Below are 72,089 nucleotides of genomic sequence, written 5' to 3'. Positions count from 1 at the left end.
GATCCGCCGACCCTCGGTGGTTGACGGCTCCGGCATCGCGCGGATGAGCATTGCTGCGGTTGCCAGGTTCTGACCGACCCCGCTGGATGCGGGCGGCGGCCTGATCCTGACGTCGTTGGCGACGTGGTGCTGGAGACCTTGGGGCAGATGACGTATTTCTCCGGCCAGGGGTTGGCCCACCCATGCCTGTCCGACGTCCCGACGGATCGGCTCAAGCGCTCCCGTTCCCTCGTTGAGCCTGGCCTGCGCCTCGCGGACTTGCTCGAGTTGTGGGTCGTAACCCCCCGCCGGAGCGGGGACCACAGCTAGCTCCCGTGGGATGTCGGCGCGAGGCACCGGCCTAGGGAGATCACCATCCTCCGGCATGCCAAGATGGTTGCCTTCGGTGGGATTCCCTAGCTCGATGTGGAAACATTCGCGGCTTGAGCCGCAGCTCTCGTCGCCAAGGCTGCGGCTTCCATCGGAACAGTCGGACAGACAGTAGTCACATGCGGTCATGAAGTCCCGCACGGCACTGGGGTTGCCAAGTCCGGAGAAATCCCAACCGATGCTGGGGTCGTCATCTTCCTCGGACCCAGAGGGCCCGTAGGTCGAGACGTCCGTCAGTCGGTCCCAAGACGATCGCATACAGAACCTCAGTGGGGTTGCACTCGCCTCAATGAGAGCGCCCGCCAAAACGAGGTCGTTTGGCGGGTTGAGGCCGAGTCGAAATGACGCAAGATGGGAGTTAGTCGTTACCTTTTGGTCGACGAGGAGCGACGTAGTCACATCGGGGACTGGTTGCACCGTCATCTCTGGTTCGAGGGCGACGTCCTGCAGGCTTTCCGCGAGCGCGCCGGCGTCGTCTTCTTGCTCGGGGTCATCGTGCCGCGGGGGGACGGCGCTTGCCTCCGTCTTGAACGCGAGGTCGATGTCCGGCGTGCCTTCCGTCGGGGCGTCGGGGGCGTCGATTCGCTCGACGGCCGGCGAAGCGCGGCCTCCCGTCTGGCCTTGACGGCCCCGCCTCCTCCTCCGTTGGCGGGGGAGAGAACGGAGCGAGCCCGAATGTTGCTTTTCCACCACGCGGGGTAGACGTCGTCGATTCCGCCGCCGGCGGGCGGGTTGTCGGCCGCCATTGTCGTGGTCGCACGACGGTGGAAGAAGTATCATGTCGTAGCTGCCGTCGAAGGACATGAACTCGAGAGCCCCGAAACGAAGCACCGTCCCGGGCCGGAGAGGTTGCTGGAGACTGCCCATCTGGAGCTTGACGGGGAGCTATTCGTCAGCACGCAGCAGGCCCCTACCTGGCGCGCCAACTGTCGGCGTTTCGAGACAGGGGGGTCCCTAAGCCGACGAGTGAGTGTGCTGCGTGCCCCAGCCCAGATGGGTCGAGCGCGTGGGCGAACGCGGAGGGGGGAGAGGCGAGGCGGCCGGAGCCGAGCGTGAGAGAGGTGGAAGTCCCGCGGCCTTCGTGTTCGTCCCGCGCCCAGGTCAGGTGCGCTTGCAGTAGGGGGGTTACAAGCGTCCACGCGGGTGAGGGAAGCGAGCGGCCCCAAGAGAGCGCCTGTCCCGTCCTCGGTCCCGCGCGGCCAACCTTCTCTGAGAAGGCCCTGGTCCTTCCTTTTATAGTCGTAAGGAGAGGACCCAGGTGTACAATGGGGATGTAGCAGAGTGCTACGTGTCTAGCGGAGGGAGAGCTAGTGCCCTAGGTACATGCCGATGTGGCAGCCGGAGAGATCTGGGCATCCTGCTGGCGTGATGTCGTGGCTATCGGAGGTGCGACGGAGCCTGATGGAGGGACAGCTGTTGGAGCGGTCGAGTCCCTGCTGACGTTGTCCTGCTGCCGTAAGAGAGCTGGGGGCCGCCGTCGTCATAGAGCTCGTGGAGCGCCATCATTGCCCCTCTGGCGGAGCTGGCCGGACGAGACGCCGGTCTTGTTCTCCGTGACCCGAGTCGATTCGGGGTAGGATGATGATGACGTTTCCTGTTGACGTGGCGGTCTGTGCTCTAGGCAGGGCGACGTGGGGTTTCCTCTGAAGCCGAGGTTGAGTCTTGCCTTCAGTTGCCGTGGCCGAGCCCGAGCCAGGGGGTCGGGCGAGGCGGAAGTCGTCCGGCCGAGGCCAGGGCGGAGTCCGAGCCCTGGGGTCGGGCGAGGCGGAGTTTCGTCGTCTTCCGGGTCTTAGCCCGAGTCCGAGCCCTGGGGTCGGGCGGAGCGGAGTTCGCCGTCTTCCGGGTCTTAGCCCGAGTCCGAGCCCTGGGGTCGGGCGGAGCGGAGTTCGCCGTCTTCCGGGTCTTAGCCCGAGTCCGAGCCCTGGGGTCGGGCGGAGCGGAGTTCGCCGTCTTCCGGGTCTTAGCCCGAGTCCGAGCCCTGGGGTCGGGCGGAGCGGAGTTCGCCGTCTTCCGGGTCTTAGCCCGAGTCCGAGCCCTGGGGTCGGGCGGAGCGGAGTTCGCCGTCTTCCGGGTCTTAGCCCGAGTCCGAGCCCTGGGGTCGGGCGGAGCGGAGTTCGCCGTCTTCCGGGTCTTAGCCCGAGTCCGAGCCCTGGGGTCGGGCGGAGCGGAGTTCGCCGTCTTCCGGGTCTTAGCCCGAGTCCGAGCCCTGGGGTCGGGCGGAGCGGAGTTCGCCGTGGCGCCTTTGGCAAGGCCTAATTGCCTGTCAGACTCACTCTGTCGAGTGGCACTGCAGTCGGAGTGGCGCAGGCGGCGCTGTCCTTCTGTCAGACTGGTCAGTGGAGCGGTGGAGTGACGGCGGTCACCTCGGCTCTGCCGGGGGCGCGTGTCAGGATAGAGGTGTCAGGCCACCTTTGCGTTAAATGCCCCTGCCATTTGGTCAGTCGGTGTGGTGATTTAGTCAAGGTTGCTTCTGAGCGAAGCCAAGGCCTTGGGCGAGCCGGTGATGTGTCCGCCATAAAAAGGGGGCCTCGGGCGAGACGGAAGTCTCTCGAGGTCGGCTGCCTTCGGCCGAGGCTAGGCTCGGGTGAAGCGCGATCGAGTCACTCGTGTGGACTGACCCCTGACTTAATCGTGCCCATCAGGCCTTTGCAGCTTTATGCTGATGGGGGTTACCAGCTGAGAATTAGGCGTCTTGAGGGTACCCCTAATTATGGTCCCCGACACATATCAAAACCCTCTTGAACACTAAGAGGAGGATTTCATTTAGGGGGAGTTTTGTTTAGTCAAAGGAAAAGCATTTGAAACAAAAAAAAACTTATTCATTTACCTTTGACCATTTGCAAAAGAACTTTGAAAAGGATTTACAAAAGAATTTGCAAAAACAAAACATATGGTGCAAAGCGTGGTCCAAAATGTTAAAAATGAAGAAACAATCCATGCATATCTTGTAAGTGTTTATATTGGCTCAATTCCAAGCTACCTTTGCACTTATATTATGCAAACTAGTTCATTTTCGCACTTCTATATTTGCTTTGGTTTGTGTTGGCATCAATCACCAAAAAGGGGGAGATTGAAAGGGAATTAGGCTTACACCTAGTTCCTATATAATTTTGGTGGTTGAATTGCCCAACACAAATCTTTGGACTAACTAGTTTGCTCTAGTGTATAAGTTCTACAGGTGTCAAAGGTTCACAACAAGCCAAATAAAAGGACCAAAGTTGGGTTCAAAATAGAGTGCTAAAGACATCCCGGAAGCCTCCCTGGTTTGGCGCACCGGACTGTCCGGTGGCGCACCGGACAGTGTCCGGTGCACCAGGGGGCCTCGCGCTGAACTCCTTAGCCTCGGGATTTTCCAGGAGCCGGCGCGCTATAATTCACCGGACTGTCCGGTGTACACCGGACAGTGTCCGGTGCTCCAACCGGTCGCGGCTCTGGAACTCGCCAGCCTCGGGATTTTTCGAAGGCTGCTCCGCTATAATTCACCGGACATGTCCGGTGTGCACCGGACTGTCCGGTGCATCCTCGGAGCAACGGCTACTTCGCGCCAACGGTCGCCTGCAACTGCAATAAATGCGCGCCAGAGCGCACAGGCGTCAGGCTCGCCCATGCTGGCGCACCGGACAGTGAACAGTTCATGTCCGGTGCGCCACCGGACATCCAGGCGGGCCCAGAAGTCAGAACTCCAACGGTCAGAATCCAACGGCATTGATGACGTGGCTGGGGCACCGGACATGTCCGGTGTGCACCGGACTGTCCGGTGCGCCATCGACAGACAGCCTCCACCAACGGTCATGTTTGGTGGTTGAGGCTATAAATACCCCAACCACCTCACCATTCATTGCATCCAAGTTCTCTACTTCCCAACTACTACAAGAGCTCTAGCATTCAATTCTAGACACACCAAAGAGATCAAATCCTCTCCATATTCCACACAACGCCCTAGTGACTAGAGAGAGAGATTTGCTTGTGTTCTTTCGAGCTCTTGCGCTTGGATTGCTTTCTTCTTTCTTGATTCTTTCTTGTGATCAAACACTCACTTGTAATTGAGGCAAGAGGCACCAATTGTGTGGTGGCCCTTGCGGGAAGTTTGATTCCCAAGTGATTTGAGAAGAGAAGCTCACTCGGTCCGAGGGACCGTTTGAGAGAGGGAAGGGTTGAAAGAGACCCGGCCTTTGTGGCCTCCTCAACGGGGAGTAGGTTTGCAAGAACCGAACCTCGGTAAAACAAATCCGCGTGTCACACTCTTCATTTGCTTGCGATTTGTTTTGCGCCCTCTCTCGCGGACTCGTTTATAATTCTAACGCTAACCCGGCTTGTAGTTGTGTTTATATTTGTGAATTTCAGTTTCGCCCTATTCACCCCCCCTCTAGGCGACTTTCAAGCTCCCCCTCACCCACACTCGCCCCAGCCGGCGAGGACAACAATTCCCGTTTGCCAGTCCCATCCACACGAAGACGACCAGCCTCCATCTCACCACGATGACGCCTTTCACCTCGTGACAACTCACCCACTCTCCGTTTCGCCACCGCTCTTCGCCGCCTACGCCTAGCACTCGCACCCGGATGATCCTCAGCACCCATCACACACGAAGGAGTCTCCGCCGCAGCCACATCCAACGCTGCAAAATAATCCAAGTCCTCTTCCGAAGACCCCTCCGTCCACACAATCGAACTCCCAGAATCATCAGACTCAAAAAACTTAGACATAGAATCATCAGAATCGCCTTCAGCAACTCGGTCGAAGCCGCCACAAAATTAGCATTATCAGTAGCGGTTGCGTGCGCATGCCCAAAACCCTGAACCTGCGCAGCAACCGAGGTTCAGTAACACACAGACAAAATTTACAAACTCCCCAGCACCTATTTAGCCACCTGCGAAGGCCCAGCCGCGGTCGTGGGGTCTTTGGCTGCCGGCTCAGCCACCACCTTCAAAGCATCTTCGGCCATCGGCGCAGGGGCCGACACAGGGTCTTCACCGGCCACCGTGGCACGGGTGCAGCCGAGGAGCCTTCACCGGGATCTAGGGGCGGCACCGGGTTGACCTTCATAGCCTCGGGCGGCGCGCCGACCAGAGCTCCAAGGTCCTCAACGTCCTCAGCATGCGCCATATGCAGCAACAGCACTCATTCAGCAAAAAACCACACACACCCACACACATAACCACACATCAAAAGTAACCTTTACCTGCTCTATCGCCCGGTCGGACCGCTCCCTGACCGCCTCCCGACCGTGCGGACCCCACATCCTATCAAAGAGTGCCCCCGCTGACTGCTTCACCACAGGGTCTTCGACCTTGTAAATTTCACGTTCAAAGTTCTCATCTGATTGGTCGAAGACCTCGTAGTGCCTGCAGCCCTCGCGGTACAATGCATTCATGGCCCCCTCGCAGGTGACGAGGGAGACGAAGGACATGAAACCCTCCACAATGGTCGGGAGCACCAGCAGCTCCTCCTGCAACCATTCGAGGAAGCGAAGGCCTGCCTCTCGGTCGGGTACTTCGAAGTCAGCAGTCCGCGCACCCAGCTCACGGTACGCGTCCACGAACTGTGCGTGCATCCGCTCAACTTCTGAGCGCGTTGAGGCCTCGGGTTTGTCCACGTGGCTGCGCAAGGCGTTGAACCTTGCCTCCAGCTCCTCGGCGCGTTGACTAGCGAGACTACTCTCCGCCCGCGCCACTTTGGCCTTTGCTCGCGCAGCCTGCGCTTCAGCGATGGCCTGATTCGCCTCCCTCTTCTCCTTCGCCAGCTGGCGCCGGAGGTCCGTCTTCTCAGCCTCCATGGCGGCAACTTTCTCCGCCAGCCTGTGGTTTTTACTTTCCGCAGCCGACTTCTCCCGAACAGCATCCGCATGCTGCGCTCGAAGCCTCTCGACTTCGGCAGCCACGTCCGCAGTCAGGACACACGACGCCATGCGGTCGGCGAAGTTGGCCGCCTAACAAAAGCACATGAGACCCAAACCCTCATGAAAACAACAAACACCGAAGTCCAGCACAACTTACTCGCTTCAGCTGCTGTGACGCCTCCCTCAGCCGCTGGGACATGGAGCCCAGCACATCCTTGGTGGCAGCGGCTGACAGAATCTCGCAGCTCGTGCAGAAAGTGGCCCACGGGTCTTGCGCGGCACCCTTCGCTCGGACCACCGCCGTGGGCGACGTGGTTGCTGTGGCAGAACCTCCAAGTTATTGGGCCCACATGCACGTGTCCTTGTCCCAAAGACCTCAGACGACCATGCATGTGCACCAGATAACTTAACAGGATCTGTCCGATTGCCCCAAGGACATCGGATAAACCACTTTCAACCAGAACCGCGGGATTAAGTAACACAAATCACACACACCAACATTGTTGCAGCGGAAATCTTACTACCAAATTTTACAAGTTACAAAAATTTTATATTATTTTATCGGAGTGATTACAAAAGTATACGTTTGAAATATATGCTAGCTCAAGGGATCATCCTCAATAAGAAGTATAGAAGGGTTACTTAGACTTATAAGAAGGCCGAGCCCACCGGCACTTAACACCATCAACAACAGCACAAAGTTAGAACCTGAAAAACAACAGGGAATAAAACCCTGAGTATGGAATTACTCAGCAAGTCTTACCCGACTAAAGAAAAGACTCTCAAGGATATGCTGGTTATATGGGAGTCAAGGTAAGGCTTTTCAATAATCAAAGACTCTGTTTTGCAGAAATGCTTACTAAAGTGGATCCTTAAAAATCCAATTTTATTTGTCAAGTTAAGTACAATTACCTGCAACTAGAGTTCTTTCTACCCTAGTTCAATCACTGGTCCTGCACTAGCCAATTTCTTAATAAAAACCCATCATCTTTAGTGGAATGCTACGTGTAAGTCAGTGGCCAAGTCTCCATAACCGCGGAGGTACGGCGATCCGAATCGATTATACTCAGCTGAGGATCTCCAATCACACGACATATGTAGCACTTAACCCTTGCATATGTCAATCCGCCACCGGGGTTCTTAAGACCAGATCAGGTTCACGCAAACCGAGAGCACAGATACACCACCGTCCAGCCTCTTGCCACGGAGGGTACACGCTACTCTCGCCACCGCTCCACGCCCATTTCGTGTTATCTTATTCTGGCCTTAGTCTGCTCGAGGCAAGGCTTACCCATGACGAGGCATGTGACCAGTTAAAGGGTCCTCGGTCAGCAGGCCTACATCGACAAGGTCCTTAATCGACTCAGACGGAGACACTACACCGAGACTCCTTTCTCGTGCAGGTCACCCGCCCGGTCTCAGCTTAATCTTTTAACCCAAAAACTTGGTACCTGGCAGAGGTACATCTTTTCCGATGTTGAACCCATCATGGCCATGATGGATCCACCATCAAGTTTTATTTTTGAAAACAACCCTCCCACTTTGCCAAACATCTTTTGTAAAACAAATCCTTTTGTTTTTCTAGAGCAATACTAAGCATAGAAAAACCTTTTTGTAAAATCAGGGTTTCAAGGAAGGTAATCAAGTTCAAGGAAGGTAATGCAAGAATTGTTTTATCAATCAACTCCTATCACCTAATGCAGCAAGCAAGTGAGAAAGATTTTAAAAAACATCAAGGGAGGTGGCAAATGCACCGGGGCTTGCCTGGGTAACACTAGGTTAGTGTTGTTAGGTGACCACTTGGCGAGTATCCTTTGGCTTGGCACTCATTCAGATTATCCATCTTCCGGTTCGTCCATCAGCTTCATCCTGCGGAGTAGTCCGCGCTTGGGGTCGACTTGGCTTGTCTTCCGCATCGCGCGATTAATTAACGTACCTAAATGAAATGCATTATGCACATGAATGCATATCGACAAGAATATCACACACCTAAATAGTGCTACACCGACAAGAACTAAACACTTAGTGACGAAGCGTCGTACTATTTTATATAAAAACACTAGCTATCGACATGTGACTACGCCCAATTATCACATTTTTTAGCGTAATCGCATCTACTTCAAACATCAAGCAACAATAAGCTAAACATAAGTCTTTTAGCAAAACACCCAATATTACATCATTCATCACATTTTTATTCAGTATTTTTTTAATATCGGCAATTTAGAGTAAGGGAGCATATTAAGTAACTTTCTAAACCATTTACCCGGATTAATTTGCATATCATGCCAAATACATGAACATCACATTATTCTATGACCTAGCAGATATAGTATTCAAAATGCGTGCCAATAATAAATTTAGCTCAAATCTACTACACTGGTTTACGAATACTAATTCGAGCTTTTCGTTGATCACACGTTAAATATCGCACTAATTTGGTTCTTCGTCAGCTTGCTCTAACTAAATCTATAAATCACTTCTCGCATAACCTATGTCTTGAGACCTAGACTTAGTTATACAGCACGACGACTTCGAAATCGTGAATAAAATTACCACGCTACATATAACTCTGACATTCCGACAAAGGTCTAATAAAATACATGCCCGTGCTACAAATGGGATAATCGTCGTGACCTACCTAGGTAGCCAATCTATCTAACGATTCGGCTACGAGCAATAAGACATCAGCTTCTCGTATCATAGTTCGACTTGGAATTAACGAAAACGACGACGTTCACTATTTCTCCTAAATCGTAAAACACCTATCGAGCATCACAACAAATCACCTAATAAGCTGATGCCGAGAAAAACAAACAGAGCACGAACAACTGGTCCTTACCGTCGAAGGAATACGACTACCTAGCGCGCAGCAGGGAAATGAGTCGCTGGGGATGACGAGCACGTCATAGACGCGGCTGCAGGAGCCAAGGCTACTGCTGATAATTTGACGGCGAGGACGATGCAAAGTGCTGGTGTCGGACACAACGCTTAGGTGCTGAGCACGAAGAGGAACATGGCCGAGATGAGCAACGTGGTGTCCGGCAACGCTGCTGTCAAGGGAAGCGACGACTGTGCATCAGGCGAGGTTATGGAGTTGTAGACGAGGGCGTTGGTGGAGGGACTCAGCTGCTCTACTGCAGATGGTGGTGCGGCTGATGTTGATGACGAGCAGGGGTTCATGTCGAGGATAACCGGCGTGGAGGGCAGGACACCGGACATGGGCAGATCGACGGACACGGGCGAGGTAGCGAGCGAGAGGTGGTTCGACAAGGGCTGCGGTTTGCCGAGGCAAAGGTCGAGCGCAGCCAAGAGACATGCGCGACCACGCTAGAGAATGTCACGATGGAGGCAAGGGAGATATATGGATCGATGGTTGGCGGCTGGTGCATCATGTCGTGTACTAAGAGAGGATGATACGTGCGTTGGTGCACATGAAATATCCATTCCCGTTTAATGCCCAGCCACGTGCTAGCTTTTGAGGCAATCAACCGTACGTGGTGAAAAACTAGAGGACTGAGGTGGCGGCTTGAGCGGTGGAAAAGATGAACCTCATCACAACGTGAAGATAGGAACAGAGAAGATATTTCTTTTTTTTAATCAAAGAATACACCACTAACTATGTTTAGGAGTTAAATAAGACTAAAATGCATCAAGTTAAATGGTATTTTGATTTTAGAGCCAAGATTTGAGGGTTCTAACGGATGTATAAAAGGGTCTGGCCAAATACGAGATCGACAATAATATTTAGACAGGACTTGATTTGATAAATTTTCTATAGCTAGATGAATTTTTTTACCCGTTATTTATATCTGAAGATTTGGAGCTAGGTGAGGAACACACACCGAATTAAACTGATTTCGGCTTCGATAATTTGTTCCAAAAACTTTATTCGTCGAGTTCTAAATAAATTTGTTTGGGATAAAAATTATCCGAGTGGGTGGAGCTTCCGAATTCGTATTCTCTAATCTATAATTTCTAAACGGACACAAGACTCGATATATCGCGAAATAAATACGCGAGGTCGATGCGGCATCGAAAGTATGATTCTTTCGGAAGCGACGACACGCATTGTTTACGTGGGCGAGAGGCTGTGCGTTGTTCACACACGGATTTTGCACCCGCCACACGCATCACGATGTCAGGCCTTAGATAGACTTGCGCGACGCAAGCGTGAAAAAAATTCCAAACGAATTTTTAAGGAACCACATTTGATTTCCAAGATTATAGTTTGGGGCAAGATGTTGCTGGCTTAACCCCAAACGATACAGGAGTTGATGTTCCAAAAGATTTCTAAAGTCTAAATTTTGCAAAATAAATTAAGGCAATTTAGACAGATGGAGACAGACGCGATATCAAAATCGCGATAGACGAAGATAATTAGACCTTAGTGTCCGTTTTATTTAATGATGTCACGTGCTTAAATCCGTACTCGTTGTCGAGCGGACGGTAAACACCTGGGGTGTTACAGCCCTCCCCCCTTAAAAGAATCTCGTCCCGAGATTCGGAGCGAAAGACTTCTAAGGGTAGAGAAGCATGTAAACCATATCAGTATCAGCAATAACCCTAAGACAGTCCGGAGCGAAAGCGAGTGCCTCAGGATGTGGTTTCTCCAGTGGACATAACATGTATCACCTTAGGCTAATTTAGCAATGTCCACCAATAGAGACGTTGTTTGCCAGAAGAACACATAAGGTTCCATGTGTGTAGTTTGTCTTTTCTGATGACACTGTACTATCTGAGTCTATTTGGCGAGCGGTAAATACGCGATCTTGCCCAAACAGAACCAGATGCAACCTCTTGGGTAAAACACATAGAAAGAGGTTTACCAACAAGTGGTTACAGGAAATTCATAGCACAGGGGACGGGTGTGGATGTCGAATATTGTCGCGGTTAACATGTGGTTAACCCGAGAATTCAAGTCCACGAAAGATGGTATAGATTCAAGAGAATCACCAGCGGAGGGACCTATAGATACGGACTTTACAACCAGTCCATTTTATCCAACACTAGTCACGGCTCGACTCATCACACACGTCGGAAAACCATACGTGAGGCGATCGAGACACGATTAGAGCGATGACTAGGTGGTTATCAATCGGCTTAATTTGATTTTTGTAAGTACTTTCTTAGGATGGGTTGAACCAAAGTGAGTTCAGGCAAATCGATAAAATGATCTCTAAACTCAACCTTTGTTCACAATGCAGTTACAAGTTAGTAAAACCAACTTGTAGAACTACCTTTGGCATTGAGCAGGTCCTCTCAGTACCATCGGTAAGCCAAGGGTTGAGAGTTCACATTTGCAAGCAAAAGGTCATGCATTTGGGTAGAAATCCATTTGGTCTGGTTGTCCATTCGTTTCTTCATACAAGATGAACAGATTTGGTTCGGAAATACATGGGTTAAATAGGAGAGCGAATGAACAAACTCCTGCATCTCAACAGCAGGGGAAACAGATCTCCATATTGATAGCTAATCAGTTGTCTCTTAACACTAAAAAGCTCCAAGGCTTCACCTTTACACAAAGGATATAAAGGGAACTTGTATGAGTGTAGTCACCATCAAGATCAAAAGAAATAAGACCACACATGAAAGTGGTATTGCCCTTTTGATCCAACAGAGATGATAGATGTTGCTTGATCACTTGACAAACAACATAGAAATTGTTTCAAGGGTAAGGTTTACGGAAGAGCACACATCAGTGTAGTTCCACAATGGATCATGACCAGAGACCTTGATACCAGCATCGAGGAGTAGCACAATCCTGTGTGCGCATTCACAGGAGGCTCTCAGTTTCGCTGCGGCACCATAAGTCATTAACCATGACACCACTACCGAACTGGCACCAATAACGAATCTCACGTAGCAAAAATAGATTGTGCCAAGATAACACATTGATATAGTCTCATAATGGATTATGACTAATAACTGTGATACCAGCGCGTGCCAAGTAGCGCAACCATGTGTATGCATCCACAGGAGGCTCTTGATTTTGTCGCGGCACCATCAGTTTTAGTCACAACACCATTATTAGACGTAACCAATAAGAAATCTCACGTGACACAAATGAATTGGGCAAGGGTGACAATATACAAGGAGATACTCCACCTGTAAGAATGGTTACAAGTAGAGAACCAAATAGGTTATGGCCCAAGGAAATGAACAAGACATGGCCATAACCTAAATTTGTTGGTGAGGGAGTACGATGGGAGACTGTTAATTCAGCCCCAAGCATATTTCCATGCACATCGTAGAGATCACAAGGTCAAGGATTAAGTTGATATGCCTTCGATAAACATGAGGAAACCAAGGCATCAACTGAACAAAGGAATGGTTCTAGAAGGAGACATGACTTGAGATCCTTGTTTTAAGCTTAGGTACATTTTATGTCCAATAAGGAAATTGTCTACGCATTTATTTGTATGGGCTTTGTCATGGAGTAATAATGGTAAATTCAAATTTGGGTATGGTTCACTAAATAAGAATATGGCCTAGTTTTGGGTTTAGGCAATCAAGTCTCTAACCTTCTATCGACACATAAAGCACAAGAGCACATATAAAGTACCCTAAAAGGTCACCTAAAGAATGGAGGACACCTATTTCATCGAAGTTCATAATTCAGCATTACACCATATTATCTATAATCAATGGTTACTGGAATAAGGATGAGAGAAGCATTTTGGGTGTATAGGTGACAAACGTGATGCAACAATCAGGATGCATGCTCGTCCTATACGTCCTCACAAGTTTTTGCCAACATAATGTGGCAATAACGTTCTATATCGGTGGCATACTTACAATTCTCACGGTATTTTGCTAGTCGTCAGCTACACATACGTTTTCGAGGTTAGTGTACCTGCAGAAAAATCCATCACAGCCCAATTCTCAATGATGCAATTCACACATGACAGTTTATCACAATTTATACTCCATATATTGCTATATGGAGGCCAGCTCATCATTAAGCACTGAGCCACGCATAGGCGCCGTTGCCACACTTTAACCATAGGGCAACTCATTATGGTAACTCACCTTCTTACCTGAGCGTAGGTGCGTCGTTACAAGTACATTACACTTCTCAGTATTCCCATGTTTGTATACCCATACACATCCATGGGGTACTGAATTCCCTGAAAAGTAAATACTCCACATCGCAGTCTTCATATATACATACGTAGAACATGTATATAATCGGACGCCACATTTAAACACTCCCCTAGACCGACGATTGTTCGGTCATGCTCTCACAACTCACCTTACCTGAGCGTCGATCCATTCAAAACTGAATGGCCTCAAAAATAACAATACACATGTATGCAATACCCACCCGGTTGTGGGTTATGGTTTTCAACTAAGCCACCTGATAGTCCTTAACTTAGGGCTTAATAGAGGATGTCGCTAGCATTATAGTTTTCAAAACTGTTTTTCAAAGCCAAACAATGTGTTTAGTTGAAAATAGGTTTTTCAAAACCAAAACTTTTGTTTTGAAAATACGTATGTGACCGTATATACTTAATCCAGCTCCGATACCAGCCTGTGGCAGAACCTCCAAGTTATTGGGCCCACATGCACGTGTCCTTGTCCCAAAGACCTTAGACGACCATGCATGTGCACCAGATAACTTAACAGGATCTGTCCGATTGCCCCAAGGACATCGGATAAACCACTTTCAACCAGAACCGCGGGATTAAGTAACACAAATCACACACACCAACATTGTTGCAGCGGAAATCTTACTACCAAATTTTACAAGTTACAAAAATTTTATATTATTTTATCGGAGTGATTACAAAAGTATACGTTTGAAATATATGCTAGCTCAAGGGATCATCCTCAATAAGAAGTATAGAAGGGTTACTTAGACTTATAAGAAGGCCGAGCCCACCGGCACTTAACACCATCAACAACAGCACAAAGTTAGAACCTGAAAAACAACAGGGAATAAAACCCTGAGTATGGAATTACTCAGCAAGTCTTACCCGACTAAAGAAAAGACTCTCAAGGATATGCTGGTTATATGGGAGTCAAGGTAAGGCTTTTCAATAATCAAAGTCTCTGTTTTGCAGAAATGCTTACTAAAGTGGATCCTTAAAAATCCAATTTTATTTGTCAAGTTAAGTACAATTACCTGCAACTAGAGTTCTTTCTACCCTAGTTCAATCACTGGTCCTGCACTAGCCAATTTCTTAATAAAAACCCATCATCTTTAGTGGAATGCTACGTGTAAGTCAGTGGCCAAGTCTCCATAACCGCGGAGGTACGGCGATCCGAATCGATTATACTCAGCTGAGGATCTCCAATCACACGACATATGTAGCACTTAACCCTTGCATATGTCAACCCGCCACCGGGGTTCTTAAGACCAGATCAGGTTCACGCAAACCGAGAGCACAGATACACCACCGTCCAGCCTCTTGCCACGGAGGGTACACGCTACTCTCGCCACCGCTCCACGCCCATTTCGTGTTATCTTATTCTGGCCTTAGTCTGCCCGAGGCAAGGCTTACCCATGACGAGGCATGTGACCAGTTAAAGGGTCCTCGGTCAGCAGGCCTACATCGACAAGGTCCTTAATCGACTCAGACGGAGACACTACACCGAGACTCCTTTCTCGTGCAGGTCACCCGCCCGGTCTCAGCTTAATCTTTTAACCCAAAAACTTGGTACCTGGCAGAGGTACATCTTTTCCGATGTTGAACCCATCATGGCCATGATGGATCCACCATCAAGTTTTATTTTTGAAAACAACCCTCCCACTTTGCCAAACATCTTTTGTAAAACAAATCCTTTTGTTTTTCTAGAGCAATACTAAGCATAGAAAAACCTTTTTGTAAAATCAGGGTTTCAAGGAAGGTAATCAAGTTCAAGGAAGGTAATGCAAGAATTGTTTTATCAATCAACTCCTATCACCTAATGCAGCAAGCAAGTGAGAAAGATTTTAAAAAACATCAAGGGAGGTGGCAAATGCACCGGGGCTTGCCTGGGTAACACTAGGTTAGTGTTGTTAGGTGACCACTTGGCGAGTATCCTTTGGCTTGGCACTCATTCAGATTATCCATCTTCCGGTTCGTCCATCAGCTTCATCCTGCGGAGTAGTCCGCGCTTGGGGTCGACTTGGCTTGTCTTCCGCATCGCGCGATTAATTAACGTACCTAAATGAAATGCATTATGCACATGAATACATATCGACAAGAATATCACACACCTAAATAGTGCTACACCGACAAGAACTAAACACTTAGTGACGAAGCGTCGTACTATTTTATATAAAAACACTAGCTATCGACATGTGACTACGCCCAATTATCACATTTTTTAGTGTAATCGCATCTACTTCAAACATCAAGCAACAATAAGCTAAACATAAGTCTTTTAGCAAAACACCCAATATTACATCATTCGTCACATTTTTATTCAGTATTTTTTTAATATCGGCAATTTAGAGTAAGGGAGCATATTAAGTAACTTTCTAAACCATTTACCCGGATTAATTTGCATATCATGCCAAATACATGAACATCACATTATTCTATGACCTAGCAGATATAGTATTCAAAATGCGTGCCAATAATAAATTTAGCTCAAATCTACTACACTGGTTTACGAATACTAATTCGAGCTTTTCGTTGATCACACGTTAAATATCGCACTAATTTGGTTCTTCGTCAGCTTGCTCTAACTAAATCTATAAATCACTTCTCGCATAACCTATGTCTTGAGACCTAGACTTAGTTATACAGCACGACGACTTCGAAATCGTGAATAAAATTACCACGCTACATATAACTCTGACATTCCGACAAAGGTCTAATAAAATACATGCCCGTGCTACAAATGGGATAATCGTCGTGACCTACCTAGGTAGCCAATCTATCTAACGATTCGGCTACGAGCAATAAGACATCAGCTTCTCGTATCATAGTTCGACTTGGAATTAACGAAAACGACGACGTTCACTATTTCTCCTAAATCGTAAAACACCTATCGAGCATCACACCAAATCACCTAATAAGCTGATGCCGAGAAAAACAAACAGAGCACGAACAACTGGTCCTTACCGTCGAAGGAATACGACTACCTAGCGCGCAGCAGGGAAATGAGTCGCTGGGGATGACGAGCACGTCATAGACGCGGCTGCAGGAGCCAAGGCTACTGCTGATAATTTGACGGCGAGGACGATGCAAAGTGCTGGTGTCGGACACAACGCTTAGGTGCTGAGCACGAAGAGGAACATGGCCGAGATGAGCAACGTGGTGTCCGGCAACGCTGCTGTCAAGGGAAGCGACGACTGTGCATCAGGCGAGGTTATGGAGTTGTAGACGAGGGCGTTGGTGGAGGGACTCAGCTGCTCTACTGCAGATGGTGGTGCGGCTGATGTTGATGACGAGCAGGGGTTCATGTCGAGGATAACCGGCGTGGAGGGCAGGACACCGGACATGGGCAGATCGACGGACACGGGCGAGGTAGCGAGCGAGAGGTGGTTCGACAAGGGCTGCGGTTTGCCGAGGCAAAGGTCGAGCGCAGCCAAGAGACATGCGCGACCACGCTAGAGAATGTCACGATGGAGGCAAGGGAGATATATGGATCGATGGTTGGCGGCTGGTGCATCATGTCGTGTACTAAGAGAGGATGATACGTGCGTTGGTGCACATGAAATATCCATTCCCGTTTAATGCCCAGCCACGTGCTAGCTTTTGAGGCAATCAACCGTACGTGGTGAAAAACTAGAGGACTGAGGTGGCGGCTTGAGCGGTGGAAAAGATGAACCTCATCACAACGTGAAGATAGGAACAGAGAAGATATTTCTTTTTTTTAATCAAAGAATACACCACTAACTATGTTTAGGAGTTAAATAAGACTAAAATGCATCAAGTTAAATGGTATTTTGATTTTAGAGCCAAGATTTGAGGGTTCTAACGGATGTATAAAAGGGTCTGGCCAAATACGAGATCGACAATAATATTTAGACAGGACTTGATTTGATAAATTTTCTATAGCTAGATGAATTTTTTTACCCGTTATTTATATCTGAAGATTTGGAGCTAGGTGAGGAACACACACTGAATTAAACTGATTTCGGCTTCGATAATTTGTTCCAAAAACTTTATTCGTCGAGTTCTAAATAAATTTGTTTGGGATAAAAATTATCCGAGTGGGTGGAGCTTCCGAATTCGTATTCTCTAATCTATAATTTCTAAACGGGCACAAGACTCGATATATCGCGAAATAAATACGCGAGGTCGATGCGGCATCGAAAGTATGATTCTTTCGGAAGCGACGACACGCATTGTTTACGTGGGTGAGAGGCTGTGCGTTGTTCAGACATGGATTTTGCACCCGCCACACGCATCACGATGTCAGGCCTTAGATAGACTTGCGCGACGCAAGCGTGAAAAAAATTCCAAACGAATTTTTAAGGAACCACATTTGATTTCCAAGATTATAGTTTGGGGCAAGATGTTGCTGGCTTAACCCCAAACGATACAGGAGTTGATGTTCCAAAAGATTTCTAAAGTCTAAATTTTGCAAAATAAATTAAGGCAATTTAGACAGATGGAGACAGACACGATATCAAAATCGCGATAGACGAAGATAATTAGTCCTTAGTGTCCGTTTTATTTAATGATGTCACGTGCTTAAATCCGTACTCGTTGTCGAGCGGACGGTAAACACCTGGGGTGTTACAGTTGCCGCCGAAGGCGGGACAACAACCAATTGCCCCTCATCCAACCCTACAACATATCACCAGTCAAAGAACTAGTAAAAAACTTACCAACAAAATAATCCTCGACACTGATGTTCGTGCCGAAGTCGACAACACGTCTCACCGGCGAAGGCAGCTCCCGTCCTTTCGCGGATCCGCCCGGGGGAGGCTTGGTTCCATCAGAGGCGGCAGTCTTTGCGCCCTCCGACGCCTTGCTGGGTCCGGGCGCGGCCGGTTTCACAGCCGGCATCGGCTGGCTACTACCGAAAGCAGCAGCCTTCGTGCTCCCCCGTGCCCTCTTCGCCTCACGCCTAGGATCTGCGATCCTGACGACCGCCCGGCGCTTCTGCGCAGCGTCCTGACGGTCCTTGTTCATCACTGCCGACACAACAGCAGCAATATTCCGCCCGTAAGGAAACACCTTTAGTCACGAGCCATGCGAGACGTAAAGAAGTCTTCGCCAGCCGCGCGGGGGATCGGAACATTCTTGGGCCATCGACCCCCGGTAACCTCCAGCATCCGCGCCGAAGACTCCCGGAGCTCGGGCGAAGACATCCTTCCCCCGAGGGCTGCGCACGTCCCCATCAACTCCATAGCAAAACTATCGGAGACCCCCAGTCCCCCCACTGCAGTACCTAGTTTTCTCTTCTTAGCGGCCGGGGCAGCCACCTGCGAAGGCTCTTCCTCGGTCATGCCCATCGGTTTTTTCCCACGGCGGTCGGCGGCGTCTTCCCCGGGATAACCATCGTATGGCAAACGGTTCAATTCGAAGACCCGATTCAATCTATCGTTGGCCCCCCGGATATCCCAGCTCCGCAGACCCTCTGTCTTCGGCACATAGCGCCCCACGATACTCGCCGCCCCGTCTTCTGCTTCGCGCACGAATGCAGCGGGATCCCGACCATGCAAATCCAACGCGAAGGCTGGACTTCGCACCCGCTGCCCGCCCCGGGAAGGCATCTCGCGAGGGCATACTTCGCCCAGCACCCAGCCATGCGCCAAGGGCCACACCCCATACCCGATAAATTCCTCCACCAAGTCGTGCCCGCTATTCATGCGGGCAGCGCACCGAAGGGCTCCCTCGTCTTCATCATCCTCCGCCACCTCAAACTGCAGGTACGCCACATAATAATGGGAGCACATGACGGCCTTGGGGAGTCCTGGATGGTCTTCAACTGCGCCTTCGGAAACGTAAAACCAGAAATCCCACCAGTTGTCCCACTTATTGCGGGCGCAGGGAACCAACTCCACGACTTCCATCGAAATCTTGCCGGTCCTCGGCGTAAACGTGCACGATCCAAACTGTGCAATCTCACGTCCAATTTTCCTCTTTTGTCAATGCAGACAGTAATGTTTGCAAAAGACCTCCACAGAGGGCTGACCACCATACGAAGTCGTCGCCCAAACATACTTCGCCAGAGCCACCACGGCATTCGCGCGTCAGCTGGTGGACCTGGACCTCGAATCTCCGCAGGACCTCCGCCACGAATCGATGTGCAGGTAGACGAAGGCCAGCGGTGAAAAAAGCCTCAAAAACGACCAACTCGCCTTCTGGCTCGGGGACCTCCTCCGCCCCCAGGACGCGCCCCACTCCGCTGCCAAAATATCCAAGCTGCTGCATATCCTGAACACGGACCGAGGAAATCCGTGACACGCCAAACTCCACTGTATCACCAGGATGTAACTCCGCCGCCGCCATGTTGCTCAAAGTGTCCTCGGACGATGCGCCAGCCGGCGGTGTATTTGGAGCAGATGAGGAAGAGGACGGCATGGCTACATACCGTCGGCGGCGGCGGGCGGTCTACTTGACGCGGGCCAGATCTCCGATGAGCAGGAGCAAGGAGGGCAGGCGAGCGAACAAACGGTTTCAAAAGGAGGCTAGGGTTTTGCGGCGCGCACAAAGAGTACCTGACCCGCGCCGCCCCGCCTCCTTTTTATACACAGGACGCGACGCTTCGGGAAACCCACAGTCCAACAGTACCGCGTCCGTCAACGGTCACATCAAAAACCCCCGCGGAACCACTTCGAGCGAGGGCAGCGTCTCCACCATCCAGCGACGTCTTCGGCACCAGATGACTTAGTCGAACTGGTCCCTCAGAGGGCAAATGTTGGGGCGAAGGCGAAGACGCTACCCTTCACTTGATGCCTTCGCCAATCCCGCTGCACCAACGGAGGCGAAACGACCGGCGGGTTCCACCCTTCGTCCACTACGCTGCAAGACGAAGGCCTACGACGAGGTCGCCCACGTCCCACGTCCTCGTCGAACACGAAGGCCCACGTGAAATTCGGCCCATTGTAACAGGCCCCACATGGCTAAGTGTATTACGGGCCCGATTTGTAATGGCTTTTCTGTAATGACAGTCTGTAACCCCACTTTATGGGAATATTCCGGGGATAGCCTAGGCGCCTTAGGGCACATGCGTCCTTACTCCAAGACGTTAGGCACTCAGGCACCTATAAATACCCCCGTACAGTGCCCTTGAGAGGCTGGATTAATAGAGCTATTGCCGCCTCGAGTCAAAACCTTGTTTACGTTGCTTTCATTCAGGGGCGGACCCAGCGGGTGGTCCATATGGGCCACGGCACACCCTAAGATCATATAAGATTAGTTAGCATAGTGGTGTAAGTACTACCTTTTCAACTTGACAACCAAGGTTCAAGTCTTGTTGATCTCTGTATTTTGTTTCTATTTTTAAAATTTTTTCTGGCACACCCTAAGCCTAGCACCTAGGTCCGCTACTGCTTTCATTCCTCCGTTGGATCAACTTGCCCAGGAGAGCAAGTTTCAACAGCAATTCGTTACACTGCGTAAAAAATCTGGCATGTTGTTCACTGGTGAACGCATCTCCGGGTGGAGCGTAAAAACCTTAAGTTTTGAGCATAAAATCCCTCAATTATAAGCGTAAATACCGAGTCAATGTGAGAGGTTGATAACTCTAGTAGGTTGTTATTACGATCCTATTTTTATGACAGATCCAAAAAACATGGCAGCCGCATGCATGCGGTTTCTATTTTTATACAAATCCAAAAATTATGGCAAAATCGTGGGAGTTTACATTGCATGCGCGCAAATTACGAACAGCATAAATCAAGGAATTGTCTTTCCAATGTGCATGCAAAAAATATGCATGCAGTAAACTGATATACGAACTCCGTGTTCAAGCATAAAATCGTACCGTTTTAAGCGTAAATAATACATGTGGTAGGCATAAAACACAATAATCAAAAAGAAAACACGAATCAAAAGAGGTAGTGGCCGGAGGATGTCGTCGATGACAGAAGCACAAATGTAGGTCATCACTCGAGCCACCCAAACTGTGCCGTATCGGAGGATGTCACGCGCGATCATCGTTGCGCGCATCTCGCGCCTTTCGTGGCGTCGCTCGCTTGAACCTCGTGCCTCATGCGTCGCCGTCGCTACTCGCACGTCGACGGGCGCCGCTTGCTCGCCGGCCTTGGAAGTGCCGCCTCCTCGGGGCCTCGGGGACGCCATCGCTTGCCCGCATAAGGGCCCCGCTGTCGTTCGCCCTCTGGATTAGGGAGCCGCCGCCACCGACCTGGGAACCATCGCCACTACTCCGGATCGAGGAACCTCCGTCACCGCGCGTCGAGGTCATGGAGCTGTGGCCACCGGCTGGGGGTCCACCGTCACGCACGCTCTAGGGCAACCGCCGTCGTCGCACGCGGCGTCGCTAATGAATCGGGGTGGAGCATAAAAACTGAACTATAGCACTCCGGGTCCTATTTTATAGACGTCTGGACCTGGTCCAGCTCGACCGGATTGCACCGTCCGACCTAGGCTTCCTCTACTTATTGGAAGCCCAAGGCTCTTATATATATATATATATAGGGAAGAGGTAATGGAAGCCCTGGGCTTCCCCTACTAATGGAAGCCCGAGCCAGGACGCGGTCAACCCAGCACCCGCGCAGCCATGCAGTCAACAGCCAGGAATCCAGGACGATAAGCGCGTAAGGCAATATACGAATGCATATATATATATGGATAAAGATGCGTAAACCATGCATAAAGGAATCTTTTGACGCCCGAATCACGTGGAATGAATATGACACTGTGGATAGCGTTTACGACTGCATAATGACATGTACTTGACAGCATAAATCATGCAGTATGTGGTTCTGGTTCTGGCTCGGGCGGATTCCAGCGTAAAACCGTGAGCTAAAACAGCGTAAATGAGTTCGAAATTTAGCGTAAATCCTATTTCTGTTTTGTAACAGCAAACGGGGCCTAAAATTAGGGCGTGAAAATCGCGTGCAACCGATCGTGCGCGGGTCCTTGCTCGGGCCGATTCCAGCGTAAACCGTGAGCTAAAACAGCGTAAATGAATACAAAATTTAGCGTAAATCCTATATATTTTTTGTAACATCAAATGGAGCCTAAAATTACGGCGTGAAAATTGTGTGCAGCCGATCGTGCGCGGGTTCTGGCTCGGGCGGATTCCAGCGTAAAACGTGATCTAAAACAGCGTAAATTAATACGAAATTTAGCGTAAAACTATGTTATCTGTTTCGTAACAACAAATAGGTCCCGAGATTATGGCGTGAAAATTATGTGCGGCCGAGTGCGCAGGTTCTGGCTCGAATGGATTTTAGCGTAAACGTGAACCGAAACATCGTAAATTAGAACGAATGTTAGCGTAAATCGTATATCTGTTTCGTAATGGCGAATGGAGCCGAAATTTACGGCGCGAAAATCGCGCGTCACCGGACGTACGCGGGTTCTGGCTCGAACGGATTTATGCGTAAAATATGAACCAAAACAACGTAAATGAGTACGAATTTTAGCGTAAATCGTTCATCTGTTTCATAATAACGAATGTAGACCGAATATATCTCTCTGCGCACGAGGTTGTCATAAAATGCATCAAGAAATATCGTAAATTGGAGTAAATACAACAAGAAGTGATCTGAGGTAATTGTGGCGTAAAATGCAAGCTAACCATCTACAGGAGAACTGTTTTAGATTTTACAATAAGATATAAGAGATAATTATTCCTGTACTCAACTATGACAATGTCATGTTTACATTTTAGTTGTTGGTACATACACGCAAAACTATGTTCCACCGTAACACCATTGTTAGCAAAAAAAGTGAGTTCAAAAGGCTCTTCCAGCTTTCCTAATGTGGAGAAAACCATCGAGGTCCATATCTGCAAACGTAACATGAACTGTTAATATGATCTTTCCTTGTTAATATGATCATCTTTTCTAGCTTGTTATGACTAACATAACCTATAGTCTAAACTGAATGCACACTTGAGTTAGAAGATCATATTACCAAAAGAAAAATCTCTTGAGTTAGAAGATCAGATTACGACGAAAAGGTGCAAATATACACACCCTGCTACACTAAAACTCAGCTCTCTTTTCATCTGAATCCTTAATCTAAAGCCATGCTACACTGAATCTCCTGCTTGCCTAAGTTCACTTCAGTTTTAGACTATGCAAACAAACAGATGCATATGGCTATAAGCCACTCTCCATCCAATTACTTGAAAAACGGTTTCATTTTTATGCAATATTGAGTTATAGAAATCAATGAAGACCCTCTCAAATTCCAGCAAAGAAATGTTTAGAAAATTAGAATCAGGCAGTGATCATAAATAGTAGTAATTGGTAAAAGTCTATCTACTATAGCATACGGCATTGACGATCACAACTAAAAATAGTATTGATAACTGAACCTATACACATACATGAAAGATGCAAAAGTCTATTAGGAGAGGCAATAATTCCTCAAAATTGATCAAATTAGGTTACAACTTTGCTAACTTGTGACAGAAAAACTAACAGAAAACAACGAAAATGAACTGCTATTTTTTATTTCTCTGAATAAACAAGTTTTAGATTTATAGAACCCATAGTAATGAATAAGCAAAAAAGATTCTTAACTAATGAAAAATGAAACATCTAAGACCCCTTTTAGGGAATCAATCAAATTGTCTTTAAACAGGGACAAATTTATATCATATCCATTAAATGGATAAGAAACTTAATGAACAACTTTTTTAACTGAATACAAAAATAGTTGGCATCCCAAATAAGAACATTCAGGTATGTCCATAGCTTATGACTTAACTAAAATTCCAGAAAAAAGGCAGTACTATACACATAGTTATGCAGCTCACATCAAAGTATGTTGAATCAAAATTTGGGTAGACCAAAGTCTGCAACTCTTGCATACAAGTCTTTGTCCACAAGAGTAATGCTACTAGACCAAATAAACAAAAAACATTTTGACAGTTAAAGCATTAGGTAGTTGCTAACTCAAGTACACATAGGAACATACGAATGACAACAGCGCATAGGAACATACTGCTATGACCACAACATAACTCAGGATCTCAATTAGTCATTGATGCTTAAATCTCAAGTTGTGGGTTCCAAAGAACCCTATTGCAAGGTCCTTGCTGCTGAATAGCCAGCAGCTCCTGCATGACCAATTAATAAATGAGACCAACTCATTCGTAAAGCTCATACATGCTAAGTAGCATTCATTATTGAAATTCTGATCGTAATTCTCATACCTAACTGAACAGTAGCTCAACAACCAGCTCTTCCAACAGGTCATCTTTTACCATTCTCTCAATGTCCCTTCCTGCCCTGTCGATGCAGTCTGCTAAACCTAGCCACTTCGGATCAAATCCTTTCTTCTCTGGCTTAGTCCCTTTTCTCATCATCTTCAAATTCTTCAAGGATGTCTTCAACCAGCAATATGGGTTTCTCATCGCTTGACTGCACTTCGGAGGATAAACAGACACTATTTCCGCGAAAACTACTTGCCTCTACAGCAGTCTCCCTTGGTGCATATGTGCCAAGCTCAAGCCTGAGTTGGAGATCTAAAAGAATACAATATTATTAAGCACAAAAATAGAAAATATAAAAGGCTAGAGAGTCACAGAGAAAGGTATGAAGGCATAATGAGTAACCATATGGATCTGTAGGCTCTTGTCTGATATTTTCAGAATCTGAGCAATCTTCAGATAGAGGCTGAAGAACATATATTGGGCTAGCCTGACCTATTTCTTTAGCGTATATGACAGATATAGAGTCTAGGCATGCAACATGAGGGTAGTACACCTGTCAAAGATAACATGAGCTTAACCTTCCTACCATGCACATTGAGGAAAGCAAACTAAATACACGTGTCCATCTGTTGTACAACAGTAATAATTAAATTTGGTTCAGTTTGAAAGATGGCTAGACACCATGCTAATAAAAGTTTGAACAATTATTCCGATTCCAGAAAACCAAGAAACCATTCAAGCATCTTCAAAACACATTATCATAACTGATAGAGGGTCGCGACAACTGAGCTGATTGAAAGTGTGGATGTACACACAGACTACCCAAATCAGAGTTATAGCCGATACAGAATTGGGGTGCCTATATCTTTTTTATATAAATCATGTAGTTGCTCCTAGGTTTGTCCAGTTTATTTAGGGGAAATATAACTTGGATCTACGTATTTACCAAAAGAACATAAAAATGATATAGGACTGGTGGTCTACGTGTTTATAATGCGGAGCGTACACGAGATCTGGTAATTGAGCATAATAACACATTCAAATTAGCATAAAAGACGTATTTAGGAATAAAAATCACAAGAGCAGGGCGAGATGAGTAAAGAATGCACCAAAACCAGAAGGGGCACTTGGCGATGAGGTTGTCGCCGGCGAGGATGAACCCGAGGATGGAGAGGAAGCCCTTCTCGAGGAAGACAGAAACGGTGTACGGGCCCGTGACAGGAAGTTTGTAGGGCGCGGAGGCGGCGCGGGCGTGGTCCGGAGCGGGCGAGGGCGTGGATGGATCGCTGGTTGTTGGCGGCTGGGCGAGTCCGGAGGGGCGAGGGTGCGAACGAATCGCCGGTGCCCGGCGGCTGGGCAAGCCCGGAGGGGGCAAGGACGCGGACGTATCACCGGTGCCCGGCGGCTAGGCGAGTTCAGAGGGGGCGAGGACACGGACGGATCTGGGCGAGGATGGAGGTGGTGAGGTGCGAACGGATCGCCAGTGGCCGGCGGCTGGGCAAGGACGCAGACGCATCGCCGGGGCGCGGTGGCTGGGCGAGTCCAGAGGGGGCGAGGATGTGACGTGAGGATAGGATTTGATGGCGACACGGTCTGAATCGTGGATTGAGTCAATCGGAAGGTGGTAGTTTGGTTCCAACGGATTGAGGTGGTGCGGGGTTAGCCAGACCGGAAGACATGACCAGGGCTTCCTCTATATATATATATATATAGGCAGAACAGAGTAAATTACAAGGTACAGTTAGGGGTGATAATGAGCTCTAAATTTTACACTATAAAAATTAAGGATCATATTAGTTAGGAATTGGTTCTATTTCTATTTATTTTTGAACTAAAATTAATTTAGGATCCTAACAAATTGTAAAGAAATATTTATGGGGTATTTGGTTTGAGGAATGAGACTCCTCATTTTTTTTGTTTGGTTTGTGGAATGTAATGGGTTGATCCATCAATCCATCATCATTCCATTCCCTATATCCTAATAAATAGTACTAATATGAGAAATGAGTTCACTTATGCATCATTTCATCTAGAATGGATTGATTTTTCAAACCAAACACCCCTAGACGGTGATCCATTACCACCTCTAGTGCAGCTCTTGGGAATACGGTGAGGACACGCAGCTCCAAAGCCAAGAATATCTCCTACATTTTTAGATGTACCATACTATATTTAGCATCCTTCTCAATTTGAACAATATAAAATTAAATTCAGATTACCACGAAGATAAGCATAAGTAGCTCCGACCAATGGCTTCTTTGCTTTGGAAGATATGGCCTGTTTGGTTTGTGGCTAACTATGTCACACTTTGCCTAAGGTTAGTCGTTTGAATTGAAGAACTAATCTTAGACAGAAAAGTTAGGCAAAGTGTGATAAGTTAGACAGTGAACCAAACATGTCTATAATTTAAACGTCAAGTTGATGAATTGTAACACGCTCCCGCTCCCGAATAAAGTGACTGTTCACTCAACGGTGAAAGATAGAATTTGCTACCAGAGTACATCATAGATAAGAAGGTCGTGACTAAAATCCTAAGTTCCTGTAATAACACTCCAAGCAAATTAATTCAACAGTGATGCCAGCGGTCGGGGAAGGCCATATCTCTAACTTCTGCCAAGACACACTCAAGGTCAAAAGGATCCATAATTATAATCATCATTGTTAAACCATCATCATAAATGTATCTAAATATCTCTAATCAAAGGAGCTCCCAAGGTTGCTCATAACCGTGAGCACGACTGATATACTAATTTCTAACCCTCTGCAGATGTCGCACGCTTTACCCACGAGCCGTAATCCATTTTTTCCTCAGGTTGTACAGACCCCTAAACACTCCCAAGGTGAGTCAACAAGGTTTCACTACGTATCTTTTACAAAGGTTCCCTAGAGGTCATAGTCGTCCGTTAGGTTTCTCTAGTTTGATAAACACATTACCTCTCCCCGCAGGAGGGGTGACTAACAAAAGCAAAACAAACGAACCTCGGCACCCAACCTCAGCAGAGCAAGTATTGTGCCCGGACCCCATTGACGGCGCAACGACGAAACCGACTATACCTCAATTTCCTCTAACTAATCAGCTAAGGGTGTACCAAACCACCCTCATGGTTGTTCTACTTTCCCAGATGGTCATCCAATGAGCATGTCCTTACGGAGAGATACTCAGGAAATAGCCCGAGTCCCCTTTAGTGCCACAAGTTCATCATTATATCCAGAATAACATCATCGTATCATAAAGTATTCTTATCATGTTCATTGGTTAAGGTAAGGCACTAGCATGATATTAATCATAATAGCCAAATCTCAAAAGGGTAATCAAGGACAGAATAAACATAAAACTAGTCAATCATTAGGTCGATCATGGTATGCGGGAAAATGAATTATAAAGTAAGTAGGACATAATGGATCAGAGGACACTTGCCTTCACCAAGTTGCTGCTCATAGACTTTTCCTGTAACTCCCTCGAGAATCACGGAATGCTCGTTGTCTACGCAAATCAATCATTCATTCAACACACTTGGGGAATAACAATACACCAAATATATGCAACAGGGTAAACACATGTTCAACAGAAAGGTAAAGACTATAAGGTGTTTACTAAGTTTGGGGTAGGTCACTATGCCAAGTGGTTTATTATTCTCTCACCAAGTCTATCTTATTATAACACTTGTTCAAATATAGTTAGTTAAGGGGTGAGATTACTCATTAGGTAATGTTAGGTCTATAAACTTAAGTATTTGAACATTTATTAGAGGTTCCTACCTACATTTTATTTCTATTAAGGTTCCAATAGCATCAACTCTAAACTAGAGATAACTTATAAATTGGGATCTAAAAACAGTAAGTGAACATTATTTTAACAAGTAGACAAAAACATGGCGAGCATTTTGCAATTTAAAGCACCTAATTTGGAGTTCATATGACAAAGTTATGAATTTTAGAAGTTTTGGAATTTAAAACCCTATTTTAAACACATTTATGTGATTAAATAAAGACCTGAGGGCGTAACTGCAAGATTCCAGGGACCCGGGTAAAAGAACCAAGGACGGTGGGTTCTATTCTCAGAAATCAGGGGCTCTTTAGTGAAAAACGTGAGCAAAAGAGGTATCGGGCTCCCTCGACCGTTGGATCTCGGATCCACGACCGAGATTAGATCAGCAAGGCGGGTTTGCGCGCGCGGGGCGTTGGCGACTGACGGGTGGGACCGAGGGGCAGAAGTGCGTAGAGGCGTGGGCTCCGACCGTTGGATGGGGAATCGAGGGTCCTAGTTTAATGAGACGACGCAAATCGATAATCGAGGATCTAGGCCATTAGATCAGGGACGTGCGGTTGAGATCAGGTGCTCGGGGGTGGTTAATGGCTCGGTCAGCTTTGGGCGACGCTGCTCACCCCCACGGCGGAGAAGTCACCGGAGATGGGGCGGACCCGAGTTCTAGGGGGTCTGGAACTGTTCGAGAGGGCCAGTACCGTTGGGTTGACCTAGTGAACCTCACGGCAACGCTCCGGCCATGAGAAACAAACCGAAGATGGGTCAACGACAGGGAGGTGCTCTGGGCAGGTCGAGGAGTGCTCCGGCGAGCAATCCCCGCCACAGTGGACGGGTGCCTCGACATTTTTGGGGAATATGTGGAAACATAAGCATCGTGTTTCTGTAGCAGAGGTTCAAGTAGCCAACAAGCATCGGGTAATACCATCCAGAAACAATGGAGCACTACCATCTCCAATGAAGCATCCTCTTGCCTCCAGAATAAAAGGGAGGAGCCTTATGCGAGTAGAGCATCGGAGACGAAGAGGCATTGCCACCCTGAACTGCCTTGGATGGTAGCGTAGTAGGAGTATATGATTGGCCACGGCATTGCCAGCTTGTTAGTATAGTATTGCTCGAATGCAAATAAGAATGCTGGTATCCTTGCGTTGAACATGGATCTGTTGTTGCCGAGTAGCCCACCTCGGCTAGGCAAAACTCTGTCTGCACATGACTTGTTTTTGCCGATTGCAGCCAGGACTGGAAAAGCACCTTCTGTAGAGACTTGGGAAGCTCGATCATAAATCAAAGCAAGTCACCATCTATAAATCTTCACTTCAGTCAGACTGACAGTTCGTCATCCATCGACAAACAAAAAACTACCCTTCGATTTAAGAATTCTGAGTCGACTTTCAACCGTTTTTTACTAATTTCTCGCTAATCACTGGACTATCCTGTTTTTTACTAATTTCTCGCTAATCACCAGAAACGAGAAACCAGACGATTTTCATCGCTTTTCAGTTCACTAGCTAGTTTTCATTTTCAAAATTTAAAAAACAATCTTTGAATTTTCTGGCCAAGAAATGTCGTTTCTCGGTTTTTTTTGCTAAAAATTATTGTTTCAAATTTAGAAAAACGAAATTCATATTTGTCGGCCGAGATCCCGTGTGCTCTTTATGAAATTCGTTGTCTTTTTACCGAACAATGAACATTTTTTTAAAAAAACAAAAGTTGATATTTACCAAATTACTCAAGAAAGCATGTAATTTTTTATCATATTTTCCCTGGTTTCTATAGTTTTTTTCATTTTTTCCAAATTTTGAAAGGGATTAAAAAACCATTGGGAAACCGTTTCCCGGACCCCAATACCCGCGGTTCTAGGCTGTGCTAAGATTTGGGTCAATTCCCTAAAACTCTAAAAAAACACTATATATACTCAAAATAATAGTTTATTTTGTACATGATCCAAGTCAAACTAGCAGGAAGACAAGAAAACAGAAGTAAATGCAAAACATATCAAATACAAATGATAGTGCCGATTCTCAGTCCGAGCCATGAATTGATCAAGTGCTTTGATGAAAAGAATCTTGCAGGTTAGCGAGAAAGACATCGCTGCAACATCCAACACTGAAGCAAGAACAAATAGCAAGCACGTCACAGGTCAATGAAACAAATATCATCATAACCTAGGAGTTCGGTGGAAATATTAATATTCACATGCAGCTCTGTTTAATTTGAATAGAGATTGACAGAACCAAATGGAGACACCAAAAAACATAGATAGAACAAGAGAAGAGAAACATAGCAAACTTGGAGACGCCAGAAAACATAGATAGAACAAGAAAAGCAAAACATAGCAAACTAGTGAGATTGGAGGTTCTCAGCCTTGAGTTATGATTGAATTTAGGCGTCTTTCATGGAATAAAGATGTATCAGGTTAACGAGAAAGCCATCATTGCAACCCAAAAAATTGTAAAATAGGCATGCACAAACTGGGATGCAGGGCACAAAAGATTGTAACGCCCTCAACTTGTTATATCTTCAGACAAACAATGCTGCTCAGTTATGGTTTTTGAATGGATAGATGCTATCCTCATAGTATGTCTCAGGTTAACGAGAAGTCCATCATGGCAGCCACAAAAAGCAGTAAGCAAACTACAAACTGTAATGTGAACACATTCTTGCACTTGGGCAAAGTTAACATGATATTGATGTAACCAGCAAAATATTTGAAATGGAACTATTATTAAGGAATGGTTTGGATACAAGAGCTGATTAGAAGCTAGCTAAAAATTGGCCCTGGTGCATCCAAACAAGAGGGGCCAATAGATGAGCTATTTTTTTAGCCAAATTTCCAACTACTTAGCCATCTACCAAGCCAAACTGGGCTAAACTTTAGCCCAACTAGTACTATCCCTAGGCTATCTCAGCCAAACAGACCCTAAATTAACCAGTGTACAACATAGACAAGCACAAAAGAACGTTACTTGGAAACAGCAGCAGATACAAAAAAAGAGAGAACAACGCAGTAGCAGCAGCAGATTATGGAACTGGAGGCGCTCAGCAGCTTATTATTCAAATGAATATCATCATCATACTAGCAATGCATGCTTAACAAGAACTTGTTAATGGGGAAAAGAGGAGGAATGGATGGAAACACACAAACTCAGAGTGAGTGAGTGAGCGAGAGAGAGAGAGAGAGAGAGTTCTTGAAAATGCTAGCATAAGTTCTTGAAAAAGCTATCATCACAGCAGCCTCCAGTTCCTAATGACTCCCCAACTTTATTATCCTCCTAATAGGCATGGCTTCCATGCGAGTAGGAATGAAACAGAATCAGATACAGATGGATATTAATGCTAATGTGTTCTATCCAATATGTTTCCTCGAATATCAGCACCATCATATCAGATTTTGATATCAATCTCATATGCATATCAGAAATCTGAATTTGAGCATTTGGATTCGAATATGTTACATATATTAAATGTTCAGATTCAAATGCATCCATGTAGGGTTATGATCCTTTCGGGAAGGACGGGTGTCTAAAAAATTTCATCCCTACATGTGAGTAAGCAACAACAAAAAAGGGCAAACCTAGTGCCGGAAGGCTCCCATACGAGTGGGATCTAGGGAAGGAATAGGGAAGCCTTCCCCCACAAATGCGGAGAGACTGCTTGAAACCCGTGACCTAGTGACCCAGTACATGCAAGTAAGCAACAAGATGAACAAAAAATGTCATGGTAAACATTGCCACCACCACGCCACCATAACCAGCCCACACTTCAGAATTTTCATCGTAAGTATGTATTTGTTTACCTTGCTACGGAAAGCCATAACTTTTGTGGAAATACTATAATTCACATTCACATGCAACCTTTGAACAGAGATTGATAGAACTCAATCAAGACACCAAAAAAACATAGAACGAGAAAAAATAAACATAGCAAACTAGTGAGAGTCGAGGTTCTCAGTCTTGAGTTATGAATGGACTAGGTGTCTTCCAGGGAATAAAGATGTATCAGGTTAACAAGTATGACATAATTGAAACCTCCAAACATGTAAAACACACATGCACATGCTGGGATGGAAGGCACAAAAGGCAAATTAAATGATGGTAACAAAAGAGTGCAACACCTCGAACTTGTTATATATTCAAACAATAACAATGCTGCTCAGTTATAGTTTTTGAATGGATAGATGCTATCCTCATAGTATGTCTCAGTTTAACGAGAAGTCCATCATGGCAGCCACAAAAAGCAGTAAGCAAACTACAAACTGTAATGTGAACACTTGGTTGCACTTAAACAAAGTTGACATGATGTTTGATGTGACCAGCAATATAGTTGTAATGAAACTATTATTAAGGACCAGTTTGGATACAAGAGCTAATCAGTAGCTAGCTAAAAAATAGCTAAAATTAGCCCTAGGGCATCCAAACAAGAGGGCTAATAGATGGGCTAATTTTTTAGCCAAATTTCCATCTAGTTGTTAGCCAACTAGCTAGCCAAACTCAGCTGTATTAGGGGGTGTTTGAATGCACTAAAGCTAATAGTTAGTTAGCTAAAAATATACTAGTAGAATTAGCTAGCAAACAAATAGTTAGCTAACTAGTAGCTAATTTACTAAAATAGCTAATAGCTGAACTATTAGCTAGGGTGTTTGGATGTCTCTAGCTAATTTTAGCCACTAACTATTATATCTAGTGCATTCAAACACCCCCTTAGTCCTAGCTCATCCAAACAATCCCTAAATTAACCGATGTACATCATAGAAAGTCAAAAAAACTTGTTTGGAAACAGCAACAGAGGCAGCAAATGATAAGAACACAGTAGCAGATTATGGAATTGGAGGCGCTCAGCAGCTTATTATTCAAATGAATATCATCATCATACTAGCAATGTATGCTTAACAAGAAGCTGTTAATGGGAAGGAGAGGAGGAGGAATGGATCGATATATATATATACACACAGAGAGAGAGAGAGAAAGAAAGAAAGAGTGAGTTCATGAAAATGCTAGCATAAGTTCTTGAAAAAGCTATCATCACAGCAACCTCCAGTTCCTAATGACTCCATCTTTATTATCCTCCTAACGGGCATGGCTTCCATGCGAGTAGGAATGAAACAGAATCGGATACAGATGGATATTAATGATCATGTGTTCTATCCCATATTTTTCCTCAGATCACAGACCATCATGCCAGCTATTAATATCAATCTCATATGCATATCAAAAATCTGATTTTCAGCATTTGGATTCAGATATAGTATGGATATTAAATGTTCAGGTTCAAATATGAACTATCCATGTAGGGTTTTGAGTTTTGACCCTTTCGAGGCGGACAGATATTAGAAAATGTCCATCCCGTTTTCATCCCACAACAACAATTAAAAAGGCAGACCCAGTGTCAGGACCTAAATAAGCAAATTTGCCCAGTGTCGGCGTTCACATGTGTTTAGTTATTTAGAGGGTGTTTGTTTGGGACTATAATCTGTCCAGATTATATACTCCAACAAATTTTGAACATGTAATCTGGACAGATTATAATCCCAAACAAACACCCACTTACTACCTATAAAAATCACAGACAATTGAGTTCTAATTTCTTGCAGGTAATGCTGGTGCAATATACCTGGCGACCATGGTTCATTCTTTGTGACATGGAAAACGTAACCTTCAGCTCCTATGAAGAGAACCACATAGGGCGGTTGGTTGAATGCAATGCAACACAGGGTAAGTTAAGACCACGCCAGGATTGCCAGACATGTAGACGTATTTGAATGCACTAAAGTTAATAGTTAGCTAGCTAAAAAATGGCTAGTGAAATTACCTAGCTAACAAATAGATAGCTAACTATTAACTAATTTACTAAAAATAGCTAATAGTTGATCTATTAGATCGGGTGTTTGGATGTATTCAATTAATTTTAGGCATTAACTATTAGCTCTAGGGCATTCAAACACCGCCTTAGTCTCATTTAGTCTCTAAATTACCAAACCGTGTGACTAAAACAGAGATTCGACTGTTTTAGTCTCTAGTCCCTCAAGGAGTGACTAAAAGGGACTAAATCATATTAATTTTATTTTTTGTCTTTCCTTTATTTCAGTTGGACTAACGACAGAAGAATGTTAAGGTGTATTTTTATCCTCTTATGATTTGTTTAATGCATTATGAATATTTTTAGTTCCTAGGGACTAAACTTTAGTCTCCTAACTAAACTTCAGTCTCTCTACTAAAGAAACCAAAACGGCCCTCTATCTTGGGCTCACGAATCGAGACAGTATGCTCTTAGAAACTGTAGCACCCAATCACAGATCCAAACAACAACCGAGCAACGTCCTTAACCAGACACAAAATATTGTAAATCCCCTGCAAACAAAACAAATGAGCGAGAACACTGCATTCCGCTCGCTCGAGCAAAATGAAGCCATGGTCTGGAGCGCGGGTACGGGAACAACACGCACCTCCACGCTCCTAGGTCGATCTGCTTCCGCAGGTCGTGCTCCTCGTTGCGGAGCTCGGTAGGAATGGGCTTTCCCTCCTCTAGCGCCGCCCGGATACGGCGCTCCTTCTCCAACAGCACCCAATGGGAGGCCTCGAGGCTCTTGGAGTACAGGTACCGCCGCCGGTCCCGTATACGCCGCCGGTCCCGTATACGCCGCCGGTTCGTCTTCGCATCACCAGACTCTGCAAAACCCTAGCACCTAGGAGTGTGATCTAGGCGGAAGGTATACACTTTCTTCGGCGGCGGCGGGTTAGCACTGGCGCTCCTCCACTTTAATAACTACGATGTGGGCCTATATGGGCTTGCACGACTGGACTCCATTTGTCTCTTCGGTAGGGTCTCGAGAGCATCTCCATGACTGAAATGCTGAGTTATGGGTTTGACAAGTTAGTTGCATTGGCTCATAGGGTGACGTCTCTTTATTTTATTTTATTTTATTCTCTAAATTAAATTATCAAATATGGAAATATTTGTTATATTTGTTAATTTAAAGTCTAAAATATAATAAAATAGACAGCTAAAAATTAGTCCCTAAAACCAAACACCCCCTGAGTTCATGGAGCCGATCGACTAATCCGGTTTATCAGCTGATAATATGTCACACCCGAATTTAAAAGCAAACCCGGGTGCGTCTCAAATGTGTGATAGAATCAAGTCTCACACATATGATGACTCATGGTATAGAAAACAATGTCACATATTTATTATATAATAGGGGTTCTATACAAAATAACTAAATAATTACATCATATGAAGACAACGATCCTCCGCAACCATAATTGAATAGGAGACAAGGGCCTAGACCTCTCACGAACTTATCGCGTCATCCTTCATGCTCCTTATCTTGCGGTACCTGTCCTTGACTTGGGAGGATGTGAGTACAGCAAAAGTGAGCTCACATACGTTCATCGCTCAACAAGTTGTGAGAAATAATGTGCATGAGCTCACTTGCGGTGGGAGGCTCATGTGAAGTGTAATGCTTACCAAAGAAGATTGTTAAAGCTGAGCATTGCTTTTAAAGTTGGTCAAAATTTTATTAGCAGTTACTAAATATAAGTAAATGCATGAAAGGATCACGATGCCCAAGAGGGGGTGAATTGGGCTTTTCTAAAATTCCAACAAAGTTAAACCCTAAGCAAGAGCCCAACTTCATCCAACTACTAGCAATAAGTAAATACTACTAGAAAAACAACAACCCTAAGTCATCACTACAAATACTTGCTAAGCAATTGCACAAAGTGAAATACTCAAAGTAAATGTGGAATGTAAAGAAAGGGTAAGAAGACTCCTCCATTTTTTTGCTGATGTATCGAAGAGTCGACACTCTTCCCTAGTCCTTGTTGGAGCACCCGCGCAAGGGTATCGCTCCCCCTTGTCCTCGCAAGAACCAAGTGCTCTTTATGAGATGATCCTTTGCCACTCCAGCACGGTGGATCCCTCACGACCGCGTACAATCTTGAGCCGGGTCACCAACAAATATTCTGGGGTGATCACCGCACTCCAATCGCCACCAAGCCGTCTAGGTGATGTCGAACACCAAGAGTAACAAGATATAGACTTTCACTTGAACAAGAGAAGCCTAATGCATGTGGTGTGTGCTCTAGGTGGCTCTAACGTACACTAATGAGGTCCTAACACGGGATTATGATTTTCTAATCACCTCACTAGGCTTTATGGGGCTTGCAATGCTTTATCAACGAATACACTTGAATGTGGACAGCAAGACACTAAATGTGGCTGGTGGAAGGGGGTATAAATAGCCCCAATCACCAAACTAGCTGTTGCTAGAACTTTCTGCGCATGGGCGCACCGGACAGTCTGGTGCGCCACCGGTGCACTACAACGGCTAGTTTTGACAACTATTAGTTGCTCTGACGGCGCACCGGGGAGTGAACAGTGACTATCCGGTGTGCACCGGACAACCTAGTGCGTGCGCTAAAATTTGCCTCAGCGAACTCGTCGCTCTAGGGTTTCTCGGGGGCAGAGGGGCTACCCCCGGGCTTGGCTGGCCCCACTGTCAGGGGTTCATCGGACAGTCCGCTGCACATCGGACAATCCGGTGCCCCTAGGACAACAACACTAATTTCTTTTCCTTTGGTTTTTCTAACCTGATTTCGTTCTAACATGTGAGTGTGTTATAGAGTGACACCTAGCACTAGATGTGAGTGTGAATATGCACCAACACTACACTAAAATTCTCTTGGTCAAACTACTCATCCACAACTCCTCTTTATAGTACGGCTAAAATAAAAATAGAAGACCTAATTCTATACCAAGTGTTCACAACTCCTTCGACACTCGGAATATGAAGATCTTCGTCTTTTGATTTGCCTTTTTCCGCCGTCGCTTCAAGTTCTCATATGAGGGATTGTTTTCACCGTTGCAACACAACCTTCTGTAATGCGACCTAAGTTACCACTTGCTCTACAAAACACATGTTAGTCACATATAATCTTATGTTGTCATTAATCACTAAAACCAACCATGGGCCTAGATGTTTTCAATACCAACCCAACTAAATAAGTGGTCAAAATTTATAATAAAACCCACAATGCGATGCAAATTACAATTTAAGTTTAATTCCGTAAATTAATCATGTGAGGGTCTGAGCTGCTCATGACCGTGAGCACGACTGATATACCAATTTTACACTCTACAGAGGTTGCACATTGTAAGGAAAATGGACCCTGGGCCATTTGGCTTAATAAATTTTGGTGTTTGATGATCAACATAACCTGTGAACTAATATGTTTGCTAGTGTCTATGTTTGTAGTTCACAGGATGATAAAGTTACTTGGAGCAAGGCATTGAGGAAAGCAACACCTCAAAAGAAGACATTGTAAAGATCAAGTAAAGTCCAAGAAAAGAAGAAGAGTTGCCACAGTAGGACTGTCCGGTGGCACACCGGATGACCGGACTGTCCGGTGGCACACATCGGACTGTCCGATGCACCAGGAATAGTAGCCCTAACGGTTAGTTCCAGGTGGCACCGTGGAGGGAAGAGCACCGGACTGTCCGGTGCTGAAAGCACCTAGAGGGGGGTGAATAGGTGATCCTGTAAAATTCAACACTAATAGCCACAAAACTTTGTTATGAAAGTTAGAACAGCTAAGTAGCTTGAAGCGAGTTCTTGTGAACACAGATAATCAAAGGTAAAGCACACAAGAGACACGTGATTTTAATCCCATAGTTCGGCCAAGTAATACTTGCCTACTTCCATGTTGTGGCGTCCCAATGGACGAGGGTTGCACTCAAGCCCTTTCAAGTGATCCAACGATCAACTTGAATACCACGGTGTTTTCCTTTCTTTGTATTTCTCCCATTTGCGAGGAATCTCCACAACTTGGAGCCTCTCGCCCTTACAATGATGATCACAAAAGATGTACGGAAGTAAGGGACGGGAGAGCAACACACACAAGACTCAACTCACAGCACAATCACGCACACAAGTCACAACTTGAGCTCAAAACACAACGCACGGAGTTCACAACTCAAATGGAGCTCAAGTCACTATCTCAAAGAATCGAATGCGCGAAGTTGGAGTCTAGAAGTCTTAGAATGTATCTTGAATGCTTGGGTGTCTCCTTCATGCGCCTAGGGGTCCCTTTTATAGCCCCAAGGCAGCTAGGAGCCATTGGAGGCCAACAAGGAAGGCCAAAGTTGCCTTCTGTCGGGTGGTGCACCGGACAGTCCGGTGCACCACCGGACAGTCACTGTAGACGGTCTGGTGCAGATCTCCTTCCTTTTCTAGCGCAGATGACCATTGCAGCGCCGAGCCAGTAAGCGCACCAGACACTGTCCGGTGCACATCGGACAGTCCGGTGCCCCCTGCCGACCGTTGGCGTGGGCCACGCATCGCCCACAGATTGCGCGACCGACCGTTGCGCTGGCGACCGTCGGCTCACCGGACAGTCCGGTGCACCACCGGACAGTCCGATGAATTATAGTCGTGCGTCGCCGATTTTTCCCGAGAGTGGCCTGTTCACCGGAAGCCAGCCTGGCGCACCGGACACTGTCCGGTGTGCCAGACTGAGCTGGACTTTGGTTGTACACAGCCAAGTCACTTGCAATCCTTTTCTTCTTTTCTTTTCTCTGTTTCTAGCACTTAGACAAAATATGTTAGTACTCAAAACAATGTACTAAGTCTAGAAACGTACCTTGTTACATGATTTGCACCTTTTGCTTGTTTGGCACATAATATCTCACTCACTATGTGTTGGACACTTAATCACCAAAACATTATAGAAATGGCCCATGGGCACATTTCCCTTTCAATCTCCCCCTTTTTGGTGATTTTTGCCAACACATCAAAAAGCAATGCAAAACATGCAACATCGATTCAAATTGAAGACCAAATTGTTTTTGACTCTAATTTGGCATATTTGGATCATTCTTTGCCACCACTTGGTTTTTTTTGCAAATCAAATTCATTTTCCTATCTCTAAGTCAAACACACTTGTTTAGGCACAAAGAGAGATATTCCAATCGAAAATTTGATCAAGTACCAAAAACTCCCCCTTTTTGCCACAATAAAAAATTCTCCCCCACAAGAGACCAAATTTTGCAATAAGAGTATTTTGGACAAATCAAAAATTCTAACTCTACTATTTTTAAAATTCTCAAGTGGTAGCTGATCCATTTGCTTTGGCCTTAATTTCTCCCCCTTTGGCATCAAGCACCAAAACGGGATCATTTTTGGCCCCTTTAACCCCATTGCCTCACCAAAGATGTCAATTACGAGCAAAAAGGCAATAAGAGCATAAGAATGAACTTGGAGGTGAGTATACTAATACCGGAGTGCAGTGGAAGTCTTTGCATGGTCCAAGTTCACCTTTCCCCTTTCAATGCACCTTTGAGACTACCTCAAGTACACTTAAACACAAAGGTTAGTCTCAAAGGGTCAAGTTGTAGCACAATTCCCCCTAAATATGTGCATCATTCACACATGGACTTTTGAGGTCCGGGGATCCCTTGCACAACTTGAGCACCATAAATAAGCAACAAATTTCATAAATGTATAAGTAACATGATCAAAGGCATAAAACACATGTATGCTATAGATCAATCCAAGTTACGCGAATCTAAGACATTTAGCTCACTACGCAACCTGCAAAAGGTTTTCTCATCTAAAGGCTTGGTAAAGATATCGGCTAGCTGGTTCTCGGTGCTAATATGGAAAACCTCGATATCTCCCTTTTGCTGGTGGTCTCTCAGAAAGTGATGCCGGATGTTTATGTGCTTAGTGCGGCTGTGTTCAATAGGATTATCCGCCATGCGGATTGCACTCTCATTGTCACATAGGAGTGGGACTTTGCTCAGATTGTAGCCAAAGTCCCGGAGGGTTTACCTCATCCAAAGTAGTTGCGCGCAACACTGTTCTGCGGCAACATACTCGGCCTCAGCGGTGGATAGGGCAACGGAGGTTTGTTTCTTTGAGCTCCAAGACACCAGGGACCTTCCTAGGAATTGGCACATCCCTGATGTACTCTTCCTATCAACCTTGCATCCAGCATAATCGGAGTCTGAATATCCAATTAAGTCAAAGGTAGACCCCTTTGGATACCAGATCCCGAAGCAAGGCGTAGAAACTAAATATCTAAGAATCCGCTTAACGGCCACAAGGTGACATTCCCTTGGGTCGGATTGATATCTATCACACATGCATACGCTAAGCATAATATCTGGTCTACTAGCACATAAATAAAGTAATGACCCTATCATAGACCGGTATGCCTTTTGATCAACGGACTTACCTCCTTTGTTGAGGTCGACATGTCCGTCGGTTCCCATAGGTTTCTTCGCGGGCTTGGCGTCCTTCATCCCAAACTGCTTGAGAAGATCTTGAGTGTACTTCGTTTGGGAGATGAAGGTGTCGTCCTTGAGTTGCTTCACTTGGAGCCGAAGGAAGTAGTTCAACTCGCCCATCATTGACATCTCAAACTTTTGAGTCATCACCCTGCTAAACTCCTCAGAAGACTTTTGATTAGTAGAACCAAATATTATGTCATCGACATAAATTTGGCACACAAAAAGGTCACCATTACAAGTCTTAGTGAAAAGAGTGGGATCGACTTTCCCAACCTTGAAAGCATTAGCAATTAAGAAATCTCTAAGGCATTCATACCATGCTCTTGGGGCTTGCTTAAGTCCATAGAGCGCCTTAGAGAGCTTAAACACATGGTCGGGATACCTGTCATCCTCAAAGCCAGGGGGTTGTTCCACGCACACCTCCTCCTTTATTGGCCCGTTGAGGAAAGCGCTCTTCACATCCATTTGAAACAACCTGAAAGAGTGGTGAGCGGCATAGGCTAATAATATTCTAATAGACTCTAGCCTAGCCACAGGAGCAAAAGTCTCCTCGAAATCCAAACCTGCAACTTGGGCATAACCTTTTGCCACAAGTCGAGCCTTGTTTCGTGTCACCACCCCGTGCTTGTCTTGTTTGTTGCAGAACACCAACTTGGTTCCCACAATATTTTGCTTTGGACGTGGCACCAGGCTCCAAACTTCATTCCTTTTGAAGTTGTTGAGCTCCTCCTGCATGGCCAACACCCAGTCCGGATCCTGCAAGACCTCTTCTACCCTGAAAGGCTCAATAGAAGAGACAAACGAGTAATGCTCACAGAAATTAGCTAATCTTGAGCGAGTCGTTACTCCGTTGCTTATGTCACCCACAATTTGGTCAACGGGGTGATTTCTTTGGATCGTCGCTCGGACTTGAGTTGGAGGGGCCAGTGGTGCTTCTTCCTCCATAGCTTGTTCTTCTTGTGCTCCCCCTTGATCACACGCCTCTTCTTGATGAACTTGTCCATCATCTTGAGTTGGGGGATGCACCATTGTTGAGGAAGAAGGTTGATCTTGCTCTTGTTGTTCCTGTGGTCGCACATCTCCAATCGCCATGGTGCGTATTGCGGCCGTTGGAACATCATCTTCATCTATGTCATCAAGATCAACTTGCTCTCTTGGAGAGCCATTAGTCTCATCAAATACAACGTCGCTAGAGACTTCAACCAAACCCGATGATTTGTTGAAGACTCTATACGCCTTTGTATTTGAGTTATACCCTAGTAAAAACCCTTCTATAGCTTTGGGAGCAAATTTGGAATGTCTACCTTTCTTCACCAAAATGTAGCATTTGCTCCCAAATACACGAAAGTAAGAGACATTGGGTTTGTTACCGGTAAGGAGTTCGTAGGAGGTCTTCTTGAGGAGACGATGCAGATAGAGCCGGTTTATGGCGTGGCAAGCTGTGTTCACAGCTTCCGACCAAAACCGCCCGGCCGTCTTGAACTCTCCAAGCATCGTCCTTGCCATGTCGATAAGCGTCCTGTTCTTCCTCTCTACCACACCGTTTTGCTGTGGTGTGTAGGGAGCGAAGAACTCATGCTTGACACCTTCCTCCTCAAGATACTCCTCAACTTGTAAGTTCTTGAACTCGGACCCGTTGTCGCTCCTTATCTTTTTCACCTTAAGCTCAAATTCGTTTTGAGCCCTCCTTAGAAAGTGCTTTAGGGTCCCTTGGATTTCTGATTTATCCTGCAAAAAGAACACCCAAGTGAAGCGGGAAAAGTCATCTACAATTACAAGACCATACTTACTTCCCCCGATGCTAAGGTAGGCGATGGGTCCGAAGAGGTCCATGTGAAGAAGCTCCAGTGGTCTTAACGTTGTCATCACATTCTTGCTGTGATGAGTGCTTCCCACCTGTTTCCCTGCCTGACAAGTTGCACAAGGTCTATCTTTTTCGAAGCAGGCATTGGTTAGTCCTAACACATGTTCTCCCTTTAGAAGTTTATGAAGGTTCTTCATCCCAACATGTGTTAGACGGCGATGCCACAGCCAGCCCATGCTAGTCTTAGCTATTAAGCGTGCATCTAGATCGACCTCCTATTTCGAAAAATCAACTAAGTAGAGTTTGCTAATACATTCTTAAATGCTAATGAACCATCACTCCTTCTAAAGACAGAAACATCAACATTTGTAAACAAACAATTGTAGCCCATGTGGCACAATTGACTTACAGACAGGAGGTTGTAACCAAGCAACTCTACTAGAAATACGTTTGAGATGGAGTGCTCGTTGGTGATGGCTATCTTGCCCAAGCCTTTGACCTTGCCTTGGTTCCCATCTCCAAAGATGATTGTATCCTGGGAATCATTGTTCTTGACATAGGAGGTGAACATCTTCTTCTCCCCCGTCATGTGGTTTGTGAATCCGCTGTCGATAATCCAGCTTGAGCCCCCGGATGCATAAACCTGCAAGACAATTTACGCTTGGGTTTTAGGTACCCAACTCTTGTTGGGTCCTACAAGGTTAGTTACTATAGCCTTTGGAATCCAAATACAAGTCTTATCTCCCTTGCATTTGGATCCCAACTTCCTAGCAACTACTTTTTCATTCTTACAAAAAATTGCAAAATAAGTATTGCAAGCATGGTAAATCATAGAAGGTTCATTACATACTCTCCTAGGCACATGATGCACAACATGATTTTTCCTAGGCTTACTTCTACCATGCACAAAAGTAGAGCTAGAAGCAAACATAGCATGTGAATTAAACACATCATAACTCTTATTATGATGAGCATTTCTAGAAAATTTTCTATCATAAATGTAAGCATGACATTTTTTAGAACTACTAGCCATAGGAGCCTTCCCTTTCTCCTTGTTGAGAACGGGAGCCTTTTGGCTTGTTAAGTTCTTGGTTTCCTTTCAAAAACCAAGTCCATCCTTAATAGAGGGGTGTCTACCCACGGTATAGGCATCCCTAGCAAATTTTAATTGATCAAAAATAATTTTGCAAGTCTTAAGTTGAGCATTAAGACTTGCCACCTCATCATTTAATTTGGTAATAGACATAAGGTGTTCATCACAAGCATCAACATCAATATCCTTACATCTATTACAAATACTAACATGCTCTACACATGAACTAGATTTATTTGCTTCTTCTAGCTTAGCATTTAAATCATCATTAACACTCTTTAAACTAGACACAGTTTCATGGCAAGCAGATAATTCAGAAGATAGCATTTCATTCCTTTTAGTCTCTAAAGCAAGAGATTTTTGCACACTAACAAACTTATCATGCTCCTCATATAAAATATCCTCTTGCTTTTCTAACAATCTATCCTTTTCATTTAGAGCATCAATCAACTCATTGATTTTATCTACTTTAGCTCTGTCTAAATCCTTAAATAAATCAGTATAATCTACTGCATCATCACTAGAATCATCATCGCTAGTAGTATACTTAGAGGTATTTCGAACACTTACCTTTTTCTCCTTGGCCATGAGACACGTATGGCGTTTGTTGGGGAAGAGTGAAGATTTGTCGAAGGCTGAGGCGAGCAGTCCCTCATCATCGGAGTCGGATGAAGAACAGTCAGAGTCCCACTCCTTTCCAAGGTGCGCCTTGCCCTTTGCCTTCTTGTAGTTCTTTTTCTTTTCACTCTTGCTGTGTCTTTCTTGTGCCTGGTCATTCTCATTATCGGGACATTAAGCAATAAAGTGACCAGTCTTACCGCATTTGAAGCAGGAGCGCTTTCCCCTTGTTTTGTTCTTGTTGGGGTACTCCTTGCGTCCTTTGAGTGCGGTCTTGAAGTGCTTGATGATAAGCGCCATCTCGTCCTCGTTGAGGCCAGCAGCCTCCACTTGTGCCACCCTGCTTGAAAGCGCCTCCCTGCTGCTAGTAGCCTTAAGAGCCACAGGTTGAGGCTCGTAGACGGGTAGTGGACCGTTTAGCGCATCGTCCACATATTGAGCCTCCTTCACCATCATGCGCCCGCTCACAAACTTCCCAAGAATCTCCTCGGGCGTCATCTTGGTGTACCTGGGATTCTCACGAATAAGGTTGACAAGATGAGGGTCAATTACAGTAAATGACCTTAGCATTAATCGGACGACATCGTGGTCCGTCCATCTTGTGCTTCCATAGCTCCTAATCTTGTTGACCAGGGTCTTGAGCCTATTGTATGTTTGAGTCGGCTCCTCTCCCCAGATCATGGCAAACCTCCCCAGCTCGCCTTCCACCAGTTCCATCTTGGTGATCATAGTGGCATCATTTCCCTCATGTGAGATCTTGAGGGTATCCCAGATTTGCTTGGCGTTGTCCAAGCCGCTAACCTTGTTGTATTCATCCCTGCACAAAGATGCTAGCAAAACAGTGGTAGCTTGTGCTTTCTTATGAATTTGTTCATTAATTATCATAGGATTATCCGTACTATCGAAATGCATTCCATTCTCACGATTTCCCAAATGCTAGGATGGAGAGAGAATAGATGACTACACATTTTATGACTCCAAAATGAGTAATCCTCTCCATCAAAGTGTGGGGGTTTTCCAAGAGGAATAGAAAGTAAATGGGCATTTGAATTGTACGGAATGTGGGAATAATCAAAGGAATAGTTTTGATTATCCATCTTTTTCTTTAACAAAGAATCGTCATCGTCGTCGTCTCTTGGTGAAGAAGAGGATTCATCACTGTCGTAGTAGACGGTCTTCTTGATGCGCCTCTTCTTCTTCCCGTCCTTCTTCTTATGACTCGAGCCAGAGTCAGTGGGCTTGTCGTCCCTTGGCTCGTTGAAGAGGGACTCCTTCTCCCTGTCGTTGACCATCATCCCCTTTCCCTTAGGATCCATCTCTTCGGGCGATTAGTCCCTTAGATGAAGAGAACGGCTCCGATACCAATTGAGAGCACCTAGAGGGGGGGTGAATAGATGATCCTGTAAAATTCAACACTAATAGCCATAAAACTTTGTTATGAAAGTTAGAACGGCTAAGTAGCTTGAAGCGAGTTCTTGTGAACACAGATAATCAAAGGTAAAGCACACAAGAGACACGTGATTTTAATCCTGTGGTTCGGCCAAGTAATACTTGCCTACTTCCACGTTGTGGCGTCCCAATAGACGAGGGTTGCACTCAACCCCTTTCAAGTGATCCAACGATCAACTTGAATACCATGGTGTTTTCCTTTCTTTGTCTTTCTCCCGTTTGCGAGGAATCTCCACAACTTGGAGCCTCTCGCCCTTACAATGATGATCACAAAAGATGTACGGAAGTAAGGGAGGGGAGAGCAACACACACAAGACTCAAATCACAGCACAATCATGCACACAAGTCACAACTTGAGCTCAAAACACAACGCACGGAGTTCACAACTCAAATGGAGCTCAAGTCACTATCTCGAAGAATCGAATGCGCAAAGTTGGAGTCTAGAAGTTTTAGAATGTATCTTGAATGCTTGGGTGTCTCCTCCATGCGCCTCGGGGTCCCTTTTATAGCCCCAAGGCAGCTAGGAGCCGTTGGAGGCCAACAAGGAAGGCCAAAGTTGCCATCTGTCGGGTGGTGCACCGGACAGTCCGGTGCACCACCAGACAGTCATTGTAGACAGTCCGGTGCGGATCTCCTTCCTTTTCTGGCGGAGATGACCATTGCAGCGCTGAGCCAGTTGGCGCACCGGACAGTCCGGTGCCCCCTGCCGACCGTTGGCGCGGGCCACGCGTCGCCCGCGGATTGCGTGGCCGACCGTTGCACTGGCGATCGTTGGCTCACCGGACAGTTCAGTGCACCACCGGACAGTCCGGTGAATTATAGCCGTACGCCGCCGATTTTTCCCGAGAGTGGCATGTTCATTGGAAGCCAGCCTGGCGCACCAGACAGTCCAGTGTGCCAGACTGAGCTGGACTTCGGCTGTACACAGCCAAGTCACTTGCAATCCTTTTCTTCTTTTCTTTTCTCTGTTTCTAGCACTTAGACAAAATATGTTAGTACTCAAAACAATGTACTAAGTCTAGAAACGTACCTTGTTACATGATTTGCACCTTTTGCTTGTTTGGCACATAATATCTCACTCACTATGTGTTGGACACTTAATCACCAAAACATTATAGAAATGGCCCAAGGGCACATTTCCCTTTCAGGTGCAAAAAGCCCGCGTGCCAACGGTCACCTGCGCTGAGAGACCCAATGGCTAGGCGCACCGGACAGGGGCACCGGACTGTCCGGTGCACCACAGAAAGCAGCAGCTTTCCTCCAACGGCTAGTTTTGTGTTGGGGGCTATAAATACACCCCAACCGGTCATTTCCAGGTGTGGGAGCCCAAGAGACATACCAAGGCATATAGTAGACATTCCCAAGTGCTCTTACACCCAAGTGCTTAATAGAATCACTCGGTGATTAGCGTAAGTGTTTTGCGAAGTGCTTAGGTTAGTTAGACCGCTCTAGCGCCTGCTCTAGGTGAATCCTAGTTAGTTGAGTGAGTTTAGATAAACCACCAACCCCTCGGCTCTTGCACAAGCCATTGTAATTGTACCGAGTGGGGTGAGAGTCTTGCGAGACCGTGACAACCGCGTTTGTGTCACGGCCGCCACTGTGTACCGGAGGGAACGAGGCCCGCGGCGTTTTCAGCCGAAAGCTCGATAGTGGAGACGACGGGGAGCGTTCGAGAGGAGCCAGAAGCGGAGCACCACTTGCGCGTGGAGAAGGCACGCGACTCTCTACGGAGTTACTCGACCGAGGTGCTTGTCCCTCGCGTGGGCTTCCCTTTGCGTGGTTCTGGATTAGTCAGAACCTTGCGTGGTTCCGGATACCTCGGTAAAAATACCGGCGTCATCCATGAGAGTTTGCATCTCTACCTTGCTCTTTAAGTTTCCGCATTTATATTAAGCATTTAAGTTTAATGCTTGTATTCATACTTATATAGTGTAGATTGAAACTTAGCTATTGCGGTAGAGATAGCAACACTTAGACAAAACCTAATTTGCATATTCTAGTTTGATTATTTGCATAGGTTTTGCTCTAGGGAATTATTTGTGGCCTAGTTTAGTGAAAGTTTTAGAAGTCCTAATTCACCCCCTCTTAGGCGTCACCCGTTTTCTAGAAGTGGTATCAGAGCCTGGTTTGGCTCATTTGGAACATTTTAGCTTCACCGCTAAAAGAGTCGACACTTTCTAGAAGAAGGGATGGATACCCATAGGCCACCACACTTCGACGGCACTAACTTTCCATATTATAGTGCTAGAATGACTTGTTACCTAGAGGCCGTTGATCTAGGTGTTTGGAGAGTCACTCGTGATGGTATGAAACCTCCCAAGAATCCCGTGAAACCCACCACGAGTGAGGAAAAAGAAATTCATTTGAATGCTAGATCCAAAAATTGCTTGTATGAATCTCTTAGCATGGATATTTTTAATCAAGTGTTTACATTAAAACTGCTAATGAGATTTGGCTAAAATTGCATGAACTCCATGACGGCACATCCAATGTCCGTGAGCAAAAACATTGCCTAGTCTTAAATGAGTATAATTCTTTTGCTATGAAAGATAATGAGCTTGTTAGAGACATGTATTCTCGTTTGAATCTTATTATCAATGAACTCAACTCTATTGGCATAAATAAGCTTGGTGATGCGGACATTGCGAGGAAGATTATCTCCCTGCTACCACAACAAAGATACGGGAGCATCATCACCATCCTTCACAACATGGAGGACTTGAGTACAATGACCCCGACCACTGTGATTGGGAAAATCGCGACCTTTGAGATGTCGCGAAAAATGTGTCGGGGAGAGGAGCCAACTTCTCTCAAGGCCATATACTTTTGCATGTGATGAAAGGAAGGGTAAAAAGAAGGCTCCCACTCCAAGTTCCTCAAGTGAAGAAGAGGAAGAAGAAGAAGAAAATGATGAAGAAGAAGATAATCAACCATCAACATCCTCCTCCGAGGACGAAGAAACAGTCTGACGTGTCAGAAAGGTAATGAGGATGATCTGTAAGATTAATCTAATGGGTGTGCCCCTGCAGGTAGAAGATCTTCTCTTTAACATTGACATGAAAAAGCAAAGAAAGAGAGGATGCTTCGCATGCAGGGAGAAGGGACACTTCAGGGACAACTGTCCAACTATGGTCAAACCCAAAAAGGAGAGGAGCAAAGGCAAGGTGCTAACAAGTGTCAAAACTTGGGACGATTCTTCAAGTGAAGATGAACCTCCAAGGACGCGTAGCCATCGATCCTCAACACGCTCATCACGATCATCACACAAGTGCCTTATGGCAAGAGGTAAAATGAGTATTCCATCCTCTAGTGATGAAAGTAGTAGTGATGATGAAGGTGAGGAAAGCCCTCTGTAGATGAGCTTGCGGAAGCCGTTAATTTTTTTCAAGATGTATGCACTAAACAAAAATCTCAACTTAAAACTTTGAAAAATTAGTTGATTAGCTCTCAAAATGACTATAAAGGTTTGCTAGAAAAAATTGAAGCTTTTGTTAATTTGAATTGTGAGCTATCAACTAAAATTGAGCAATTAGAGTCTAGTGCTACATCCACAACTACCAATGATAGCCTTATTAAAAAGAATGAAAAACTTAAGGCTAAGTTAGCTAGCTCTCAAGAAGCTATTGAAAATTTGCTAGAGAAAATGGAATTTCTTAGCATACACAACAATGAGCTAACTACTAAACTAGAAAACATTGGTAGCACCCTAGGAGCATCTTTAGTTGAGATTCCTGAAATTATTAAAAAGGATGCTTTTACCTCTTGCTTTGATTTAATTGATAATTCTAACCCCTGCAACCAAGTTGTTGTTAAGAGTATTGTTATAGAAACATGTTCGAATGAGGTTGCAAAGGAGAATGAGCAATTAAGGCAAGAAGTGGCTCGCCTTGGCAAGGCTTTGTATAATAAGAAAGGCAAAGCCAGACAAATCCAACCTCCACAGGATAACACCACTGTGGGAGTGAACAAGCCTGTGGAGGGCAAAACTGTGATTTGTAGGTTATGCCACAAGGAAGGTCATAAGTCTTTCTAATGCAAGGCGATGACCGGGGATAAGCAAAATCAAAAGCTCAAGAAAAACCATCAAGCAAAATCTCCAACACCTACATCAACAAGGTGGATAAAAAGGCTGCTACACCATATTTGATCAAGAAGAAAAGAATGGAAATGTAATAGCAATCAAGGCCAACAAGCAAGCCAACAAAGGAAAGGGGCCAAACGCATCTGGGTGCCAAAGGAAATAATTTCAACCATAAAAAGAACCAAGAAGGTTTGGATCCCGAAAGGGAAGTGAGTAGTCCGAAGGACGTCAGGGAATTTGGAGACTTGGCAAAGATGTGATGTATATCATGGGATACATCATATTGGATCAAGTTTATTGCCAAGTGGGTTAGTAAATATTTTGGACCCAAATTTCCCCACCCATGACTAAGGTAACTAGATTTATTGTTTTCCTTATTTTTAGATATGTGTATCTATTTTCTTGTATCTAGTTTTACCTTTCATGCCTAGTATTTCATTTTGTACTTATTTTAGATCGACAATGCATGCATACTAGGTAAATCACATGGTAGGATTGCTCGTTCTCATTTCATATTCTTGAAGCAAACCTACATGGTTTAAAATTGTTTAATTAACCATGGCACATAGCTTATTTAACATCCCTAAGTAAATGACACTAATGCTTCGAAAGCTTATATCCTACAATTGATATCATTTAACTTATATGTGCCAAAGCTCGAATTATAGATAATCTGCCCCTCTTGATATCAAATCAAAGTGCATATCCTCTACAAGTATCCAAAACTTGTATGCACACTTTCAGGGGGAGATTACTCTATAATCTAAGACTTTGAGACTAATACCTTTTTCAAGTCTATTTCATGTAGTAGTCTCATTGTAAGGAAAATGAAGTCACCGGAGAAAGACAACAAGCTTCCACTGCAAAATCTACAAGAATTCTTACGTCTCACAAGTCTACCACTTGTCTTCAAATGGTCTGCCATTGGATTCAATTGGTAACTTTGAGACTACATTTAGCATTTCTTACATGTCTTCTCCAGCATTTGGTTAGACTATATTTCATATCTTATACTTCCATGTTGCTATACATGCATAAATGGTTAATAAATCATATTATGTTACCTATGCATAAGGAAGTTAATCTTATCAAATCATGATCCAGTTTGTTTCAGTTTTTTGCAGCTGAAAGGGAATTAGGCTTACACCTATTTCCTAAATGATTTTGGTGGTTGAATTGCCCAACACAAATAATTGGACTAACTAGTTTGCTCTAGTGTATGAGTTGTACAGGTGCCAAAGGTTCACACTTAGCCAATAAAAAAAACCAAGAACTGGGTTCAACAAAGGAGCAAAGGGATAACCGAAGTGTGCCCTGGTCTAGCGCACCGGACTGTCCGGTGTGCCACCGGACAGTGTCCAGTGCACCAGGGGACTTCACGCTGAACTCCTCACCTTCGGGAAAATCCAGAGGCGCTCCACTATAATTCACCGGACTGTCCGGTGTACACCGGACAGTGTCCGGTGCTCCAAGGAACGGCGCCTCAGGAACTCGCCAGCTTCGGGAATTCGCAACGGCTAGTCTGCTATAATTCACCGGACAAGTCCGGTGTACACCAGACTGTCCGGTGTGACATCGAAGCAACGGATATTTCGGCGCCAACGGCTACCTGCAGCGCATTAAATGCGCGCCAGCGCACGCAGAAGTCAGGCACGCCCATACTGGCACACCGGACACTCTACAGTACATGTCCGGTGCGCCACCAGACATCCAGGCGGGCCCAGAAGACAGAGCTCCAATGGTCGGAACCCAACGGCTTTGGTGACGTGGCTAGCGCACCGGACATGTCCGGTGTGCACCGGACTGTCCGATGCACCATACGACAGTCAGCCCCACCAAACGGCTAGTTTGGTGGTTGGGGCTATAAATACCCCCAACTACCCCACATTCATGAAATCCAAGTTTTCCCACTCCAACTACTTACAAGAGCTCTAGCATTCAATTCTAGACACACCCAAGTGATCAAATCCTCTCCAAACTCCACACAAAGCCCTAGTAATTAGTGAGAGAGATTTGCTTGTGTTCTTTCAAGCTCTTGCACTTGGATTGCTTTCTTCTTTCTTTGATTCTTCATTGCGATCAAACTCACTTGTAATTAAGGCAAGAGACACCAATCTTGTGGTGGTCCTTGTGGGAACTTTGTGTTCCAAGTGATTGAGAAGAAAAGCTCACTCGGTCCGAGGGACCGTTTGAGAGAGGGAAAGGGTTGAAAGAGACCCGGTCTTTGTGACCACCTCAACGGGGAGTAGGTTTGCAAGAACCGAACCTCGGTAAAACAAATCCACGTGTCTCACTCCTTATTTGCTTGCGATTTGTTTTGCACCCTCTCTCGCGGACTCGATTATATTTCTAACGCTAACCCGGCTTGTAGTTGTGATTATTTTTGAGAATTTCAGTTTCGCCCTATTCACCCCCCTCTAGGTGACTTTCAATTGGTATCAAAGCCCGGTGCTTCATTAGAGCCTAACCGCTCGAAGTGATGTCGGGAGAACACACCAAGAAGGAGATGGAAACCGGCGACAAACCCACTACAAGCCACGGGAAGGCTTCATCGGAAGAGTCCCGCAACAAAAAGAAAGGGAAAGACAAGAAGGCCTCTTCCCACAAGTCGCATCGGAGTGGCGACAAGAAAAAGAAAATGAGGAAGGTGGTCTACTACGAGACCGACACCTCATCGCCATCTACCTCCGGCTCCGACGCGCCCTCCATAACTTCTAAGCGCCATGAGTGTAAGAAGTTTAGTAAGATCCCCTTACATTACCCTCGCACTTCTAGACATACTCCATTACTTTCCGTTCCATTAGGCAAACCGCCAACCTTTACGGTGAAGATTATGCTAGGTGGAGTGATTTAATGAAATTTCATCTAACCTCACTCCACAAAAGTATATGGAATGTTGTTGAGTTTGGAGCACAGGTACCATCTGTAGGGGATGAGGACTATGATGAGGACGAGGTGGCCCAAATCGAGCACTTCAACTCCCAAGCCACAACCATACTCCTCGCCTGTCTAAGTAGGGAGGAGTACAACAAGGTTCAAGGATTAAAAAGCGCCAAGGAAGTTTGGGATGTGCTCAAACCGCGCACGAGGGGGATGAACTCACCAAGATCACCAAGCGGGAAACGATCGAGGGGGAGCTCGGTCGCTTCCGTCTTCGCCAAGGGGAGGAGCCACAAGATATGTACAACCGGCTCAAAACCTTGGTGAACCAAGTGTGCAACCTCGGGAGCAAGAAATGGGATGACCACGAGGTGGTTAAGGTTATTTTAAGATCACCTATTTTCCTTAACCCTACTCAAGTACAATTAATTCGTGGCAACCCAAGATATACGCTAATGACCCCCGAGGAAGTAATCGGGAATTTTGTGAGCTTTGAATTTATGATCAAGGGCTCACGGAAGATCAACGAGCTTGACGGTCCTTCCACATCCGAAGCTCAACCTGTCGCATTCAAGGCAACGGAAGAAAAGAAGGAGGAGTCTACGCCAAGTAGAACACCCATCGACGCCTCCAAGCTCGACAATGAGGAAATGGCGCTCGTCATCAAGAGCTTCCGCCAAATCCTCAAGCAAAGGAGGGGGAAAGATTACAAGCCTCGCTCAAAGAAGGTTTGCTACAAATGTGGTAAGCCCGATCACTTTATAGCTAAATGTCCTATTTCTAGTGACAGTGACAGGGGTGACGACAAGAAGGGGAGAAGAAAGGAAAAGAAGAGGTACTACAAGAGGAAGGGCGGCGATGCCCATGTTTGTCGTGAGTGGGACTCCGACGAAAGCTCTAGCGACTCCTCCGACGACGAGGACGCCGCCAACATCACCGTCACCAAGGGACTTCTCTTCCCCAACGTCGGCCACAAGTGCCTCATGGCAAAGGACGACAAAAATAAGAAGGTTAAATCTAAATCCTCCACTAGATATGAATCCTCTAGTGATGAAAATGCTAGTGATGAGGAAGATAACTTGCGCACTCTTTTTGCCAACTTAAACATGCAACAAACGGAGAAATTAAATGAATTAATTAGTGCCATCTATGAAAAGGATGATCTCTTGGACTCCCAAGAGGACTTCCTAATCAAGGAAAACAAAAAGCATGTTAAAGTTAAAAATGCTTATGCTCTAGAAGTTGAAAAATGTGAAAAATTATCTAGTGAGCTAAGTACTTGCCATGAGACTATAGACAACCTTAGAAATGAGAATTCTAATTTGTTAGCTAAGGTTGATTCTATTGCTTGTAATGATTCAATTCCCAATCTTAGGAATGATAATGATGAATTGCTTGCTAAGATTGAAGAATTAAACTTATCTCTTGTTAGCCTTAGAAATGAAAATGAAAAATTAATTGTTAAGGCTAAAGATTTTGATGTTTGCAATGCTACTATTTCCGACCTTAGAACTAAGAATGATATATTGCATGCTAAGGTTGTAGAATTAAAATCTTGCAAACCCTCTACATCTACCGTTGAGCACACTTCTATTTGTACTAGATGTAGAGATGTAGATGTTAATGCTATACATGATCACATGACTTTAATTAAACAACAAAATGATCATATAGCAAAATTAGATGCTAAAATTGCCGAGCATAACTTAGAAAATGAAAAATTTAAATTTGCTAGAAGTATGCTCTATAGTGGGAGACGCCCTGGCATTAAGGATGGCATTGGCTTTCAACAGGGAGGCAATGTCAAACTTAATGCCCCTCCTAAGAAATTGTCTAATTTTGTTAAGGGCAAGGCTCCCATGCCTCAGGATAACGAGGGTTACATTTTGTATCCTGTCGGTTATCCCGAGAGCAAAATTAGGAGAATTCACTCTAGGAAGTCTCACTCTGGCCCTAACCATGCTTTTATATATAAGGGTGAGACATCTAGTTCAAGGCAACCAACCCGTGCTAAGTTGCCTAAGAAGAAAACTCCTAATGCATCAAATGATCATGACATTTCATTTAAAACCTTTGATGCATCCTATGTTTTAACTAACAAATCCGGCAAAGTAGTTGCCAAATATGTTGGGGGCAAGCACAAGGGGTCAAAGACTTGTGTTTGGGTACCCAAAGTTCTTGTGTCTAATTGTCGGGGACCATAATTAGGGGTACCCTCAAGACGCCTAATTCTCAGCTGGTAACCCCCATCAACATAAAGCTGCAGAGGCCTGATGGGTGCGATTAAGTCAGGGATCAGTCCATACGAGCGACTCGATCACGCCTCGCCCGAGCCTAGCCTCGGGCAAGGGCAGCCGACCCCGAGGGGTTTCCGTCTCGCCCGAGGCCCCCCTTTTTTACGGCGGACACATCTTCGGCTCGCCCGAGGCCTTGCCTTCGCTAAGAAGCAACCCTGACTAAATCGCCGCGCCGACCGACCGAGTCGCAGGAGCATTTAACGCAAAGGTAGCCTGACACCTTTATCCTGACGCGCGCCCCCCGGCAGAGCCGAAGTGACCGCCGTCACTTCGCCGCTCCACTGACCAGTCTGATAGAAGGACAGCGCCGCCTGCGCCACTCTGACTGCAGTGCCACTTGACAGAGTGAGACTGACAGGCAGTCAGGCCTTGCCAAAGGCGCCATAGGAAACTCCGCTCCGCCCGACCCAGGGCTCGGACTCGGGCTAAGCCCCGGAAGACGGCGAACTCCGCTCCGCCCGACCCAGGGCTCGGACTCGGGCTAAGCCCCGGAAGACGGCGAACTCCGCTCCGCCCAACCCAGGGCTCGGACTCGGGCTAGGCCTCGGAAGACGGCGAACTCCGCTCCGCCTGACCCAGGGTCGGACTCGGGCTAAGCCCCGGAAGACGGCGAACTCCGCTCCGCCCGACCCAGGGCTCGGACTCGGGCTAAGCCCCGGAAGACGACGAACTTCGCTCCGCCCGACCCAGGGCTCGGACTCGGGCTCAGCCCTAGAAGACGACGAACTCCGCTCCGCCCGACCCAGGGCTCGGACTCGGGCTAAGCCCCGGAAGACGGCGAACTCCGCTCCGCCCGACCCAGGGCTCGGACTCGGGCTAAACCCCGGAAGACGGCGAACTCCGCTCCGCCCGACCCAGGGCTCGGACTCGGGCTCAGCCCCAGAAGACGACGAACTCCGCTCCGCCCGACCCAGGGCTCGGACTCGGGCTCAGCCCCAGAAGACGACGAACTCTGCTTCGCCCGACCCCAGGGCTCGGACTCCGCCCCGGCCTCTGCCGAACGACCTCCGCCTCGCCTGACCCAGGGGCTCGGGCTCGGCCTCGGCCACGGAAGACAGACTCAACCCCGGCTTCGGAGGAGCCCCCACGTCGCCCGACCTCGGGCGCAGGCCCGCCACGTCAACAGGAAGCGCCATTGTTGGGGACCTTCGGCATCCGAAGGTCCTCAAAAACAGAATTTAACAGTATTTCTGGAGTATAATGTGTGAACAGGTATCTTCGGACTCAAGTTGGCATCACAGTAGACCAGAATAATACGAAGGTTGGTCCAGCGCCGAAGGTGTGAACAGGAAAGCTTCGGCGTGACAGCAGAAAGTGAAACCGACTTAAAGATGAAAAGGCTATTTAGACCTCGACAGATTACTATAGAGTTATTATCAACTGTAAAGGGCATGAATGTAATTTTGTATGGGTTGTGTCCCGCGCCTATAAATAGGTGAACAGTACTCCCGTACTGTTCACGCTGACTTGGCATTCGCTTTTTGCGTCACGCTTGTACTATCATTTCCTTCCAGTTGAAGGTACATTTGCAATTCAAAGATGTTTATGTCTATGTCTGATAACAATATATAATTATTTATGTTATCTTTTATATTCCCTACATTTTATCCTTCGTCACTATATAATAAATTTATGAAGTCACGCTCTTCATCACCTTCGTCCGAAAATCATTATATCCTAAGGGAAATAATGCTTCGAAGGACGAAGGATTTTAGCGATTAACATTTTTTATGTTGCCTTGTTCTTAACTCATAGCATTTGAGAACAAGTCCCCAACATTGGCGCCCACCTCCGGTGAACTCACTTCCACTCTGAGTTTTTTGAACACCTTCGGCGATCATAAACCTTCGTTATGGCGCCGAAGAAGGCTTCAGCGACTGGGGCTGCAGCTCTGCAACCACTGGACCACAATCAGGAGACAGTCTCCCTGCGGGAGGCCCGAAGCCAGAAAAGGAAGGCTGTCAGCCCGACACCACCAGAGGACGAGATAGATCAAGAAATCAGAGATATGGAGATGCTTCATCAACAAGTACAGAGGAAGAAAGAAAAGATGGCCAGGCTAGCTGAACTGCAGAGGCAGATAGATGAAGCCTCTGAAGAAGTTCGTCATCTTGCCCAGGATGAGCAGCACCGAAGGCCTCAACACCAAGATCTTCATCAGGAGGGTTTCCCCAATGAAGATGACTGGTATGACAATTTCCATCATGGGAATTTTGTTTTTGATGATGCTTCTCCTCTGTCCGCTGAGCTGCAGGCTACACCTTGGCCTCCGTCCTACAAGCCGCCCCAGCTTCCCGTATTCGATGGCCACTCAGACCCGAAGCAGTTTTTGATGAGCTACGAAGCAACAATATCTTCGTATGGTGGCAATGCTTCAGTCATGGCCAAATCTTTCGTTATGGCTGTCAGGAGTGTGGCTCAAACCTGGTATTCCTCCCTTCGACCAGGAACGATTACTTCATGGCAGAAGCTGAAGGACTTGTTGTTAACTAGCTTCCAAGGATTTCAGACGAAGCCGGTCACTGCTCAGGCTCTGTTCCAGTGCACCCAAGATCACGAAGAATACCTTCAGGCGTATGTCCGAAGGTTCTTGCGTTTGAGGGCACAGGCACCAACGGTGCCCAATGAAATTGTCATTGAGGCCATGATTAAGGGGCTTCGGCCAGGACCGTCAGCTCAGTACTTCGCTCGGAAGCCTCCTCAAACTTTGGAGAAGCTGCTCCAGAAGATGGACGAGTACATTCGGGCCGATAATGATTTTCGCCAAAGAAGGGAGGAGGCTTTCAGGTTTTCTGAAATGACCAGGGGCTTCGGAGGGAGGTTCTACCCGAGGCACGTGAGATCAATTCATAACTCTACACAAAATGATGATGGAGGAAGCCAACAGCAAAGGCCACAATGTTCCTCACAGGCTTCGGGGCAACAGCAAAGCTCCTTCAGACCACCAGCTCCAAGAGGCAGAGGCGCCAGGGGCTTTGGAGGAAGATTTGGCGATCAACCGAGAAGAATCTTCTGCTTATTCTACGGTGAGAACAAAGGCCATACTACCAGGATGTGCCATGTTACTATTCAGAAGCAAAAGGAAATAGCTGAAGCAGCAGCACAACAAGCTCAGCCAAAGCAGGTCATGCATACAGCTTCGTATCATTCGCCCTACATTCCAGAATATGTGGGCAATCATCCTGCAGTTTCTGTTGCTTCGGCGAGTCAGCCTCAAGCTTCTTGGCAACAGCCTCCACCTCCACCTCCATTGCAACAAGGCCAGCAGCCAGAAGGGGGCCAGTATGCTCCACACCAGAGGGACTTCAGAGAGCAGTCCGAAGCTCGTACAGTCAATAGCACTGTGCCAGAGTCAAAGCACATCTATTGACAAATATCCTACCTTAATAACAATCTTTTTCATTCAGTTTTATTTTCTGTAATAAAGGACATTGTTTAGGTCTCATGTAATTAGTTTCGTTGATTCCTACAAGGAAAATATATTTTCTTCACGGGCTTATATTGATTAAAGTTCAAAGACTTGTGATAACAAAGAGGACCTTCGAACTATCGAAAATTCTTCGAAGCAACAAAAAGTCGTTCTAAGGAACGCAGAGTAAGTTTGCCGAAGTTACAAAAAAGTCGTTCCAAAGGGAGCGCAGTGTAAGTTTTCTGCTCCAAAGTCGTTCCAAAGGGAATGCAGAGCATACAGCGAAAAGTCAACGCTGATACCGCCTAAGTAAAAGGCGAAGCGCGAAAAGTCAACGCGAATACCGCTGAAAGTAAAAGGCGAAGAAGCTCCTAAGGGAGGCTTACAGCGAAAAATAAACGCTGATTCCGCTGAAGTAAAAGGCGAAGAAGCTCCTAAGGGAGGCTTATAAAAGATTGTGTTTTATTGCAGGGATGTGTATGTATCTTTGAAATAAACATCATCCCACATAACATAACATCATCGCATCATTTCGCATAGCATAAGCATCATACATCATTTTGCACATGGCACAAGAGGTGGACACATTATCAATCTACAGAAGAACGCTTTGAAAAAAGGGAGAAATCATAGTCACAAAAAGATACATCATTGATCTTCGGAAGTGTAGCTTCGGAAAATATTTTCACGAAGCCTGGATATTATTCATCAGAACATTGGATATTGTTGTGACAAAGATAAATTTTTCTTCACGAAGCATGAAAAGAAGGGAAGGTGTTTTTTCGTCAAAGACTCAAAAGCGGTACGTGTAAAGTTTCATGCATCGTAAAGAATTGATTAACAAAAATAGGTATATTACATTTGGGGTTACAAAATGTTACAGTATATTACATTTCAGAAGTTTTCACAAAAATACTTAATCTTCTCTCAAAACGACTTCCGCAGCCTCGTTCAGGAGCCGATTGACGACTTCGTCCATAATATCTTCAGCCATCTTTTTAATTTCATCGTCTCCTTTCGGCTGAGGGCCCGAAGACGTTTTAGCAGGATCTGAAGTAAAACAGGATACGGCTACATTGCTATTACAAATCGCAAACAAATCTTAAAGCCTAAAAGATTACAACACAATAAAAACTATTAGTTAATACCTAAATGACCTTCGGCTTCTGCGCTCTTTTCAGCAGCCTCAGCTACTTCTCTAGCATCGTGAATGCCCTTTTCACTTCTTTGAATAATTTCTCCGGCCATTTCTCGGCCACCATTATCCCAGATATCGGTAAAAAACTTTCCACCAATTATACTAGCTTCGGCCGAAGGATCTTTTGCATCTTCAAAGGACAAAGCAGCTTCGGACTGTGCTAAAATTTTTACATGTTCGCAGCCCTTCTTCTCTAAGATGGTGGCAATCCCTCTGGCACCAGAGAAGGCACATATATCTCCTCGGCTATTTAAAATTTCTTCGAAGGCCTCAGCTTCGTGGTCGATCCATTCGATGGGACCTTCGGGATTGCCTCTCGTAAAGTTTTCTTCGCTTGAGAAGGCGCCAACCCTGGCGAAGCTAGCTTTTAACTTCTTAACACACTCTATAGATTTGTTATAGCATCTCTTTTTGGACGAACGAAGCTCTTCAACAGTTATTTCTAGGTGATCGGCCCATTGGTCGCTGAGTTCTCGCTTTCTTTCTTCAAGTATGCGTTCTTCCTTGGCTCTGGCCAGTTGTTTCCGAAGATCTTCAATTTCCCGCTTCTGAGCTTCAGCTTGACCTTTGAAAGCAGCTTCGTCCTCTTTTATTTTATTTATCAATGAGTGCAACATTTTATCTTTTTCGAGACCTTCGTTCCTCAGTTCAATAACTTCGGAACGAAGGTTGCTCAGGGCTATAGAACACCCTTCGTCTTCAGCATCTTTCTGTGCCCTGAGGGCATTGCTAAGTATCAAGCCCTGCAAAGAGAAATATGTCTGTGTCAATAGGTTTAAACAAACGAAAAATTTTGGACTCAACAAAAAATACAAGGATTTCATTTGTCGCACCTTTAAGCTATTGTAAGCTAGGCTGTCGGCCAGATCGTTCTTCGACAGCACCGAAAGCCCATCTTCTAAAGTTGGGAATCCGAAGCTCCTGCTCATCTCCCGACAGACAGAAATTTCCTCGCTGTCGGGGAGACAATACAAGAAGTCTTCTTCTCCACTGCCATTGAATATTAACGCCCCCTTTGGATATTTCAGTTTTTGGGCGTAGTGCTGGGCCTCTTGCTCTTCTTTTTCTGATAATTTTTTCCCCGAAGCATGACGAACAATATAATCACGAACTTTGGGGGATGCTTCGGGGGCAATGACACCGGTTTCTTCAACAAAAGTTGGCTTTGCTATTTTTTCTGCCTCACTTTCCAAGGATTTTATCTTTGCAGGCTCTGAGGGCCCAGCTTCGGCTTCAGTCTCTTGCCCTGAAGCTTTAGAACCAGAAATTTCAGTTGTTGTTTCAGGAATGACAGCAGCCCTCTTCGGAGGTGTGCTTGAAGATTTGATAGTTTCCAGTACATCTAGCACATTAGCCATTCTCTTTCTTTTCGGAGTCACTGCTGGCACCTTTTGATTTTTTACTGTCTCAATGTTTGCTGCAGGACTCAAAACTTCTGATGTTTTGGATCCCTCAGTTGCTTCTTTTACCTCTTCCATTTTTTCTGTGTACGGCGCTTCGGCCTTCTCTTTTGTTTCTGATAACAAAATCTTTGATTGTTCCAATTCTATTTTTGTTGGCACTTCGGCCGTTTCTGCGACTTCTGGCAGCAAGGTTGGCTCGGCTGGTTTTTCAGCTTCGGTGGCCGAAGAAGTTTCTCCGGTAAACTCAGGCACCGAAGCTGGTTCAATATAGCGCGGCCGATGTGTAAGGACCTTTATCTTCTTTCTTTTCGGTTCTGGCTCGCTAGGAGCAGTTGCAGCTTCTTCTTTTGCAGAGGTTGTGTTTTTTCTTTTCTGCCTTCGAATGGGATAGCAATAGTCAGGGTAGACAAATCCGATTGCATCAAATACCCGATTCAGCCTCTTCTTTTTTCGGCCTCCGAAGGCTGCTGACATTGCAGTGTCTTCGGCCTTCGAATAAGCCCCAAGCAGTTCATCACTTAAATTTTCAATACTTTTTAACCAGTCATCATCTGGCTCAACGAATTTATCTCCAAATTTAAAAGTATACTTCAACCTGATAAGTCCACCTTCGTCGGCCTCTTTTACAGTTTCTTGTGGCATTTCCCATTTCTCCGCAAGCGGCCACACCCTGAAGGCAATATGCTCTTGTACTAAGTCTCTCGTTCCAATGAAAGAGCAGACTGCGCCGAAGGCCCTCTGGCATTCTTCGGCAGCTTCATTCATTTCAACCTTCGGCCTCCGAAGGCCGAAGCTTTGCCAGATAGGGCGCATAATTATACCTTTGATATCTTCTCGTATTGTCAGATCATTCTTCACATAAAACCATTCTGTCATCCAGTCGCCGGGCCATCTCTTCCGAAAGGTTGGCACGGGGCAGCTTGACCCGGACCGAGAAACGAAACTATAGCAGCCAAAATTATTGTGATACTGTTCCTTACCCCAAGGTTTTGTTTCGTATGATAATGCGTGTATATTGCAGAAGCTTTTTGCATCAGGCTGCAGACCTTGGCTTCTCACGGCCCACACGAAGATATTCAGCTTGATGATTGCTTCGGGGGTAAGTTGGTGAAGATAGACTTCGAAAATTTTCAACACCTCCACGACGAAGCTGCTCAAGGGAAATCGCAGTCCAGCTTTCAAAAAGCTTCGGTACACTACGACTTCATTTTCTTCAGGGTGTGGGCACGTTTTTTCCCCTTCGTCGGCCCTCACAATGGATAAATCCCGGAAATACCTTCCTCTCATGTTGACAAGATGATTCTCTTTGATAGTTGATTTACCATAAACTGAATGGCTTGGTCGCCAGGGACGATCTTCGGAGTCTTCACCACCGCTGTCCACATCGTAGCTGTCACTGTCACCAGTATCTTCAGACAAACCTTCCAGAATCTCCTTAGTGATTTTTTCTGTATTGGTCTTTGACATCGCTATAAGAAACCCCAAGTTTTTCTCTTCGTCCAGGCTCAGCTTCATCTCAGCAGCACTCTTCTTATCCTCAGGCATCTTCGGAGACACTAAAAACTATTTTCAAAGCCGAAGCTTCAAAACTAAAGGCTTAACAAATCTTAGTGCACAAGAGCTAAAAATTGAGTGAGCAGGAGCAGTTGGCCAGAGAGCGTGTGAAATGAGTTTACGGTATCACCATATTTATACGCCAAGTGCGTTGAAAATTGAGAGACCCCGCTTGTCAGTGAATGTTGCTATTCTAGCAAAGGGAAGGTGTTTTTTCGGACCTTCGGCGTAAAGCCTTCGTCCATGTCGCAATCTAATTATTATTTTAAACAAATTAATATTGCGAGGGGCTACTGTTGGGGACCTTCGGCATCCGAAGGTCCTCAAAAACAGAATTTAACAGTATTTCTGGAGTATAATGTGTGAACAGGTATCTTCGGACTCAAGTTGGCATCACAGTAGACCAGAATAATACGAAGGTTGGTCCAGCACCGAAGGTGTGAACAGGAAAGCTTCGGCGTGACAGCAGAAAGTGAAACCGACTTAAAGATGAAAATGCTATTTAGACCTCGACAGATTACTATAGAGTTATTATCAACTGTAAAGGGCATGAATGTAATTTTGTATGGGTTGTGTCCCGCGCCTATAAATAGGTGAACAGTACTCCCGTACTGTTCACGCTGACTTGGCATTCGCTTTTTGCGTCACGCTTGTACTATCATTTCCTTCCAGTTGAAGGTACATTTGCAATTCAAAGATGTTTATGTCTATGTCTGATAACAATATATAATTATTTATGTTATCTTTTATATTCCCTACATTTTATCCTTCGTCACTATATAATAAATTTACGAAGTCACGCTCTTCATCACCTTCGTCCGAAAATCATTATATCCTAAGGGAAATAATGCTTCGAAGGACGAAGGATTTTAGCGATTAACATTTTTTATGTTGCCTTGTTCTTAACTCATAGCATTTGAGAACAAGTCCCCAACAGCCATCATCACCCTACCCCGAGCCGACTCGGGCCGCAGAGAACAAGACCGGTGTCCCATCTGGCTAGCTCCGCCAGATAGGCAATGATGGCGCCCCACGTGCCCTGTGACGACGGCGGCTCTCAGCTCTCTTACGGAAGCAGGAGGACGTCAGTAAGGACTCGACCGCTCCGACAGCTGTCCCTTCGCCAGGCTCCGTTGCTCCTCCGACGGCCACGACATCACACCGACTGGGTGCCAAGATCTCTCCGGCTGCCACATCGGCATGTACTTAGGGCACTAGCTCTCCCCCGCTAGACACGTAGCACTCTGCTACACCCCCATTGTACACCTGGATCCTCTCCTTACGCCTATAAAAGGAAGGACCAGGGCCTTCTTAGAGAAGGTTGGCCGCGCGGGGACGAGGACGGGACAGGCGCTCTCTTGGGGCCGCTCGCTTCCCTCACCCGTGTGGACGCTTGTAACCCCCTACTGCAAGCGCACCCGACCTGGGCGCGGGACGAACACGAAGGCCGCGGGATTTCCACCTCTCTCACGCCCGTCTCCGGCCACCTCGCTTCCCCCCTTCGCGCTCGCCCACGCGCTCGACCCATCTGGGCTGGGGCACGCGGCACACTCACTCGTCGGCTTAGGGACCCCCCGGTCTCGAGACGCCGACAGTTGGCGCGCTAGGTAGGGGCCTGCTGCGTGCTGACGAACAGCTTCCCGTCAAGCTCTAGATGGGTAGTCTCCAGCAACCTCTCCGGCCCGGGACGGTGCTCCGTTTCGGGAGTCTTGAGTTCATGTCCTTCGACGGCAGCTACGACATGATACTCCTTCCACCACCGCGCGACAACGACAATGGCGGCCGACAACCCGCCCGCCGGCGGCGGAATCGACGACATCTTCCCCGCGTGGTGGAAGAACAACATTCGAGCTCGCCCCGTCCTCTCCCCCGCCAACAGAGGAGGAGGCGGGGCAACCAAGGCCAAGCGGGAGGCCGCGCTTCGTCGGCTGTCGAGCGAATCGACGTCCCCAGCGCCCCAACGGGGGGCGCGTCGGGCGTCGACCTCGCGTTTGAGACGAAGGCGAGCGCCGTCCCCCCGCGACACACCAAGCCCGAGCAAGTGGACGACGCCAGCGCGCTCGCGGAGGGCTTGCAGGGTGTCGCCCTCGTACCTGAGACGACGGTGCAATCAGTCCCCGACGTGACTATGTCGCTCCTCGTCGACCAAAAGGTACTGACTGATTCCCATCCTATGTTATTTCGACTCGGCCTCAACCCGCCTAGTGACCTCGCTTTGGCGGGCGCTCTCGTTGAGGCGAGTGCAACCCCTCTGGGGTTTCGTATGCGGTCGCCTTGGGACCGATTGACGGACGTCTCGACCTAAGGGCCCTCTGGGTCCGAGGAAGATGACGATCCCAGCATCTGTTGGGATTTCTCTGGATTTGGCAACCCCAGTGCCATGCGAGACTTTATGACCGCATGTGACTACTGCCTCTCCGACTGTTCCGACGGTAGCCGCAGCCTTGACGACGAGGACTGCGGCCCAAGCCGCGAATGTTTCCACGTCGAGCTAGGGGATCCCTCCGAAGGCAACCATCTCGGCATGCCGGAGGACGGTGATCTCCCTAGGCAGGTGCCTCGCGCTGACATCCCGCGGGAGCTAGCTGTGGTCCCCGTTTCGGCGAGGGGTCACGACCCACAGCTCGAGCAAGTCCGCGGGGCGCAGGCCAGGCTCGACGAGGGAGCAGGAGCGCTTGAGTCGATCCGCCGCGACGTCGGGCAGGTATGGGCGGGCCAACCCCCGGCCGGAGAAATACGTCACCTACCCCAGGGTTTCCAGCACCGCGTCGCCAACGACGTCAGGGTCAGGCCGCCACCCGCATCCAGCGGGGTCGGTCAGAACCTGTTAGCCGCAGCGATGCTCCTTCGCGCGATGCCGGAGCCATCAACCACCGAGGGTCGGCGAATCCAAGGAGAGCTCAAGAATCTCCTGGAAGGCGCTGCGGCCCGACGGGCCGAGAGCTCTGCCTCCCGAAGGCAGGGATACCCCTCGGAACCTCATGCCGCGACTTCCCGATTCATGCGGGAAGCCTCGGTCTACACCGGGCGCACGCGCAACACCGCGCCTGCGGCCCCGGGCCACCTCGGCAACGAGCACCATCGTCGCGACCGTCGGGCCCACCTCGACGAAAGGGTGCGCCGAGGCTACCACCCCAGGCGTGGGGGACGCTACGACAGCGGGGAGGATCGGAGTCCCTCGCCCGAACCACCCGGTCCGCAGGCCTTCAGTCGGGCCATCCGACGGGTGCCGTTCTCGGCCCGGTTCCGACCCCCGACTACTATCACAAAGTACTCGGGGGAAACGAGACCGGAACTGTGGCTCGCAGACTACCGCCTGGCCTGCCAACTGGGTGGAACGGACGACAACAACCTCATCATCCGCAACCTCCCCCTGTTCCTCTCCGACACTGCTCGCGCCTGGTTGGAGCACCTGCCTCCGGGGCAGATCTCCAGCTGGGATGATTTGGTCCAAGCCTTCGCCGGCAATTTCCAGGGCACGTACGTGCGCCCCGGGAATTCCTGGGACCTCCGAAGCTGCCGGCAACAGCCGGGAGAGTCTCTTCGGGACTACATCCGGCGATTCTCGAAGCAGCGCACCGAGCTGCCCAACATCACCGACTCGGATGTCATCGGCACGTTCCTTACCGGCACCACCTACCGCGACCTGGTGAGTAAGTTGGGTCGCAAGACCCCCACCAGGGCGAGCGAGCTGATGGACATCGCCACCAAGTTCGCCTCTGGCCAGGAGGCGGTCGAGGCTATCTTTCGAAAGGACAAGCAGCCCCAAGGCCGCCCATCGGAAGAGACTCCCGAGGCGTCTACTCCGCGCGGCGCCAAGAAGAAAGGCAAGAAGAAGTCGCAAGCGAAACGCGACGCCGCCGACGCGGACCTTGTCGCCGCCGCCGAGTACAAGAACCCTCGGAAGCCCCCCGGAGGTGCTAACCTCTTCGACAAGATGCTCAAGGAGCCGTGCCCCTACCATCAGGGGCCCGTCAAGCACGCCCTTGAGGAGTGCGTCATGCTTCGGCGCCACTTCCGCAGGGCCGGGCCACCCGCAGAGGGTGGCAGGGCCCGCGACGACGACAAAAAGGAAGATCACCAAGCAGGAGAGTTCCCCGAGGTCTGCGACTGCTTCATGATCTACGGTGGGCATGCGGCGAATGCCTCGGCTCGGCATCGCAAGCAAGAGCGCCGGGAGGTCTGCTCGGTGAAGGTGGCGGCGCCAGTCTACCTAGACTGGTCCGACAAGCCCATCACCTTCGACCAAGCCGACCACCCCGACCACGTGCCGAGCCCGAGGAAATACTCGCTCGTCGTCGACCCCATCGTCGGGACGTCAGGCTCACCAAGGTCCTGATGGACGGGGGCAGCTGCCTCAACATCATCTCCGTCCGAGCAGGCGCTGCGCCCTTCCACGGGATCATTCCTGGGAAGCGCGTCCAGCCCCTCGGACGACTCGACTTTCCCGTCTGCTTCAGAACGCCCTCCAACTTCCGAAGGGAGACCTTGACGTTCGAGGCGGTCGGGTTCCGAGGAACCTACCACGCGGTACTGGGGAGGCCATGCTACGCGAAGTTCATGGCCGTCCCCAACTACACCTACCTGAAGCTCAAGATGCCGGGCCCCAACGGGGTCATCACCGTCGGCCCCACGTACAAACACGCGTTCGAATGCGACGTGGAGTGCGTGGAGTACGCCGAGGCCCTCGCCGAGTCCGAGGCCCTCATCGCCGACCTGGAGAACCTCTCCAAAGAGGTGCCAGACGTGAAGCGACATGCCGGCAACTTCGAGCCAGCGGAGACGGTTAAGGCCGTCCCTCTCGACCCCAGTGACGACACCTCCAAGCAGATCCGGATCGGTTCCGGGCTCGACCCCAAATAGGAAGCAGTGCTCGTCGACTTTCTCCGCGCAAACGCCGACGTCTTTGCGTGGAGTCCCTCGGACAAGCCCGACATACCGAGGGATGTCGCCGAGCACTCGCTGGATATTCGGGCCGGAGCCCGACCCGTCAGGCAGCCTCTGCGCCGATTCGATGAGGAGAAGCGCAGAGTGATAGGCAAGGAGATCCACAAGCTAATGGCAGCAGGGTTCATCAAAGAGGTATTCCATCTCGAATGGCTTGCCAACCCTGTGCTTGTGAGGAAGAAAGGGGGGAAATGGCGGATGTGTGTAGACTACACTGGTCTCAACAAAGCATGTCCGAAGGTTCCCTACCCTCTACCTCGCATCGATCAAATCGTGGATTCCACTGCTGGGTGCGAAACCCTGTCCTTCCTCGATGCCTACTCAGGGTATCACCAAATCCGGATGAAAGAGTCCAACCAGCTCGCGACTTCTTTCATCATGCCCTTCGGCATGTACTGCTATGTCACCATGCCGTTTGGTTTGAGGAATGCGGGCGCGACGTACCAGCGGTGCATGAACCATGTGTTCGGCGAACACATCGGTCGCACAGTCGAGGCCTACGTCGATGACATCATAGTCAAGACAAGGAAGGCTTCCGACCTCCTCTCCGACCTTGAAGTGACATTCCGATGTCTCAAAGCGAAAGGCGTCAAGCTCAATCCCGAGAAGTGTGTCTTCGGGGTGCCCCGGGGCATGCTCTTGGGGTTCATCGTCTCCGAGCGAGGCATCGAAGCCAACCCGGAGAAGATCGCAACTATCACCAGCATGGGGCCCATCAAGGACTTAAAAGGCGTACAGAGGGTCATGGGATGTCTCGCGGCCCTGAGCCGCTTCATCTCACGCCTCGGCGAAAGAGGTCTGCCTCTGTACCGCCTTTTAAGGAAGGCCGAGTGTTTCGCTTGGACCCCTGAGGCCGAGGAAGCTCTCGGGAACCTGAAGGCGCTCCTTACAAAGGCGCCTATCTTGGTGCCCCTAGCTGATGGAGAAGCCCTCTTGGTCTACGTCGCCGCGACCACTCAGGTGGTTAGCGCCGCGATTGTGGTCGAGAGGCAAGAAGAGGGGCATGCATTGCCCGTTCAGAGGCCAGTTTACTTCGTCAGCGAGGTACTGTCCGAAACCAAGATCCGCTACCCATAAGTTCAGAAGCTGCTGTATGCAGTGATCCTGACGAGGCGAAAGTTGCGACATTACTTCGAGTCTCATCCGGTAACTGTGGTGTCATCCTTCCCCCTGGGGGAGATCATCCAGTGCCGAGAGGCCTCGGGCAGGATCGCAAAGTGGGCGGTGGAAATCATGGGCGAGACAATCTCGTTCGCCCCTCGGAAGGCCATCAAGTCCCAGGTGTTGGCGGACTTCGTAGCCGAATGGGTCGACACCCAGCTGCCGACGGCTCCGATCCAACCGGAGCTCTGGACCATGTTTTTCGACGGGTCGCTGATGAAGACGGGAGCCGGCGCGGGCCTGCTCTTCATCTCGCCCCTCGGGAAACACCTACTCTACTTGCTACGCCTCCATTTCCCGGCGTCCAACAATGTGGCTGAGTACGAGGCTCTGGTCAACGGGTTGCGGATCGCCCTCGAACTAGGGGTCAGACGCCTCGACGCCCGCGGTGACTCGCAGCTCGTCATCGACCAAGTCATGAAGAACTCCCACTGCCGCGATCCGAAGATGGAGGCCTACTGCGATGAGGTTCGGCGCCTGGAAGACAAGTTCTACGGGCTCGAGCTTAACCACATCGCTCGGCGCTACAACGAGACTGCGGACGAGCTGGCAAAAATAGCCTCGGGGCGAACGACGGTTCCCCCGGACGTCTTCTCCCAGGATCTGCATCAACCCTCCGTCAAGATCAACGACACGCCCGAGCCTGAGGTACCCTCGGCCCAGCCTGAGGTACCCTCGGCCCAGCCCAAGGCGTCCTCGGTTCAGCCCGAGGTACCCTCGGCCCCCGAGGGCGAGGCACTGCACGTCGAGGAGGAGCGGAGCGGGGCCACACCTGATCGAGATTGGCAGACCCCGTACCTGCAATATCTCCGCCAAGGAGAGCTACCCCTCGACCAAGCCGAGGCTCGGCGGGTAGCGCGACGCGCCAAGTCGTTCGTCTTGCTAGGCGATGAGAAGGAGCTCTACCACCGCAGCCCCTCGGGCATCCTCTAGCGATGCATCTCCATCGCCGAAGGTCAGGAACTCCTGCAAGAAATACACTCGGGGGCTTGCGGCCATCATGCAGCGCCTCGAGCCCTCGTCGGGAATGCTTTCCGGCAAGGCTTCTACTGGCCAACGGCGGTGACTGACGCCACTAGAATTGTCCGCACCTGCGAAGGGTGCCAATTCTATGCGAAGCAGACCCACCTGCCCGCTCAAGCTCTGCAGACGATACCCATCACCTGGCCCTTTGCTGTGTGGGGTCTGGACCTCGTCGGTCCCTTGCAGAAGGCGCCCGGGGGCTACACGCACCTGCTGGTCGCCATCGACAAATTCTCCAAGTGGATCGAGGTCCGACCCCTGAACAGCATCAGGTCCGAGCAGGCGGCGGCGTTCTTCACCAACATCATCCATCGCTTCAGAGTCCCAAACTCCATCATCACCGACAACGGCACCCAGTTCACCGGCAGAAAATTCTTGGATTTTTGCGAGGATCACCACATCCGGGTGGACTGGGCCGCCGTGGCTCATCCCATGTCGAATGGGTAAGTAGAGCGTGCCAACGACATGATTCTACAAGGGCTCAAGCCTCGGATTTACAACGACCTCAACAAGTTCGGCAAGCGATGGATGAAGGAACTCCCCTCGGTGGTCTGGAGCCTGAGGACGACGCCAAGCCGGGCCACGGGTTTCACGCCGTTCTTCCTGGTCTACGGGGCTGAGGCCGTCTTGCCCACTGACCTGGAATACGGCTCCCCGAGGACGAGGGCCTACGACGATCAAAGCAACCAAGCTAGCCGAGAAGACTCGCTGGACCAGCTGGAAGAGGCTCGGGACAAGGCCTTACTACACTCGGCGTGGTATCAGCAGTCCCTGCGGCGCTACCACGCCCGAGGGGTCCGACCCCGGGACCTCCAGGTGGGCGACCTGGTGCTTCGGCTGCGGCAAGACGCCCGAGGGAGGCACAAGCTCATGCCCCCCTGGGAGGGGCCATTCGTCATCGCCAAAGTTCTGAAGCCCGGAACGTACAAGCTGGCCAACAGTCAAGGCGAGGTCTACGGCAACGCTTGGAACATCAAACAGCTACGTCGCTTCTACCCTTAAGATGTTTTCAAGTTGTTCATATACCTCGCACCCACGTAGAGTTTAGTCATCAAGGAAGGGTCGGCCTCGCCTCAGCAAAGCCCGACCCTCCCTCGGGGGCTAAAAGGGGGGAACCCCCTCTGCGTCGAAATTTTCCTCGAAAAAAGATCTCTTCTGCCAGAATATCTTTCGTGCTTTTTGACTACTTCGAAAAGTGGGTCCTGGAAACGACGGAGTACACGTAAGCAGCCAAGGCTGACCGAGCCGAGGGACTCCTACGCCTCCGGGATATGGATACCTCACTCATCACCTTCTGCGATAAGTAACTCGCGTTCGGATAAAGTGATTCCGCGGACCGAACAAGTCTTTACGTTCGGAAGCCCTTCTGCCGAAGCGATCCTTCGAGCCTTCTCGACTGAGTCGGTGACAGGGCCCCATGGACGGGTGAAAGTACGCGTAAGCGGCAAGGCCGACCGAGCCGAGGGACTCCCACGCCTCCGGGATACGGATACCTCACTCATCACCTTCCGCGAGAAGCAACTCTCGCCCGCACAAACATCCCTATTACCAACAAAAAGTCCAGATACTCGAAACAAGAGGAAAAGAGACGCAGCTTTACAACGCAGCGAGGGTGTGTTTTCTGGCCTCAGCGGCCACAGAAGGCACACGCTACAAGACAATCTGATCCTGCAGGCTCGGGTCTTCACGCTGGAAGGGGCTGTAGCACCCTCGGCATCGATGACGCCTTCAGCGAGGTCCGACCCAGCCTCAGACGGCGACGCGGTCCAGGGACTTCTCCGGGAATCCGGCCCGAGCAGGCGGCTCGGCCGGTTACCCCAGGGGCCTCGGCCAACCATCTTCCAAGGGCGCCAGCCCGGTCCGAGGCCTCGGCTGATCAACTCCGGCATCGGTCCCGCTGACGGACAACCCGGCTAGGCTCCGGCCAACCAGGTTTTCATTTTTCAAGCCAACTCTGCCTCTGTTCGTGCTGATATCACTACCCCTGGCCTCGGCTCGTCGAAGAGCAGCCAAGGGGTCTCTTTAACTAAGCTAGAGGAGCCTCAGACAACAAGGCCGATCGAGCCGAGGGACTCCCACGCCTCCGGGATACGGATACCTCACTCGTCACCTTGACACGGGGCAACTCATGCTTGGTGAAGCGATTCAGATAATCGACAGGCGAGTATTAGTGCTCAAAAATGAGGAAAAAACACGGCTCCGTGCCAAAATTACATACATGTTCAGGCCTCGACAGCCATAATGAACAAAAACACTGGCATTCAAAGTGCCATTACAAACGGAACTCTGGTTCCGTCCCCGCGGGTATGAGCAACCTCGAGCCTGCGGGGCGACGAGCGTCGGGAGACCTGCCAGCGACCTCTGCAGCAACAGCCATGGTCCCGGGTGGATGCGGCCACCGGAGGGCTCTCGTTCGCGTTCCCGCTCAAGGGACGCGAACCAGCTATTAAAGCCAAAGAGCGGGCCGCTCCTAAGCGCACCGGCAGGTCCTCGCTGCCGTCCTCGCCACGAATGCGAGGGAGGGGGCGGAATGTTGCATCCTAGCTGGGCAGCAACAGTTTGCCTTCCCCGGCAAGGCTGGAGGAAGTCTCCGCGAAACTGGAGGATGCCATTCTTCCCCAGACGCCAGGGGAAGAAAAGGGCAGCCGACCCACGCGGGGG

General features: G+C 47.8%; 1 long non-coding RNA gene across 1 annotated transcript; it reads right to left on the bottom strand.

Moving 5' to 3' along the window:
- Positions 1 to 31,252: 31,252 nt before the first annotated feature.
- On the bottom strand, positions 31,253 to 35,074 carry LOC109946014 (uncharacterized). Its single transcript, XR_002269058.3, has 2 exons — positions 33,771 to 35,074; positions 31,253 to 33,682 (listed from the first exon to the last, which is right to left on the bottom strand). It is a non-coding gene; the product is annotated as an uncharacterized lncRNA (long non-coding RNA).
- Positions 35,075 to 72,089: the final 37,015 nt, after the last annotated feature.

This window comes from Zea mays, chromosome 4, assembly GCF_902167145.1.
Source record: "Zea mays cultivar B73 chromosome 4, Zm-B73-REFERENCE-NAM-5.0, whole genome shotgun sequence".
NCBI lineage: Eukaryota > Viridiplantae > Streptophyta > Magnoliopsida > Poales > Poaceae > Zea > Zea mays.
This window is presented reverse-complemented; position numbering and strand designations above follow the sequence as displayed.